The sequence below is a fragment of the Sphaerodactylus townsendi genome, linkage group LG06 (assembly GCF_021028975.2).
Source record: "Sphaerodactylus townsendi isolate TG3544 linkage group LG06, MPM_Stown_v2.3, whole genome shotgun sequence".
In the NCBI taxonomy this organism is placed as follows: domain Eukaryota; kingdom Metazoa; phylum Chordata; class Lepidosauria; order Squamata; family Sphaerodactylidae; genus Sphaerodactylus; species Sphaerodactylus townsendi.
Window position 1 is genome coordinate 26,025,475 of NC_059430.1, and position 70,632 is coordinate 26,096,106.

Below are 70,632 nucleotides of genomic sequence, written 5' to 3' on the forward strand. Positions count from 1 at the left end.
ACCGCTTTGATATGCCTTTAATTTTAGAAGTAATATCACTTGTGAAGTGAAATATTTCCTGCATTGTTTGACTGGTTTCCCCTTTAGACCATACCTGCCCTGACCTGGATGGTCTAAGCTAGCCTGATCTCGTCAGATCTTAGACGCTAAGAAGGGTTAGTATTTGGATGAGAAATCACCATGGATGGGTTGCTATGTAGAGGAAGGCAATGACGAACCACCATAAAGGTCACCATAAATCAATTATGAATTAATGGCACTTTATGTTAACACACACACACTGTACCTTTGCTTCTTCTGTTTGTTGCCCCTGCTGACCCGCTAAGATGTTCCACTCATCTGCAGTACCTTTAGGATGGTTTTGTTTTGATGTATTGGAAGCATGGCGGTTATATAGCAAAACTCCACTACATGAACGCCTGTCTGTAAGTCGCTGCAATAATTGTTTGTGCTTCACTCCCAACAAGAATCCTGAAAGAGAGATAACCATGAGGGATGGTTTATCAGGATGGCCTGCAGATTAAAGCACTTTTTACTCATCTGCGACGGAGAGACAACCTTTTTGAGGTCCTTATCATCACAGTAAAACTGCACTTCTGTCTCTTATGTATTTATCTTCTGATGCCTCTGCAAATCTAGGAAAGGAGCAGCCATTAGTTTGTTTGAACTGCCAATCTGAGCTTTATCTGTCACTGAATGAATGAATATCGCATTTGTCCTTTAATAACTGAACCGAAGGAACACCACATTTTTCATGTGTGGGAAACACTTCAGGCACTCGTTCTAGAAAGGAATCAGTCAACATTCTTGCTGGTTAGCCCATGTGGTTGCTCACACAGTGTTAACATTGCAATATCAGCATTAATCAGATTAGGGTAAATGCAGACAGCCATTTGCCAAGCAGTATAACTATTTCATAAACTGGACTTGTGTAGATGATCTTGGATGTTTATTGTAGGTACAGTTGGAAAAGGTTTAAGAACACATCCCCCTTGCTTAAGAAAAATGCAGTGCATGTGTATTTAAGCCACCTTCCTTTATGCTTTAAGGAGCCGCGTGGCGTAGTGGTTAAGTGCTTGCACTGCCACTCACACAGTCAGGAGTTCAAGCCCCCTGTGGGTCAGATATCCTGGCAGCTGACATGGTCAACTCAGCCATCCATCCATTTCTTGGTTGGTAAATGAGTACCTAGCTCATAGCTAGGGGGTAAAGAATAGCCAGGGAAAGCAATGGCAAACTACCCCACAAAAGCAGCTTGCCTATAAAACCAGGTCGGATACGACTGAAGGGGAAACTTTACCTTCTACCTTTATGCTTTAGAGTGTGTACCTTCATCCTGTATTCCTCTTCCCCACGGAAATTAAAATTGTGTTGCATTATTGCACTTGATCAGAAATTTCAGGAAACAGAGCGGTCAGATTCATCTCACCGCTCTATAGGATAATAGATGACTAACTCCCTAACTGGTTACACACACATTTAGCCCCCGGTGAATTATGTTTTTGACACTTCGTTGTGCTTAAGTCCCATGATTTCTGTGGGAATTAAGTCACAACTAACTCGTCCCATTAATTGTAATGGGATTTAGGTGTCACTAAATTTATATATTATTTATTTTATTTATTAATTGGGTTTATAAACCGCCCTCCCCCGAATGCCTTGGGAGATGAGGTAGGAAAGAAGTTTAAATACAAAAGAGTGTGAGGTGAGGGTCCCCCAGCTCAATGGCAGAGCACATGCTTGCATGTATAAGATTCCAGATTCTGTTCCCGCCATCTTGACTTAAGGGATCTTGGGTTAGTTCACAAGCTGTAGAGAGCCTCTGCTGAGGCCAACAGGCAATATTTGGCTAAGTGGACCATTAGTCAAAGGCCGCTTTATAAACTGTCAACGATATGAGGGATTGATAGTGCCCAGCTTTGGAACACTTTTCGTATCTGGAGGGTCCTAGGAGGCAACAGGCACTTAGCGATCAATTTGTTTGTGCTTGTTCATAGTTGTATCCAATGCACCAGCTGTAGAAAGCGATATGGGTGCGTTTGTATTCCCACTTTGTAACTTGTGGGCTCTCCAGCTTCAGTCTGTAACCAGAAAAAAAAATGTCCAGTATGCTAGCCATGCATAAGTAGTTGCCAGCCAAGCCACCCAGTTCTTGACTGAGTGGCTTCCAAAGAAAAATTTGGGGGGAGAGAGGAACAAGTGATCCTGTGGGGGGAGATTCCCAGGTGCGGGGGTCAACAAAAAAAATCTGAGGCCTGTTGCAAGAAAAAAACAGTAAGATGCAGTGATTTATTTAACAGGCAGTTATAGCATGCTTCATTCATTAATTGGGGAAATAGTGAGACATATATTGCATGTCTGCTGAGAAGAACTGAGTCTCTACATACAGTATGTAGACCCTCCAGTAGTACTGGAGAAGGGAGTAAACCATTGCACCTTACTAGCTTTTTATAGTGTATCTGTGGTTTGGTGCCTCTGCTCCTTAAAGTATGTTACAACTAGTGTAACAGTGGATCATTAAACAGATCTGTTTAATGTTTAGATCATTAAATAGACAGTCTGTCAGCACTTAGAAGGGAATGCCATGATCACCAAAAGTCAACTTGGCTTTCTCAAAAACAAGTCATGCCAGACTAATCTTTCCTCTCTTTTTTTTGAGAGAGAGTGACAAGTTTGGTAGACGAAGATGAAGACTGTGGATGTAGCATATCTTGACTTCAGTAAGGCCTTTGGCAAGGTCCCCCATGACATTCTTACAAGCAAACTGGTAAAATGTGGGCTAGACAAGATGGATTTGTAATTGGTTGACTGACCAAAACCAAAGGGTTCTCACCAACAGCTCATCTCCATCCTGAAGAGAAGTGACTTGTGGGGTACCACAGGATTCTGTTCTGGGCCCAGTGCTATTCAGTATTTTTATCAGTGACTTGGATGATGGAACAGAGGGCATGGTAATCAAATTTACAGTTGACACCAAATTAGTAGGGGTAGCTAATACCCCAGAGGACAGGGTCAGAATTCAAAATGACCCGAACAGATTTGAGACCTGGGCCAGAACTATCAAAATGAATTTCAAAAGAGATAAATGTAAGCTATTATACTTAGGCAGAAAAAATGAAATGCACAGATATAGGCTGGGTGACATCTGGCTCAACAACAGTACATGTGAAAGGAGTCTGGGAATCTTAGTACACCACAACCTGTATGTGAGCCAGTCGTGTGATGCGGCAGCCAAGAAACCCAATGCAATTCTGGGCTGCATCAATTGGAGCATAGTGTCTAAATCAGGGGACATAATAGTACCTTTCTGTTCTGCATTCCACCTGAAATTGCCTTGGAGACTATAATTTGGACAGTTCTTTTTTGACAGTCAGTATTTTTGATCTAGCAAATAGGGTCAGTTTATCTTTTATACATACTGTGGGAGATTTAGTATAGGTGCTTGTGTTTTTTTTAGTAGTGTGTGCACACTAGTCTCTTGGCTGTGTTTTTTTGTGGAATTAGATCAGGAAATGTTGCTTCCAGAGCTTTATTATTTTTTCTTTCATAGAGAGGCTGGAATTTTTGTGTGCGATTCTGCAAATCCAGTCTCTGTGTGTGCGTATGCACATCTACTGGATTACTGAGACTGAAAAGATTGACCTCCCTTGGTCAGCAACAATTGGATTAATTCCTGGGAATTGTATATGCCGTTTGTGCATTTATATGTGCCTCAGGTTAAGATTTTGTTGGAACTGCTAAGAAGCTCAGCAAGATTAAATTGGAGAGGAGGTTTTTTAAGGAAGGGAAATGTCAGGTGCAAAAGGAAGCAATCTTGGTTATTCAGTCCAATGTACTCCTGCATCTGAATTCATATGGAACAAAAATTTCTTAGGGCAGAGTTGGAGCACCAACAAAGGGCCTACCCAATTCTCTCCTATGTACTCAATTCCCGTATTTTTTCCAAGCAAAGTTCTACTTGGTTGGTGGAAGCTGTTATTTATTATTTCATTTATTTATTTCATTCCATTTTTAAACCGCCCTCCCCTGGAGGGCTCAGGGCGGTGTACATCAATATCAAATATAAATACAAATATAAAAACAGTCTAATAACAATATTAAATTCACAGAATTTAAACAATTTAAAATTTGCAGATGGCAACTTATCCCAACTTCATTCCCGCCCACGGGAGACCTAGATGGTATGAGGGTCAGATGGTCATCCTGGCTGGCCAAAAGCCTGGCGGAACAGGTCCGTTTTGAGCAGGTCCGTTAGAGCGGTGGTTCTCAACCTTCCTAATGCCGCAACCCTTTAATACAGCTCCTCATGTTGTGGTGACCCCCAACCCTAACATTTATCCATTTTACAGATGGAGAACACTGATGCAGAGTCTTAGGCGACCCCTGTAAAAGGTCATTCAACCCCCCAAAGGGGTTGCGACCAGTGATGGGATTCAAATAATTTAACAACCGGTTCTGGCAGTGGGATTCAAATAATTTAACAACTGGTTGTTTACAAGGACCATTTTAACAACCAGTCCTGCTGAAGTGGTGCGAACCTGCTGAATCCCACCACTGGTTGTGACCCACAGGTTGAGAACCGCTGTGTTAGAGCCTGGCTTTGTCTGGGAAAGATGTGGGGTAGAAATCTAAATAGATAATTAAATACTTTCAGCATCCAAACCGAAACCTGTGGTTTGTTACTTTCTCCCTTCTATTTAAAGACCGCTTTTGAGTTCCAGCTGTGCACAGTGAATGTGCGCAGTGAATCTCCCCCACCCCAAAGTACAGATGACCGGGCACCCTCTATCGAGGACTATCGTTCTCAAGGACTACCAAGACGTTTGCCTGTAAGTTGGATCCTTGTCATCTTTGTCTCGTAGGATCTCCCAGCAAGTGGAGGCCAGCCGGACACAGCTGCGGGCAATCAATGACAGAGTCACTCTAGCGCAAGCCAAAATTGACAAGATAAAGGGCAGCAAGAAGGCTATTAAGGTACCGGATGCTTGGCGTTGTCGCCGCTTGGCTCTCAGTCTCAATTTCTTTGTAGATGAGGAACTGATGCTGGGAAATGGGCATCAGCTGACACATCCATAGTAGGAAACTTCTGAATTAACATGGCACCTCTCCAGTGTATGGTGGCTTCCCATTGATATCTTGTGTATGTGTTACCAGCGCACATCTTTCTCAGCCAGTGATGGCAAACCTATGGCACGGGTGCCAGAGGTGGCACTCAGAGCCCTCTCTGTGGGCACGCACAAACAGAGTGCCCCCTCCGCACATCTAGGCTGGCCGGGGCCGCTGGGCTCGATTATTAGCATTAAACCTAAGACCTAGTTTTGGGGAAGTAGTGTAGGTAACCCTGTTAAGTGTTGTTAAACTAAAGCGCAATCCTTTACTTGAGAGTAAGCTCGGTTGTGGCAATGGGGCTTGCTTCTGGGTAAACCCTCCTAGGGTCGTGATTCACCCGTTGGAAGAGTTGCATGGTTGCTTCAAAGCAAAGCCATCGACTACCACCAAGCTTACTCCTGAGTAACACACGCCTCGGAGCCAACCATTTTTTCTAAACAAAAACCTCAGGATTCAGGTTAAGTTGTCGGGTTGGCACTTTGCAATAAATAAGTGGGTTTTGGGTCGCAATTTGGGCACTCGGTCTCAAAAAGGTTCGCCATCACTGTTCTAGGCTGACGTTCAAATTCCTGCATTTTTCCCCTTTCCTCTCTCTCTGTCCCCACACTCATCTGTCAAGGTGTTCTCCAGCGCCAAATACCCGGCTCCAGAGCGACTGCAAGAATATGCCTCCATTTTTGCTGGCGCAGAAGACCCAGATGTGCAGAAACGACCGAGGCGCAAGGTTCAGAGCAAACACAGGTCGCTAGATGAGAAAGCTTTTCAGGTGAGGAGTAGGAGGAGTACTGGGCCCTTGCTGGGTGAGGAAGTTGGTGGCTGATTTGAAAGGAACAGAAGTTTTCTTGGGAATGGGATTTGGGGACCGTAAAGGCCTCGCACAGTGGTGGGAGAGGGTCCCACAGGGAAGGAAAAAAGGTACTGCAAAGAATAAAAGAATCCCATGCTAGAAGTTACCACTGCTCCGTACAGGTGAGCAAGACAGCCTTCTGAGTCTTACCTGGTGTGTCAGCAGAAGGTGGCAGTTGGAGATCATTCCTTTTTACGACAGTGCCTCCTGAACCAGTCGCTTACATGTCAGGATGGGAGCAAGGAAGATGAACTTTCTACCCCTAGCAACCATGACTCTGGTGCAGTGGCTTTTGAACTGTGTTCTGGGAAACCCTCGCATTCATTGCAACATTGCCAGACTTTCTCTGTTCATGAGGTCTGTTTAAATGCCTAGTTCTCCATGAAATATCAGAACGGCATCAGTGTGTGCACAATATACTATGTGTGCTCAGTACGTTTCTCTTAGTGAGTGAGTTAAAATACAGCTGGCAGCTCTCCCAGCTCCTGTGATTCCCTGGGGGCTAAGGAAGAACATCCAGCAAGAGTTTTGGAAACAGCCAAGGCAAAGAAGATAGCTTGGGCATAATGTTATAGATGGGTTTTCTAAGCTGTCGTAGCCAGTGGAGTGGTTCTGCCTGTTGGAATAATCACCTGGTAATGCGGATTATCCCTGTTCACATTGAGCAGAGTGCACGGGAGGCTGAGAGCACAGCAGAAGCCTTACCTCGTGTGCATGCGCATGAGGATCCCATGTGCGTGTGAGCTTGCACAAAAGAAAGTCGGAGTCCGTTGTAGTTTCTAATCGAATAAAAAGAGTATTTATTAGCGAACTCCATCCTGGATAGAAAGGTAGGTAGATAGGTTCACTAATCTATCCTTATCTAGCTGGATGGAGATGGATGCACAGAGCACCCATCCTCCCTCCAGGCATGGTGAAAGTAAGATGGAGAAGAGTGCGAGAAGAAGGCGGAAGGAAGGAAGTCCCTGAGAGTATCAGTCTAACATCAAAGGGATAGAGCCAGCATGATAGAATAAAGGTGTCAATTCCTAAGTCCCTATCTAGCCACTGGCTATCTACTAAAACCCTCTCTGTAGGTTGAGGCATGAAACAGCGTAAAGTCCTTTTCTTCCAACACTGTCCCTCGAGAGGGGCCTCGTATGCGCTGCTACTGCCCTGGGACGAGGCTAAGATCTACTTTGTGGACCTGGAACAGATGGAGATACCTTTGCAGGGAGTGATCAGCAAAGCTCTTTCTGGGCTTTTTGCTTTCCCGCTTCCCAGTGAACCCAAAAATAAAGCTGCCTTCAATAATTCAGTGCTTTATACTTTCCGGTAGTTTAATGGAAGCCAGAGTCTGTCTCGTCAAAAGTAGCATGAATATTTCAAGCTGGTCTTGAAACTGGCGGAGGAGAGCTGAGCTTTCAGGTGTGTGGCTCACTTTCTAACGTCCCAAATTAGGGCTGTTGCTTAGGCCTTCCCTGCCCTGTTTGAAACTGAAGTAGGTTTGAACGTGCCAATAAAGGGGGGGCTGTTTAAATCACACCATCCGCGTCAGTCAGAAGAACTTGAGATGCTCATTTCTAAAAGGTGGTTCTTATCCTCACGGTGTGGGGCCTTTTGAAGAGCCTGTAAAAGGAAGAATGGCCTAGAAATGTAATAAAATAAGATCTTTGGATGAGACTGCCTCCTCTGGAGACAGATGTTGACCTTCCTGACCGAGGACAGTCTTGTCGAAGTGGCTTCAATTCTCTAGGTTCTCAGGCAGAGGTCTCGCCCAGCCTTGCTACCTGGGATTAACTTTGAGCAGCCTTAAAGTTCTAAAAATGGTATCTACACCAACACATGGACTGGTTTGGTTCAGTTGCATCAGGCTTTTGCCAACTGACCCTGGATGACAGGTGCTGTCATTTAGATCACCATGATCTGCGCACAAGATGCACACCATATTTATTTTGCTTCCCTGACATCTTTAACTTGCACTGATCTCCTTTGCAGCTAGCTTGGTGTAGTGGTTAAGAGCAGGTGGATTCTAATCTGGAGAACTGGGTTTGAGTCCCCACTCCTCCACCTGAGTGGCAGAGGCTTATCTGGTGAACCAGATGTGTTTCCGCACTTCTATATTTCTGCTGGGTGACCTTGAGCTAGTCACAGTTCTTCGGAACTCTCTCAGCCTCACCTACTTCACAAAGTGTCTGTTGTGGGGAGAGGAAGGGAAAGGGGCTTGTAAGCCACCTTGAGTCTCCTTACAGGAGAGAAAGGTGGGGCATAAATCCAAACTCTTCTTCTAATCATGACCACTTCCTTGCACCATGAGAGGGCAGCTTTTGACTTCACAAATACAGGAATGCCAACCGTTACACCATAAACGTGTGGTTATCTTGTGCGGGGCTGCAGGATGGTAGGAAGGTGTGATGCGGAGACCCTCAAAGTAGGGCACCACAATCCGAAACATGCTGGATGCCATCCCCTGGAAGCTTCTGCATGTTACCCGTGGGAAAGCTGGCGGAGCGACTCCCAACGGGCTGCCCTTGATCTTTCCAGCATCTGAGAGAGAGAGACATGGACGTGCATCTTGGCTCAAATCAGAAAATAGAAGGGATAAAACTCAGTAACAAAAAAAGAGAGAACCATCATTGCATCTGTAAAAGCTTCAGGGCATTTCTAGTTAAAAATCAATCGGAAGCAGAGTGGGGCGGGGCGGGGGGGGGGGGGAACCTGCCTGATGGAATCTAGAGGAACACTCTGTTGAAAGTAGGTAGTGTTTGGTTGGATGAGCAGTTGGCCCGGGTTTGAATATATGATGCAGCAAAGCACAGTGGGCCCTTCTCACTTGACAGCTTGGCACTCCCTGGCTCTGAATTTACTTGCAACCTTCCCTCTGTCTTGCACTGTTATTTTGGAAAGAAAGTCAGTGGGGAAGATAAGGACCCCACTCTACATTTCCAATTTAAAGCTCCATCTCAAGGTGGGACCAGGAAAGGTTTAAAAAGTGCTAGCTTGGGGGGGGGGGGGGACCTGGCATCTGGTTATGGCACACTCCCCCCTCCCCCCAGGGTGGGTGGGCCACAAACAGATGACAGGCCCTTTCCTCTCTCCCCTCCCTAACCCTCCCCCAGGGTGAGTGGACCTTGATCAGATGATATTATTTATTTATTTATTTATTTATTATTTAGTTTTTTATACTGCCCTATCCCCAAGGGGCTCTGAAGTGATTATTACAAACTTATAAAATTCTTAATCATAATTATAAACAAACGGAGCAAAAACTAGACACCAATAAATAATTTACACACCATGTAGGCTCCAACAATTATAAAATGGGATCATTAAATCCCTTTAAAATCCCTTAAAACAGCGGTGAATTCAATCAGAGGCGTCCCACGAGACCCATTTTTAAAACCCTCCCCAAGAGGGAGGAAACGGCGGGTCCCATAGGTGGTAAGGGACCCCTAATATGGTGGAGCAAGCAAAAGGGGGCATTATGAGCCCCCTCCTTCCTGTGTCCCCCAGGGTGGGTGGTCCTCAACCAGACGATGGGCCCCTTCCCTTCCCCTGGGAACAGACCTCCTGTCTCAAGTTCTGAAACCAGCAAATTCTGCACTGGAGCTTTTCAAAGGCAGGATAGAGGCCGGGTGCATGCATAAGGCATTGCCACTTATGCGAGCTGAAGCACGACCTCTGAAACGCTGTGATTTACGCAGAGATAACTGCCTATATTTCATATCCTTGTCAGTGTGTCCTTGTCACTGTGCTCCAGAGAGCAACAGGCAGGCCTGCCTCGGGTGCTAACTGCATTTCACAGAAAGAAAGTCGCCGGGACCACGAGGGCTGAGAGAGAGCAGCAAGTGATGCTAGCAAACACACTGGCAACCTGCGAGGCTTAAAAATTGGATGCGAATACGTGAATATCTATTGTCAGAAGGAGCTTGTTTATGAATGGCCTTGATCTCCCCCAGTTTATCATCTTCTTTCATTCATTTCTACTTGGGCTAATATTAAGATGCTGGAGTAAGTGCCCGGAAGAGGACAAATCTGCCTATGTGGCCCCCCCACCACTCCCATGGGTGAATCCCCCCCCCCTCTTTGAATGGGGCTCTTTGTGGTCTTCCTGCTAATGAGGCAGCATGGTACAGCAGTTGTGATGTCAGATTATAGTGGTGGCGAACCTTTGGCACTCCAGATGTTATGGACTACAATTCCCATCAGCCCCTACCAGCATGGCCAATTGGCCATGCTGGCAGGGGTTGATGGGAATTGTAGTCCATAACATCTGGAGTGCCAAAGGTTCGCCACCACGGGATTAGGACCTGGAAAACCCAAATTCAAATCCCCACTCATACTGTGAAAATTTGCTGGGTTGCGTGGGGCCAATCGCGTTTGCTCAGCCCGACCCTGGCTAGTATTTGGATGGAAAACCTCCAAGGAATACCAGGGTCGTGACACAGAGATAGGCAGTGGCCAACCACCTCCGAACACCTCTTGCCTTGAAAATCACATGGGGTTGCCACAAGTCAGCCGTGACTGGACAGTCCAAAAGTGATCTCTTCCTTCTAATAATGAGCCATGCAGGATGGTAACCATCTGGGGTGCAGAGATGAGAGCCAGTGTGGAGCCGCAGTTAAGAGTGGCGGGCTCCAATCTGGTGAACCGGGTTTGTTTTCCCACTTCTGTATGTGAAGCCTGCCAGGTGACCTTGGGCCAGTCACGGTTCTCTCAGGATGGTTTCGGTCCCACCTACCTCACAAGGTGTCTCTTGTGGGGAGGAGAAGGGAAGCCGCTTCGAGACTACTCGGAGGCAGAGAAAAGCGAGTGTAAAAACCAACTCTTCTTCTTTTTTGCTTCCGGGTCAGAGGTCAGGGTTGTTAAAGGATGCCAGCAGCTGATTGAAAGCTGTGCTGTTTGCATTTTCAGGAGAAGCTGAAGTACTTCCCAGTTTGCGTCAGCGCAAGAGTCCAACAGGAAGATGATGCCGAAGAAGGCCTTGGCAGCCTCCCCAGGAACGTTAGCTCTCTCAGCTCCCTTCTGCTCTTCAATACCACGGAGAACCTGTAAGTGTTGCACCTGCCTGATCAGCGATCGCTGCTCTGTGCTACCTCCGGATGAACCCGTGTGCCTGTTTTATTTCTGGAGGAGTCCTGCCTTCTAGAGTTGCAGGGTGTCCCTCAGTCCTTAATCCTACCTGGATCTGAAATCCATTTTTTCCCTATCTCAGCTGCTTTGCAGTCAGCCTTGAGTTTTTTGCTGTGATGATTTCCACCCTGCCCCCACCCCCAGTTGACTGTCCTCCAACTCAATTTTTCTTCTTTATCTTTGCTTTCTCACGATCAGCATGCTTATAGCAATCACAGCAGCTGTTGGGTAGGAAGCGATATGGTGTTGGATCATCAGCTGAACATGAAACAAAACAATATATGAAGAAGGTGGAAACCAGGGGGCATCCATTCAAAATGCTGGGGGGAAGAATTGGGACTAATAAAAGGAAACATTTATTCACTCAGCGCATGATGGTGTTTGGAATATGCTGCCACAGGAGGAGGTGGTGGCCACTAACCTGGATAGCTTTAAAAAGGGCTTGGACAGATTTATGGAGGAGAAGTCGATCTATGGCTACCAATCTTGATCCTCCTTGATCTCAGATTGCAAATGCCTGAGCAGACCAGGTGCTCAGGAGCAGGAGCAACAGAAGGCCATTGCTTTCACATCCTGCATGTGAGCTCCCAAAGGCACCTGGTGGGCCACTGCGAGTAGCAGAGTGCTGGACTAGATGGGCTCTGGTCTGATCCAGCAGGCTAGTTCTTATGTTCTTATGAGATAGAAGGAAGGCTGCCAAATCTCGTTCCTCTGCTCTCATTCTCCTCTGATCCTTTGTCCCTTCGAATGGGTTTCTCCGCCTTCCCCCTGTGCTCGGGAGGATTCTTGCCCTAGCCCCGGCCCCATTACTGGTGCAGTTGGCCAACTGGCATTGATGGGACTGTCAGAGGGAGAGCCGAAAGTAGCCAACCATCCCAGTCAGGTTTGGATCATTCCAGTGCCGCAGTTTCCAGTTGCCGCCTGTGTCCCTTGGAAGGGCAGCAGGAAGCAGCCAGGTATCCCTGCATCTTGGATATGTTCCTAGAGCACATTTTGTACTACACTTTGTGCCATTTGTATTGGGTTCCCAAAAGCCAACTTTGTGACCAAAATGCAAGATAAGAGGCCTCATGGAGCATTTTTTTTTTGCAGTCCATTTTTATCTCACCTTTCCCTCAAGGAGGTTGGGGCAGCATGAATGATTTTCCCCTGCTCCGTTTTATCCTCACCACAACCCAATCTCAGTTTGGATGGAGTGAAAAGAATGACCCAGCCACCAAGCAGGAGCAAAACAGAGAATGGAAGGGAAGGCATAATTAGTACTCAGCTATAATCTAAATCTAAAGCAACAGTTAATAATGGCTCAGGGTGTTGTGGGGGTTTTGGGATCCTCTGAAGATGCCAGCCACAGATGCAGGCGAAACGTCAGGAGAGAATGCTACCAGAACACGGCCATACAGCCCCAAAACCCCACAACAGCCCAGTGATTCCAGCCGTGAAAGCCTTCAACAATACAATAATGGCTCAAACAGGCATTCAATTTGAGCCATTATTGTTGCATTAGATCTTTTTAAAGCCTGTGTTTTGCCCACTCCTTTCTTGAAAACATCTGTCCATAAGCACCTTGGATAAATCGGGGTGGAACTTCTGGTCATCTCTCTGAAGCATCAAGTTGGCATCAGCAGCATGGCTTCCTATGGAGATTTCAAGGAAGGTGAAAATTTGGATCGCTGGAGCAGAAGGGAAAACATCCTGTATCAGCAAAAACCATTCCCGGTTCTGAAAGCGGCAACTCTTAGTTTTCTCCTGGCTCAATCCTTGCGGTCCCGCCTCATTCTACAGCCTGTGCCTGTCACTGTGTCTTGAGGTGGGCCTGACTGTTTTTTCTTCCCCTTCAGGTATAAGAAATACGTTTTCCTCGACCCTCTGGCTGGAGCTGTGACCAAGACCCACGTGGCCCTGACAACGGAGAAAGAGGAGAAGCTCTTTGATGCTCCTCTGTCCATCACCAAGAGGGGGCAGCTCGATCAACAGGTGAGCCTTCTTAGAGAGAACGGTTTCCTCTGGGTTTCTGGGCCCCTTCAGGCAGGGCCTTGTGCTCATCTCTGTATCCTCTGGTATTCAAGCAAAAAGGGGATTCTGTGAGCTTGCTCAGAGTACCAGGTAGAGTCACAGGCATGGGTATTTCTCTTTCATTTGCTGCTGTTTCAAGCTCTTGGGAAGGACAGAGGGAAGCAGGGAAAGGGGAGAGGCCATGGGGGCCATCACAGAAGAGGAGGAGGAGGAGGAGTTTGGATTTATATCCCCCCTTTCTCTCCTTGTAGGACTCAAAGGGGCTTACAATCTCCTTGCTCTTCCCCCCTCACAACAAACACCCTGTGAGGTAGGTGGGGCTGAGAGAGCTCTGAGAAGCTGTGACTAGCCCAAGGTCACCCAGCTGGTGTGTGTGGGAGTGCACAGGCTAATCTGAATTCCCCAGATAAGCCTCCACAGCTCAGGCGGCAGAGCTGGGAATCAAACCCGATTCCTCCAGATTAGATACACGAGCTCTTAACCTCCTACGCCACTGTGTAGAAAGAAGGAATAGCGGGGAAAGGGGGAAACGAGAGGCCTTCCCACAAGTCCTTGTGAGTCCTCCTGCTGTCGCCTTCTACCTTCATCCTGGGCGATTCCATTCTCCCCTTTTCAGCATTATCCACAGATGCTGCGTGGTCGTGTTTTCTGCAAATACTAAACCACAGTTAGCTTTAACCAGGTTTGCCAATCAGCGTCTGGCTTTTAAAGAAATCGTGAGTGGCATTAACCCTGGTTCAGACCTACCCAGCACCACTGTTAATGCAGAATGGAATGGGAAGGGGCATTTGTTTGAGGGGGAGCATCTTCACCCACAGAAGGGGGGAAAAGGTTATACGTGGTCATGCCATTACTGTGTCATTGCTTAACAAAACGACTGAAACAAGCTCCGTGGCACACAGTGGTCAGCTGCAGAACTGCAGTCCAAGCTCTGCTCATGACCTGAGTTTGATCCCAATGGAAGTCAATTTCAGGTAGCCGGCTCAAGATTGACTCAGCCTTCCATCCTTCCTAGGTGTCACATTCCCCATCCAGACAATAATTAGCTTGTTTGGTTCAAGGCTTTTATCAAAGACATGTCAGGAACATATAGAAAGAGAGTTCTGGCGAAAAGCGTGCCAGACTCTTGATAATATGAGTGCAAGATCCCCACCCCCACATGAGAAGCGGACAGTTCACATTGTCCGGCCTGGAGGCTCTTCCCAGCCACGGAACGCCAAGGCCACAGTCAGAAGTGATAACACTCCACCTGCCAGAAGCGAAAGCAAATTGCCCTCCCCCTCCAACGGCCCAATCTTGACACTAGGTCGGTAAAATGAGTATCCAGCTTGCTGGGGGAAAAGTGTAAGCTACTGGTGAAGGCAGTGGCAAACCACCCTGTAAACGTAGTCTGCCTAGTAATCATCATCATGTAATATCACCCCATAGGTCAGTAATGCCCCAGAGTTTGCACAGGGTTTACTATGCACAAAACGACTAATTGCACAACTGCAGAGAAGAAGACGATTCCCAAACAGGGAGCAGATGAAGTCTGTTACCAGCGCTGGTATTTATTGGGCAGAGGTTCAGCTGGTGAAGGGTTACAATGAGCTTCTTAACTGCATTTCCATTAACATCCAGTGCAATGGAACAGCTGAAAAGAAAGTAGCAACAAAAAAAACAGATTAGGACAGCAAATGGACGAAGCAGCAGCAGTGTGAAAGCGCCTTGGAAAACTGATCATCATTTGATAATCAAAATTACAGTAATATCCTGGTGGGTCCATCTGGGGGGGGCAGGGACCACTGGGACTTGAGAATTGAAGACCTTGTGTGGAATGGAACCCAAGAGGGACAGTTGCTACCCTTTTCCGTGTTTCCCCAGTTGGGCCGACGAAAGAGTGAACAGCTTCAACCTTCTTTCTGTTTTGACGGGTTTCAGGTGCTTGAAAACTACTTCTATGTGCCAGACTTGGGACAGGTGCCCGAGATAGACGTGCCGTCCTACTTGCCTGACCTGCCTGGCATTGCTGCCGATCTCATGTACAGCGCCGACCTCGGACCCGGCTTCGCGCCTTCTGCCCCTGGCGCTGCCATCCCGGAGCTGCCGACCTTCGGCACGGAATCTGCTGAGACCTTCCAGCAAGGTGCTCTTTCTGCCTTTTCTTCTGCTTTAAAGTTATCTTGTTTCATTTTGGACTGTGCTTTCCCAGTACAAAGCAAAAACACACCACACAGCTGTTTTCCAGTGACAAGACTCCCCTGGGCAAGTCCTTCTCACGCTTTCTCCTGGGTATTTAGGCATTAAGCCAAAGTTTTGCAAAGTGTTTTAAGAGGTATTGGATTCTTTTACATTGCTGCCACTGCTCTGGACTTTTCATCTCTTACTGAGGTGGTTGTTAATTTGAGCTTTGTTTTAATTACGGCTTCTCGATTTTTGTTAGCCTTGGAGGCAGTGGCGTACCTTCAGTGGGGACATGAGGTATACCATGTCCCTGGGTGCACACCATTTTGTTAAGTGTGGGGGACCTATGGAGGTTAAGGGGGGAACTCCAGCAACAGCTTCCGCCGGGCCAGGAGCACCCAGCAGGCTCCTGGCCTGGGCTGGCTGCTGCCTCCCCCCCAACCTCTATTGGAGGCCACGCCTGCTCGCAGCCTCTGATAGAGGGGGGGGGGTGGCAACAGCCAGTGCCGGACTGGGAGCCTGCCGCGGGCCAGGCCTTGTTTTTGCACCCACCCACCTCTATCGGAGGCACCGTTTTATGCTTGTACACCTCTGCTTGGAGGTCCCCCCATCCTGACATCGGATACAAATCTTTTAATATTTACTAGGGAGGGAGAGCATGTCCAGCAAATCCTTTCTTCCTTTTCCCAAATAGCATAGGGACAGTGATCCAAATCCTTTCTTCCTTTTCCCAAATAGCATAGGGACAGTGATCCCAAATAGCATAGGGACAGTGATCCCAAATAGCATAGGGACAGTGATCCCAAATAGCATAGGGACAGTGATCCCAAATAGCATAGGGACAGTGATCCCATATAGCATAGGGACAGTGATCCAAAATGTGTATTAATTTGAGCTTGTGGTCACTACCATTTTGCCCCCACTGACTGTCAAAAATAGATGGGGTGGCGCTGAACGGGGTTCATTCCAAATGACAATACTGTCGACAAGATGTGCAAAGAGTGGCCACGTCCCTATGACGGCTTTCAAGTTAAAATGAATTAACAGTGTCTCAGAAGGATTGGAAAACAGAATCAGATTCTCGGCTCTGCTTTTCCCTATGAGCACCTGGAAAGGATAGCAGGCGGGGCGGGGGGGAGGTATTGGCTATCTCTGCCCCTGCAAGCCCTGGGGAAGCAGTGGCACCCCTCTGGTTGCCAAACTGATTTTAACTGGGTGCATTTCAACATGACCACAGCCACCTCTTTGGGAGAGTTAGCTGGGCTACATTTATTGTATTTTTCTCAATGTAGCACTATGCTATTCCAGAAGCACAGAGGTGCAAATTGTAGTATTTCTGCAGAATGAGAGAACGCACATTACCTGACAGTACTAAAGAGCTGGGGTGGTTAGACCGGCTAGCGTTTCCACTAAGGCCCCTTCCACACATGCAGAATAATTCACTTTCAATCCGTTTTCACAATTGTTTGCAAGTGGATTTTGCTGTTCCGCACAGCTGCCAAGTGCATTGAAAGTCCATTATTCAGCAGGTGTGGAAGTGGCCTTAGTACCTCTGTGACTCCTAACTCTTCTTTCTCCACTTTCAGATCTTCAGGAAGGTGCACCTCCTCCGCCACCCCCTCCTCCCCCTCCTCCTGAGATACCAGCTAGCGCTCCGCCGCCGCCACCGCTTCCTCAGGCCCCGCCTCCCTCTCAGCCTTTCCAGCCAAGGAGTGAAGAGAGCAGCAGTGCAGCGCCATCTGGTAAGGCCTGAGACTCGTGCCGAAACCATTGGAAAACCCCTTCTGGATTCTTTGGGGGGAGAGCGGGATTGGTTGGGATGCAGAACACAAACAGGCCACCTTGCAGATGCTCCTTCGCAGAGATCCTGCTATCCTTTTCTCTGCAGCTGCAGTCCAGGGTGCGCCAAAAGAAGTCGTGAACCCCTCGAGCGGCCGGGCCACCCTACTCGAGTCCATTCGCCAAGCCGGAGGCATCGGGAAGGCAAATCTCCGTAGCGTGAAAGAGCGGAAGCTGGAAAAGAAAAAGCAGAAGGAGCAAGAACAAGGTGCCATCCACTCGCCCTGTTGTTCTTTCCCAGCTAGATCTTGAGGGTTCCCCCGATGGGTGGGCTCGGTTCAGTCATGGCAGATCCTTAATCCAGAGATCCACAACCTTCTTGAGCCTGTGGGCACCATGGGAATTGTGACACAACCGCTGAAAAATAGCTGCAATAAAATGCCTGCCACAGGAGGCAGAGCCAGCCACAAAGCAATGGACGCAGCACAACTTCAGTCACACAGGGAAGGTCTTTGTTCTGCCGAAACAACGTTTTAAAAAAACCCGCACAGCCAATCAGAAGCCTTGCTGAGCAAGAGCCTCACATGGCCCTGTCTGCTTTCTAAAAACATTTGGCAGGTACCAGAAAATATGTTGCCAAGGTGCCGTGGCATCTCTGGGCTCCATGCTAGGGATCCCTTCCTTAACCATTCAAATAGCGGGTTAGTAACCATGTCTCTGAAGGGCCATGTCTCCGGCCAGACTGTACGTCTCTAGAGCACAGACCCCATTAATGCCCTCCCGCACTAAGGCAGTCCATGAATACCTTCCTCCAGGTATGGCTCTTCTGCCGTCGGGGAAGTGTCTGAGGTGTTCTTGCACTGAAAAACACAGAAGCAACTTAACTCTCAGGAACTCTCGCTTGGCCCTTTGTCAGTAGGGCCGCCTCTCTCTCTCTGGCCCAGGCTTTTGTTTTCTTTGGCTTGGCTCAGAGGAGAACCCGCGCATGCCGAGGCTTCGCATAACGTCATTAGCATAAGCATAGCTGTGGTGTTTGTGAGTCCATTAGACCAGCCCCACGGAAACGGTGTATTCTGGTGTTTTTTTCCCCCTTTAGTGAGAGCTACGGGGCAAGGCGGAGACCTGATGTCAGATCTCTTCAACAAGCTGGTTCTCCGACGCAAAGGTACATTGGCGGGTAGCCAGCTGCTTCTGTCCATGTTTGGAGTCTGAAGCAGTGCCTGCAAAACATAAGTTATGCATCTCCTATGACTGGTAGCGAACCTTTGGCACTCCAGATGTTATGGACTACAATTCCCATCAGCCCCTGCCAGCATGGCCAATTGGAGTGCCATAGGTTCGCCACCACGGTCCTATGAGGAGAAAGCAAAGCTTCACTCAGTTCACTGGACAATACTACATTTGTCTCTCAGTAGTATGCTACCCAAGAAAGTTGCAAGATTCCTCCCTGTCCCCTCCATTGCTAAGGGCAGTTGTGTGGATAATGTGGATCTTTATGGCGTCCTTCAAGTGACCTTGGGCTAGTCACAGTTCTTTAGGACTCTCTCAGTCCCACCTGCCTCACAAGGTGTTGTTGTGGAGAGAGGAAGGGAAAAGAGCTTGTCAGCCACCTTGAGTCTCCTTGCAGGAGAGAAAGGTGTGGTACATATCCAAACTCTTCTTCTTCTTTTATGACATCCGACCTACTTAACCCTCTGATCTTTTAAGATAATATGACTTTTACGTTTGCCAAACAGTGCTGTCACCATTCAGTGAGACCCCACCCCCAAGCTTGGCAACCCGCTAGGATCCACTTGTTTCTGCTGCTAAGCCTTCTCAATCCCGGTCCTTCGGAAGGGCTGCACCTTCTCCTCAACCCTGACAGATTCCCTGAGTTCCTTGGACCTCCGCCACCAAATGCAGGGATGTGGAACGTTAAGACCGTTCCCAGCCTGGTCCGATTTCCACTAGTGCAAGACACTGATTGAGTAGCTGAACAAATGTTCTCCCATTAATCTTGCCGGGGTTGGCAGGAGGCAACTCTTCACCCGGCTCCCCTCTCCGGTTGACACCCGACTCTCGGCGTGGCAGCCTGGACCGATTGCGAGTCTCGAACTCCCACGGGCTTCACCGGGTGCCTTTTTTTCCTGTTCTGTTGCAGGTATTTCTGGCAAAGGGCCCGGCGGTGGCGGAGACAACAACGCTCCCAGCGCCCCCGGGGGTGCCTTTGGCCGCATCTCGGATACGATCCCGCCTCTGCCGCCCCCTCAGCAGCCACCTGGCGAGGACGAAGATGACTGGGAGTCTTAAAAGGAGCCAGGCTTTTTGCTCCGACCTCTCTTCCCATCATGAACATGGGGCTCGTAGCCTGAAAACAACGGGGAAAACCTGCCCAGGCTCTTCTAGAGGGCTCCTGTTGCCTTTTGTTTTTTTTAAGACCCTCCTGTAGAAGAGTCTAAGTATCAAAGCCGGTTAAAATCACTCAAGGCCTGCCCTTCTCGTCTGTGTTCTCTCGGTTGCCTCTGTCTCTTAGAGGGCTCTCGGGTAGCAGGTGCTCGGGGAGGGTCAAAGCCCAGCCGTTGTCTTGCAATGGGAGCCCAGCGTGGGCTGCCTTGAAGAGGGCCGGGCAACTCTTGCCAGCAAACAGCCTCCGTTTCCTTCAGCATTTAGCTCTTCCCTTGTGCTCTTTGCTGAAGCTGGAGAGGGCAGGGCTGGGGAGCAGTTGAGCAGGACAGAGCTGTAAGGCCTGAAACTCTTGTCGCCCGGCCTTCCTTTTTCTCCTTGTGTGTGCGTGCCACGACTGCCCAAAAACTTAGAGCATTCTTTTGTCAAGTATAAATGAAAGAGCGCGGCAAAGTTGTCGACTGCACAGCGCAGTCTGCTGCTGCTGCTGCTGCTGCTTTTTCAAAGGCCCGGTTCAGCTGGGCTGGAGAATGTCAGAGGCAACGCAGCAGTGAACTTGAAGGTGTAGAGTCAGCTCGGCCCCTTGGCTTTATGCACACACGCACACCCCGGTGGGTTAAGCTGCCCTAGTAAAACACTTGACATTTGCTTAGTCGGGAATGGGGCACCAGCTTACGAAACCACGACTCCTCTCCCTGTCCTTGGCTCACTCTCATTTTGCAGGCGGCAGCGGAGGGATGTTTGTGGTTTCTGCACCAGGGCTTGAGAGCTTTAGCTGTACCGGGGTCTGCTTTTCCCCTCCCAGGAGGACAGGCAAATACTAATTGCTGGAGGTCATACTGGGGCTTTCTAGATATTGATGTCGGGACATTTAAAAACCCTGGTTGATCTCCAAGTCTCAGCAGGTACGTTCGTCACAAATTTATATCTTCTCTGAACAAGCACAAGGGACCCCGCCCTGTGACCAGCATTCCCCTGTGCAGTTGCCAACAGAGGGAAGGAATGGGGAGAAGAGAAAGGTTGCAGCAGGCACCTTCCACAGTTTCGTTCTCTTCCTGCCGTCAGAACTGAAAAGCATTTAAGCATTTCCTTGATAGCAAGTGAGACCTTTTGGTCCTCCGCTTTCAGGTTCTTGACCGCCTCCCCTTCAGTGAAGCTACCTCTCTGCCTTGCTGGCCCCGTGCCGGTTTCCCACAGGCAGTCGGTGCTTTTGCTTTCAAGTTCAGATAAGCCGAGAACCTAAAGTATTCTTGTTGGAGAGGCAGGTTTCATTGAACCTCAGCAGCCGGGTTTAACGTTTTTAAAAGCTAAAGCAACCGCAGCCTGTGTCCCTTTGACCCCATTCCCTTATTTCATTGTATACCTGAACACTGCCTTTGTGAATGCGGCTGCGTGGCGAATAGGCTCGGACCTCCTTTGCGTCTAGACAGGAGAAATAAGGTCAAAGGAAGATCAGAGCAGGTTTTGCAGCAAGACAGCTGCAGCCTTCGGGGTCTTCCTGAAGCTGCCCGGATCAATTTTCCTGACGGAAGTGAACGTCTCCTCTTCAGCTGCAGGGCAGAGAGAGGGAGGATCCAAAACAGAAACAAGCGGAGTTGTGCAAAGCTGCGTGGCAGAATCTGGAATTCATTGGTAGCTGGGGCTGGTCTCCATTTTGTTCAGACCAGCCTTTCAGCCCTCAACCAGAGGCGTACATCCTATAGGGACATGGGGTCACCCACCTGGGCCGCCTGCCACCGCCCCCATGCAGGCTGGCTTTTCCCCTCCCCAGGCTCTGGTGACAACAGGAGCTGGACTGCAGAGGGGCGGGGAGGGGGCGCCCAGAGGTGTTACCCCCAGGCACCATTTCTCCTCAATACGCTTCTGCCCTGAACCCTCCCATCCTCTGGTCTTCTGCTGTGCTAGTATTCATCCTAGATCAGGGGTCTGCAGAAGCCATGCTGGCAGGGGATGATGGGATTTGTATTCCACTTGTGGAGAGCCACAGGTTGCAGACCCGTCCTAGATGAACCGTTATAATTGTCCTCATAAAATGCCCTACGCAGATGGGTCGAGAATATCATGCAGTTATCGCACACACACAAAATCTCGCATGCACACGATCTAACAACTTTATTAATCTTTTTATAATAAATTTAGAAAGCAGCAAGGGCAGAAGGCACGCCGTGGAGATGCGCTGGGCTGCGCTCCAGGCAATTTGGGCCCAGCGAAGGATAGCTGGGAGCTTGTCCATCATTGTCAGGCACGGCCAGATTCGGCAACTGATCTCTTCTCACAGTGGAACTAGAAGACAGGAAAATAAGAACGGCATCATGCCAGTCACTGCAGAGGTCGCAGGAAGAAATTGGGGTCTGACGCCAGAGGCAGGGGGGGAAGCCCCCGTCATCAATCTGCGACTGTTAGCCAGGCAGGGTTCCTTAGGGGAGACGGGAATGAGGAGTGAAGGTGGCAAGAAGAACAGGCGAAGCTGCCTGCGAGACGGGCAGGAAGGCAGACGAGGCCACGGAGCTTGGCACCACAGGGGTTTCTGCGCAAGCAACCAGAACAGGCAGTCATGGAGAAGAAGAGTTTGGATTTATACCCCCCCTTTCTCTCCTGCAGGAGACTCAAAGGGGCTTACAATCTCCTTGCCCTTCCCCCCTCACAACAAACACCCTGTGAGGTGGGTGGGGCTGAGAGAGCTCCGAGAAGCTGTGACTAGCCCAAGGTCACCCAGCTGGCGTGTGTGGGAGTGCAAAGGCTAATCTGAATTCCCCATATAAGCCTCCACAGCTCTAGCGGCAGAGAGGGGAAACAAACCCGGTTCCTCCAGATTAGAAGGGCAGGGCTCTGCCAGGCCAGCCAGCCAGGCCTGTGTATCAGCAGTCTGCAAGGTCCTGTATTTGGCTATGAGACCGTGGGTGGCCTTGTGCCTTCAGCGGAGGCAGGGTAGAATAAGGGATCAGCACAGCCCCGTCTGGCAACTCACCTGTCTCAAGGCGGCAAACGCTGGCCCAAAAGCGGCCTTGACCTGGGTCCTGCTCCTGATCCACTGAGGCAGCTTGCTAAGGACAGCCGGACGGGCATAGCGGTGATCTAACAGCACGATGCTGGCAAAGTCGTCTTGGTGGCGAATGGCTCTCCCTGGCAGAGAGATACGTCAGAAAGAGACCGCTCAGAGCCCTGTGGGTTGACAGTTCCTTGCAAGCCCTGTTTTTTTCAGGCTGCGCCTAAGAGCCCCAGAAGCAAGTATGAGCCCTGCCCCTCTTCCTGCTGTGGAAATGGGGCTGGCAATTGAAGCTCAAGGAAGGGATGGTCGGGCTTCACTTTAGGGAATCACCAACAGCGTTCGGTCTTAGACTGAGCAAACCCTTACACTGAGCTACCAAGACTGAACCTTTGGCACTCCACTGCTCCGGTGAAGTCTGAACTTGAAAAGAAAGACACAAACCAATCACCACCAGTTCAATGTGAATTTAGATTTTGTGGGGGAGCTGTAAGCTTGGTTGTGGTGGGTTTTCCAGGCTGTGTGGCCATGATCTGGTGCAGTGGTGGCAAACCTATGGCACACGTGCCAGAGGTGGCACTCAGAGCCCTCTCTGTGGGCACGCGTGCACGTGGCAGGTGCACGCAGGACCTGCTGGAGGCTGGAGCAGGCTGACTGCTGCTGCTGCTCAAGGGGTTGAACAAACAAAACGTGTTCCTTCCAAACACCGGGGAAACGTTCAGACCCAAGTTTTTTGCCAATCGCCTGGGCGATCAAGCCTAGGGTGGAGGAACCAAGATGCATTTAGGATTTTTTTTAAAGCACACCAAGGTCTTTGCTAGTTTGCTGGCAAGGAGGCTTGCTTCTGAGTAAATCTTCCTAGGGTCGTGAGTCACCTGTTCAAAGCATTGCACGCTTGCTTCACCAAGCTTACTCCCAAGTAATGTGTGCCTCGGTGCCAACCGTTTTTTCTAAACTAAAACCTCAGTATTCAGGTTAAATTGCCGTATTGGCACTTTGCGATAAATAAGTGGGTTTTGGGTTGCAATTTGGGCACTTGGTCGCGAAAAGGTTCGCTATCACTGGTCTGGTGGATTTGACCAGATCCACCAGACCATGGCCACACAACCCAGAAAACCCACCACAACCAGTTGAATCCTGCCGTGAAAGCCTTTAACAGTACATTAACTTGTAAACTTCCTTGCAAAGAGGGTATAAATTCCTGGCCCCATCATTTCTCAGGATGGGATGCATGGGGCCAAGCAGAGCCATATCTTGTAGCCGCTTTTGCCTAGATGGGGGTTCTTAGCTTCACCCAGTTTAGTAAGATGCTGCTGGTTTACCAGGCTGGTAAGCAGTAGCTGCAAGGCCCTGCTTGTGAGTTGCTCCTCTGCCGCCTTGGTCATCAGATACTTGCTCTTTGCACAGCTGCTGACTCTGACGGAGCTGCCAGGGTGAGCAGCAAGTGTGACGGGAAAATTCAACCTGTGTGCCAGCCCTGCAGATGGCTTGGTGTCCTTACCTATGGACTGGTTCACCGCTTTCATGCACAAGTTCTCAATCAGGGTTCGGCCTGGTGTTTGGCCTGCGATCTTTGGCTGGAGGGAGGAAAAATCAAGGCGGCAGAAGGTGTGAATTAATGAGCAAGCTAGACCATTCCAGCCTTCCCGCCTGCCTACTGTGTGAGCTAGAACAGGGCTGACCAATGTATGGCTGCCATCAAAGAGGGCTGAAAAGCAGGGAACGGCCCCCAGGGTTGATTGTGCAAGATTCCCATTTGCTGCCGCTTGTGGCTGTGTCAAGCAATGATAAGGAAGGATTCGCCGAAGGCATCAAGTATCCTTACAGTGGAGAAAAGAGCACCTTAGTCTGATGTCTTAAGAGGAGGCTAAAGGCTGAATTCAAATCAAAGCCAACTTGAATTCAGCAGAAACCACACAGAGGAAGAGAAAACCCTGAAGGAGTGGAATATGGCTTGTGCATTGGAACGGGACCTGCTCCGCCCCACCACGCACTTTTCACCCCTTCCCCCCTGCATGAATCAAATAGAACGTGGCTCCCTTAGACAGCAGCAGCAGCGTAGTGGTTAAAAGCAGATGTACTGTAATCTGGAGGAACCGGGTTTGATTCCCTGCTCTGCCGCCTGAGCTGTGGAGGCTTATGCACTCCCAACACACGCCAGCTGGGTGACCTTGGGCTAGTCACAGCTTCATGGAGCTCTCTCAGCCCCAACTACCTCACTGGGTGTTTGTTGTGAGGGGGGAAGGGGAAGGAGTGTGCAAGCCCCTTTGAGTCTCCTATAGGAGAGAAAGGGGGGATATAAATCCAACTCTTCTTCTTCCCTTTGCTTCGCTGTTCTGCGGCATTAAAGGCATGTTTACTGATGAAAGAAACGACGGCTGGCTGAGCAGGCGCAAGCCAATCATCACAGGTCAAATGCACATTTCCTTCCCGTCATAGAAATCCTTCTATGATATCTCCCAAGGTGTATTGAGCGCATTAGCCTTGCGCGTTTGATCCCACAGGCCAATTTTTATGCATTAAACTTAACAGCGGGTAATCTGACATTTAACACCCACTGCAATCAAGCCGTTAACCTTTGGTCTTCCACAAGAATATAGGAAATAACTTCAGCCCCTCCCGTTCGTGAAGCTGGATGAAGCGAAGATTGTGCAGTACTCTGCGCCCACGGTGTGTCATCTGTATGGCTGACACAGGGAAAGAAATTCTTTCCTCAAAAAAAAACAGCAAGGAGAGCTGAACCACAGACTCCTTAAAACCTGACTAAGCCCTTGACTTTAAAACACAGCGCACAAAGGATCGGGGCCTTTACCATTGTCTTATCGAGGTAAGCCATTTTCTCCTGGAGTTCTGGAGACTTGATGTTGGGGTAAGGCATCCCCACCATGACCACACACCTAGAAGGGAAACAGAGAATACAAACACTCAAGAACTCTGCAAGCTTCTGTAATGCCATTTAGCAGGGCTTTGTCAGACAGGCCTGCTTCATTCTACGGTTCGCCACGTGCGTTAGAAACTCCTCCTATTCCTATACTCTGTTTCACAGAAAGTTAAAAGGGAGGTCAGTAGTGGTGGGGCAGAAGTGCATGTTTCGGCAGTAGAAAATAGTCCTGAGGGACTATGAGCAGCCGAGAGAGCGGGGGGGAGGGGAGGCGGAAGGGCAGGAAGCGTGGCCCTTACCTGTCCATGGCGTGGCTGGCTTGCCTTCCTCCCTCGCCCTGCCGGCTGCCCCATCATCTCCCTGGTGCTGCCCCAACTCCTCCTGAGCAAGCTGCTCATTCAGGGTTTATTTAATACGTGCCTCTTTAAAAAGCGATGCAGCTGCAGCAACCGGTGTCCAGTTTGGGGGGGGGGGCGGTTGGAGGGGGCTTGGTGCCCTCTTTCCCTAGAATTCAGGTGGGCTATTCATTTGTGCCAGCACTGCAGTGGGGCTGGTTCAGGCTCTCTTTTGTCGGCATCCCATGCAGCAGGCTGGGTGGCTTTGAACAAGGTTGTGCTGATGGATGGAGGGGTCACTGGGCTGTTTCTGAGGCCTAAGGCAGAGTTTGGGAGTCCCGGCATCCTTCTCTGCTGTTGCTGCTATTTCATTTGGTCCCCAAAAAATATGTTTGGATTTTGCTCAGGGCTTCCCTGTCTAGAGCAGCGATTCGGAACACCAACGGCAAGGACTCCGGGAGAGAAGGAAGGGAAGACACCAGTAGAAATGCACAGGTGTGATGAGGGAGGAGGGCCGACGCTGTCTCAGGTTGCCTGTCCACATCGCTAGAGGGGGGGGGCACCTTTCCCTCATGAACAGAAACCCAACTAGTTTCCGTGCAGGTGGCTTTTGAGCTGTACCCTCCGCTGCCCAGTCCCCCCAGCTCTTCTGTCAGCCCCCCCCACCCCCCCGCAAGCAGCCTGTCCCCAGGAGGGCGGGTGTGGCGATAATCCCGCCGCTTACAGACCCGTCCATTGGCCCAGCACTGCCCACCCTCTCCACTGGCAGGGACTACTGTGGTGCAGGATGGGATGTAAGTGAAGGCCCAGCGCTGTCAAGGGAGGGGCACTTGGGAGCTGAGCCAGAGGGCATCCTGGGTGAGGGGAGGGCGGAAATTGGCAGTGGTCTTAAACACAATGGAAGGACGCTGCAACTGAAGGCAAGGACTCCTTTCAAGACAACCCATTTAGGATCCGAGGGAACAACATCTACTCCCAATTCTTTCCACTCCCTCTGCAAAAACACTTAGGGGAAAGGTGCCAGCCCCCCACCCCACCCCCCGGGATTTCTTTAAGAGAATGGCTTGCTGGGAGCCCTGTCTTTCCCCCAAATGCATCATGAAAATAAACAAACAAAAGCTCCCATTCTTGGTGTTTGGGGAAGGGGAAGGCTTGGAGGGGGGCGGGGGAGTGGTGGCAGATGGATTTACAATTCCCCTTATATCTTTCAGTGAGACAGAGTATAGAAACCCTCATAATAGCTCAGGGGAGTTTCCAAATGGAATAGTCAGAGGATGAGGCTAATGCACATGCGTTGGCTACTTATAGGAATGGATCACGAAGCCAGCCGAGCCTGTGCCTGTTTCAAAATATCCCCCCTTCTGGCCATACTCAACCCAACAGGTCTCATTTCCATTGAGAGCATTTTGCCCCTTGAACAGGGGAGGTGAAGCAGAGAGAAATGACAGCTGGTCAATGAACAGCTCGTGGGCAGATGATTGACTGAGTAGATCTTTCCAACGGCCAGAGACATCTAGGCAATTGCTTTTTGTCCTGACGTCTTATTTCACCCCCCTCAGCATTCTGATTGAAAAGAGCCAGGATGGTGAAGTGGTTAGAGAGTCAGACCAGGATCCGGGAGGCACAGGTTCAAATCCCAACTATGCTATGGAAGCTTTCTGAGTGACTGTGGGCCGATTACGCACTCTCAGCTGCTGACACACTTCACAGGGGGGCTTGTTGGGAGGGTAAAACGATGTCAGCATTTTTGGATCTACGTGGAGACCCAACGCCTAAACAAAACATTCTATACCTCGCACAGTGTGAAAACTACAGCTTACTATAGAACGAAGAGCCCTCACACCTGTGGAGGAATCCCAGACCTTTCAAACGCAAGCCCGGTCTTTACCTTCCCAAATTGTCTGAAAAATTGATGCCTTCGCTCATCTTCCCACCAACCACAGAAAACAGCAACGCTCCCGTTAGGGCGGCTCCTGCGTGGCTGCAACGCTGCCGGAAGAAAATCCCCCCCAGCAGGTTAGCAAAGGCTGGAGGAGCAGCAGCAGCAGACACTTTGGATTCAGGCAGCTGCGTTCGGGTCTGCACCCCCCCCCCCTTCTCACCTTGATGCATTTGGTATATTCTGCCAGCACCTGCTCCACTTGATTTGCTCTCTTCGGTTCTTGAAATATCTGATAAAGACACAACGCATTTGATGTCAGCGGCTGAGCAAAGCTTCCCTGACATAACTGGAATATTCACTGAGACCTTCAGAGTTATCTCGATCACACACAACAGAAACAGCTGGGCTTTGGGTCCAGTCCAGACCACATCAGTTACTTGCATCAATTCCACCTTCCTGCTGCAGCCCCTGCTATTTCATTCCCCCAATACTCCAAAAGCCCCACTTTGCAGAGATCAGTGGGTTGCAGTGGGAGGAGAGGAGGCGAGACTGTTCCATCCTGCTGATGGAAAATTTAGCCTGGGACTCAGCCCTTTGGTACTGGGTACCAAATATGTCAGTCACACAAACAGTACTGCAGCAAGCCTTTATTGGCATAAACAACAATACAGCAATGGTAAAGGACTGATTTAAAAACAACAAAAATATACAATACTGGAAATAAATGTGAAGTGAAAGGAAGTCTACTGGCATTTAATAATTTCCAGCAGAAAGCCTGCCACTACCATACAGAGAGAAGGATCAGGATTGTCCAGCAAGTAGTATAATCTAAATAAATCAGGGAGAAATATGTCAGTCAAATCTTTAGCTATTAAAAAAAATCATTGGAAACCACAATCGCAACCATGGTGCTCACCAATTTGGGTGAGTGAAGCACACAGAAAGGGGGGGGGGGCGCTCTCTGTAACATCAGCTGCCCTAGTGGGAGGAATTGCACTTCTTTGCCATGATGAGCGGTAGTGGAATGTTATATAAGTGAGCACCTGTGGACAGATTCGCTTCGGAGGCATGGATCTGGCAGGTCCCAGGTGTTCCACCTTTCTTGTGACACTTTGCTTTAAAAGAAGGGAACATGCAGAGTCTTTAAGAACCCTCCCCCCTCCCACAGTAGGCTACGTTTCTCCTCCCACCTCTCATTTTGGACAGTCGATCTCCTCTGCATGACCGATTCCCCATCTGTTTCCAACTGTTTGGGAAAACAGAAGGGACCAGGTACTAGTTTCTCCAAAACTCAGCCAAAGGCATGTGGGAAAATACGTACGAGCGCCCATCCCTTGCTAGTACCACGGCAGAAGACAACACTGTTGCTCATGTTAAACGGTTTGACCCAGGGGTCTGCAACCTGTGGCTCTCCAGATGTTCATGGACTGCAAATTCCATCAGGAGTTTCTGTGTTCTACAAATCAAAACTGCGCTGATTTGGCTGGATGGCCATACTAGTCTAATCTACTTTTAACAATTGGCATGAGTTAATGTACTTCTGCGGGGCTTGTGAAAACAGGCCGGCCCTGCATACAGTTCGCTAAAAAGTTGGAAGGTTTCCAATTCCAAGCTGGCTTGTACCGTTTCGCACTGCCTCGTATGCAAACAAGAGACGGTCTCTGCGTTTGCAAGAGCCATGAAGCACCATTTTAATATAATTGAGATCTAAGTACAGTGGTCAGTCGCCCAGCAAGTATCGTTTATTCATTATTGGGTGAGGACTGGCTATATAAACATCCTCTCTGCTTCACCATGCGGGCAATAGGAAACGCTCAAGGAGGGAGAAAAAGTAGCAGACCAGAGACCCACAATCAGGGGACGATAATAGCTGGAGCTCAGAATAGCTCATCTTGGTTTAAAGCCCCAGCTGTCAGCGGGCTGTGCAATTACCTTCTTCTTAGCGGTCAGGCGAGCAAGCAGTCCAGTCTGTTCCCAGTGTGCATACACCTGCTTCTCATATTCATAGGAGGGGAAGAAGCACACCACACCCCCGGGGACAACGTTGCAGAGGTTACGGAGAATTCGCCCCGTCTCATCCATCTGAAAGAGAGAGGCGGCCACCTCAGTCTCTGGGGCTCCTTGCTTGATTGCCAAAGCCTCGCCTCGAAGTTGCACGCACGGTCAGCCGCCAGGCCCCAGCAGATGCTGCAGTAACAGATGAAGCTTTCTCTACTTTCAGGGGATAGGAGGCACCAAACCGCGCATTTCAGCAGCTGGCTTATATAGAGGGGACTGTCCAACCAGGGCAGGAATCATGCAAAACTCAAAGATCAGAGGTGATCAAGCAGCAGAAGTGACCGCCAGGTGTTCATTTCACCCCGCTCTCTCCCTGCTGGCCATACATATATCCACCTACTTGTATTGCAAGGGATTGTGACAGACTTTATTATAGAAAGGAATCTAGATGAAAAAGCAGAATATAAACACAGAGACTGCGTGCCTCCTAATATATTCCTACAAAAGGGGTTCCTACGTCTTGGAAGGTTATGGTGGTGGGGGTCAAAACTGGGCCTTTCTCCACGGCAGCCTCGAAAATTTGTGTTGTTTGGATTTCTCAACCTTGGTAAACTGCTTGGTGAGAGAGAGGGTTTCCTGAACTTTCTCTGAGAGTCAGCGTGGTACAGTGGTTAAGGTATTAGACTAGGACAGTGATGGCGAACCTTTTCGAGACTGAGTGCCCAAATTGCAACCCAAAACCCACTTAATTATCGCAAAGTGTCCACACGGCAATTTAACCAGAATACTGAGGTTTTAGTTTAGAAAAAGCAGTTGGCTCAGAGGCATGCGTTACTCGGGAGTAAGCTTGGTGGTAGTCGGTGGCTCTGTTTTGAAGCAACCGTGCATCTCTTCGAACAGGTGAATCACAACCCTAGGAGGGTTTACTCAGAAGCAAGCCCCATTGCCAGCAACCAAGCTTACTCCCAGGTAAAGGATCACACTTTAGTTCTTCGCATGAAAATCAGTGGGGTTTGTATGAAAATCGCATGAAAATCACTGTTTCCCCAAAACTAGGTCTTAGGTTTAATGCTAATAATCGATCCCAGTGGCCCAGGCCAACCTAGGGGTGGGTGGGAGTGTAGCGATTCCCCGCCCCCCCATGACGAACTCTGTGTGCGCGTTTCCCACAGAGAGGGCTCTGAGTGCTACCTCTGGCACCCGTGCCATAGGTTTGCCACCACTGGACTAGGATCTGGTAAAGCCAGGTTTGAGCCTCCCCTCTGCAGTGGAGACTTGCTGGGTGACCTTGGGCCAGTCACACTTCTCAGCCTCAACCCTGAGAAGTATTTAGATGGGAGACCTCCAAGGAATATTAGGGTCGTGGCACACAGGCAGGCAGCGGCCAGCCACCTTTGAACATCTCTTGCCTTGAAAACCCATCAGGGCTGTCGTAAGTTAGCTGTGACTTGGTGGCATAAAAAACCCCCCACCGTCTCTAGTTAGCAGACTGCTGCATTCATCAAGTCCCTTTGAGCAAGTCCTCTTATGCTCAGCACACTGAGCATGCGCGTATCTGTACCAAAGCCAGAATGGCACAGGTATGGTCCATGCGCTCACCTGATCAGCGCATTCCCTTTGTGTGGTGGACGAAAGACTAGGCCTACTTAGGGTTAGCCCTACACAGGGAGGTCTTGTGTCAGAAGCTACAGAGGGGAAGAAGGACATGCGTGCAGCTCTGCCTCTACCTTGCAAACAGGATCAACAGCCTAAATATCTGTGCCGTTGCAATTTGACAGGGGTAGTAGGACGGTCAGAACCAGAAGGGTCCAGATCCAGCCCAGCGCACAGGGGGATGTGTTAAGCTCTCTGAAAGTGCCTACTGCCTGGGGTCAGAATCCAGAGAGATATCTGGCCTTTCAGATGAAGGATTACCATTCACCCAGTGGTTTTTTTTTACCTTGGGGCAGCTGACACCTGGCTGTGCTTTGACACTGTCCCGTGGGTCAGTAAAGACCCAGCACTTGCACAGGGGACACCTTTAACTTTTTGACACCTCCCCTCTGCTGAGCAGCCAAAGGTAACAGGAGGAGGGCAAATACAGACCATCTGAGGCAGGTTTCTCTTCTCATAGGTGAACTCCAGCTGTTGACCGGATGGGCCACTGCAGAGGACGACGGGTAAAATGTTGTCTGGGGGAATCACGTGACCTGATGATACGACAGGCAGGAAGAGTTAGAGGAAGGGAAGCTGAACTGGGGGTCCTCTTTCGTGCTGCTGATAAGCAGGGCTGGCCATGAGAAGATGCTGCCCAGCACACTCTCCCTGGCAGGTAGCACACAGCCAGCACAGTGTGGCGATTAAGAGCAGGTGCACTCTAATCTTGAGAACCGGTTTTGATTCCCTGCTCTGCCACTTGAGCTGTGGAGGCTTATCCGGTGAACTAGATTAGCGTGTGCACTCCAACACATGCCAGCTGGGTGACCTTGGGCTACGTCACAGTTCTTTGGAGCTCTCTCAGCCCCACCCACCTCACAGGATGTTTTTTGGGGGGTGGGGAGGAGGAGATTGTAAACCCCTTTGGATCTCCTTTAGTAGAGAAAAGGGGGCTATAAATCCAAACTCTTCTTCTCGACCCCTGTGGTGCAGACATGAGACCCACCAAACCCTGCCCAAACCCACCCAGCAGAGAGAGGCAGAGAGCAGGCTCTCCACAGCTGGCCCTCTGGTAGGGCCAAGCACACCTTTCTCATGCCATGCATCTACGCTGCTGGCTCTCTGGGCAACTGACTAAGGCTTCCTAATAGATGGATCACCCCTGCTTGCCAGCAAAGTCAAGTCCTGCGTGATGAGACTCGTGGATCCCCACACGCACCGTTCCTAAAAGAAACAAGTTCCACCTCTCTTAAGAGGCACGTTCATTTCCCGTGGGTCACCACACAATGCGCAAGAACTGCCTTCCTCATCAGGACCGAGGGTGGATAATCACAGTCACTGAAGCAGACAACAGGATACCACAATGACAGGCAGGGCCCCCCAGCTGCCCGTGGGCACTCTTGGAGGTCATAACTCACACGGGCCTTGGGAGACAGCTCTGAGCGACGCAAGAAGCAGGTTGCAACCCTGTCGACGGTTGCATGCAATTCCACTTTGGGATGGGCACAGCCTACACCGCCTGCTAAATCTGCGTCATTCTTTGCACTGAACATTTAGTAAGAAAAATGAGAAATGTGCATACTGGGTGGGGGATACACTTCTCGATAGCACTACACAGGAGCAGGATCTAGGGATACAGGTGAGCTGCGTGCAGTTCTGGAGGTCTCACTTCAAAAAGGATGTGGACAGACTGGAGTAGGTGCACAGGAGAGCAGAGAGGACGCTCAGGGGCCTGGAGACCAAGTCCTGCGAGGAAAGGCTGAGAACTGGGGGATGCTCAATCTGGAGAAGAGGAGGGTTGGATGGGGGGGGACATAATTGCTTTCTTCAAATACTTGAATGGTTGTCACATAGAGGAGGGCGGGGAGTTATTGCTCTTGGCAGCAGAGTATAGGACTCACAATAATGGGTATAAATTATGGAGAGAAAGGCACTGGCTGGATACTAGGAAGAAATTTTGTTACAGTAAGAGTAGTTCAGTAGTGGAACCGGCTGCCTAGGGCGGTGGGGAGCTCCCCCTCACTGGCAGTCTTGAAGCAGTGGCTGGACAAACACTTGTCAGGGATGCTCTTGGACCAGGGGTGGCCAACCTATGGCACCCCAGATGTTCATGGACTACAACTCCCATCAGCCCCTGCCAGCATGGCCAGCACAGTCCATGAACGTCTGGAGTGCCATAAGTTGGCCACCCCTGCTCTAGGCTGATCCTGCAGGGAGCCGGGGGTTGGATAATTAGATGGCCCAAGAGTCTATGGTTTAATGTATTGTCGAAGGTTTTCACGGCCAGAATCACTGGGGTGCTGTGTATGGTTTCCAGGCTGTATGGCCGTGTTCTAGCAGCATTCTCTCCTGACGTTTCGCCTGCATCTGTGGCTGGCATCTTCAGAGGATCTGATGATCCATCAGATCCTCTGAAGATGCCAGCCACAGATGCAGGCGAAACGTCAGGAGAGAACGCTGCTAGAACACGGCCATACAGCCTGGAAACCACACAGCACCCCAGTCTATGATTTAAATCAAACTTCTGTAACAACTTCTGAAATCACCATTTTTCTCCCAGAAATAAATTACCTGGATTCCCCCTGCTTTGGAAGAGAGGAGAGAAAATTTTCCTAAAGTCTAGATTGTGGTGGTCATTATACAAACGCACATTCCTGTGGAAACGCAGACCTGCTGAACTCAACAGGACTTACTCCCCAGCAAGAGAGCAGAGTCCTGCAGCCACAACTGCATCTCCCAGCTTGGACTTTCATGCCAAAGACAAACGGTTCCTCTTTTCCATCAAAACATCCATTCCCCAGCTCTTGCCAGCTAACGTTGGCTGGGATTCCCCATGCAAAGCGCAGGCTGAGGTGAAAAGCAACTGGATTCCCTTTTGGCTGCAGTGTTTTGTAGAAAAGCAGGCGCTGGCATTGCTCTTTACAGCACCACAGGAACCGTCAGGCAGGAGTGCTGCACAAAAAGCACCAAGACTCACCGCAGGAAAACTCCTCGATCCTACCAGCGCCCACGCCCACGCTGGTGAACAGCTGCTCCCGGAAATCAGCTACCTGCAAAAAGATGCTCTTAGCAAGACTCAAGCAATGTCACCGGCACTCTGTCTTGGGGGGAGCGGGGTTTAGAGTTAAACACATTGCCAAGTAACCCAAGTTTTGCATTAAAAGGACAGAATCTTGCTCTTTTTTTCCCCATTAAGCCAATAAAGGACGTTTGACTAATCCTACATTTTGCATAATTTACTCTTCTAGTCGCAGGAAAGAGCAACAGACAGCACAGAAGCACCACCTGCTGACCGCTGGAGATTCTGACCAAGTGCTGCTCACTTGCATTCAAGCATTTTAAGACTAGAAACCGCAAGTTGGGATTCCCAGACTGCCAGATTCTGCAGCTGATGCATCCCATCGTGTGCCATTCCTACAGAATCGTGGCAAATGAGTGATGTGGCCATTGGGGGTGGGGGGTGAGGGAATGACCATTTTGTGAGCTTGCACAAGTCTCTGCCTTGTTTTCCCACTGGTAAAGTGGGACCAAGGGTAAATGAACCATATTGCAGGCTTAAAACCAGGCGAAGATGTCACCCATCTCGTGAGACTTAAGAGGAACGGAACAGCCAGCTGTAGAGCCAGCGTGGTGCAGTGGTTAAGAGCAGATGCACTCTAATCTGGAGAACTGGCTTTGATTCCCTGCTCTGCCACTTGAACTGTGGAGGCTCATCTGGTGAACTAGATTAGCTTGTGCATTCTAACACATGCCGGCTGGGTGACCTTGGGCTAGTCACAGTTCTTCAGCGCTCTCTCAGCCCCACCCACCTCACAGGGTGTTTGGTGGGGGGGAGGGAAGAGAAGGGAAAGGAGTTTGTAAGCCCCTTTGAGTTTCCTTACAGGAGAGAAAGGGGCTATACAAATCCAAGTCTTCTTCTTCTGTAAAGTCAACACAGGAGGAAGGGAAAGGAGAGGCAAGCCTACAAAGAGCTGCCATTCAAAAGTAAGGTAGGCATGTTTACTGAAAGCATCACGACATCAAGCTTCTTCTATGAACTTTGGTTTGGTTTCCAAAGGGCTTCCCCCCTCCCTACCCCTAAACAGAACTGCTTAGAAATCATCCACAGTCTTCGCACTCAGTTCCATGTTCCTTTTTCTCTCTTGACTGTGCCCCAGTGGAAAGGCATCTCTTCCCAGGGAGAAAAAAGCATTTGTTTACTTTATTGCCGCCCTGCCTTCCTCCCTATCATGGACCTCAAGGTGGCTTAACACTGGACTCCCAGTCTCCCCCTCCCATCCAGGCACTGCTCAAACTCCGCCCTGCTTAGTTCCAGTGAGGATGCTGCATCACGCACCTTCACGTCTCAGCAGATCCACACCTGTGCAGGGACACCCTCCTGAAAGACATTCAACCTGGCCATCTTCAGACACGCACAGAGAAGCTCTGAATGCCGGCTTCTCACCCAGGCTCAATAACCACAGGTGGACTGAACCACGCCACTGGCCAATCATATTCCACGTGCAAGGGCTGAGCCACAGCATCTGCACTGATTGGTACAAGGGCTAAGACGGCAACACAGAGGAGCCGGGGCTCGGTTGAAGAGCCTCCGCCTGGCGTGCAGAATGTCCCGGGCTGAATTGGTGGCATCTCTAGTCAAAAGGATCTGTTCACAGGCGACGTGAAAGACCTGCTGACAGTGAGCAGACAATGCTGACTTTGACGGACAGCTCCACGGGTGAGTTTGTGTGAGTGACAGAAGGAACACTGGCCCACCGCGAGCAACGATGGGCACCTCGGCTATTCCTCCCGCTTCTTTTTTCTCCCTGAGCTCCGGCTCCGGATGCTGCAATGCATCCCGAATCCCACCAGCCACAGGACCACAGCAAAGAGTGGCAGCGCCCCCAAGTGGCCTAGCACCATCAGACGCTACCGGGAGCCCTCTGCTGCAGGATTCCAAGTTCTCGTTTCATGACGCTTCAGTTACCGAGGGGGGTTGTCTCCTCTTTGCTTTTAGACAGCCAGAGCCGTGCGAAAGCTCCAAACATCACACTTACATAAATAATTCCCCTATTTCAGAGGCCTCTTCCTTGTTATTTTCTTAATAGAAACAGCACTAACAGAGTAACTGCTGTGCTCTCTTGCTGTACAGTCAGTCTTCTGTTGTGAAAGGAGAGAGAAGACAAGAGACAGGGTGCTCATTTCTCTCTTTCCTTCTCCCTCCCTCTCTCTCGACTGAGAGCGTTTGTTCTGTTCCCCAAGCAAAACTGTTTCTGGCACCCTGTGCCCAGCCAAAACAGAGTGGGAGAGTCACAAGCAAGGTTCAACAGTTCAAACAAAAGGTTTAATATTTAGAAGAATGGAGACCCTAACTCCTCCCAGGGTCTGCCTAAAATAAAGGACTTGCTTGACTGGACCGTAGAAGCTGTAGACTTTTGTTCTTTCTTTGACTGCTTCCAAGAAAGTCCACTTCATTAAGTTCCTGGCTACTATTCTCTGTAAACCTCAACTTTGTGCTCTCTGTACACCTTTGACGTGACAAAATACTGCTGCCTCCTTAGGCACCTGTATTGAACTGACTGAACAGGGGGATTACTGGGTGATAACAGAAGACCGCTTCTTGGGAAAAATTTTAAAGGGACAGGGGCTAACTAAAATTCCCTCCCTTAGAAGACTACACAGAGGACTAAACCCATGCTAGATATGGGGTAACTGAAAATAATAAAGGCTTCTGTGGGGGCATGACAGCGTTCATATCATTGGTGTGCTATCCCAAAAGCTCATGGTAGATTACAATATTAAAAAAGCAGTCAATACTTTTTTGCCATTGAGTCACAGCTAACTTGTAGCAACCCTGTAGGGTTTTTAGTGCAAGAGATTTTCGGAGGTGGTTTGCCATTGCCCGAGTTTGGAGAGAACTGTGACTGGCCTAAGGTCACCAGGCGGACTTCCATGGCGAGAGTGAGGATTTTGAACCCAAGTCCAAGTTTCTCACAGATCCTGGGTCTGGACACCACTCAATGAATTCAATCACACCTTTGGTTGGCTCTTTCACCATTCAATACCGAACCCTTTAAGCAGAGAGAAACAGTAGTGTGTTGTGGGTTTTCCAGGTTGTATGGCCGTGGTCTAGTAGCATTTTCTGGTGGGTTTTCCGGGCTGTGTGGCCGTGGTCTGGTGGATCTTGTTCCTAACGTTTCGCCTGCATCTGTGGCTGGCATCTTCAGAGGTGTATCACAGAGGGAAGTCTGTTACACACTGTGGAACTTGTTATGCAAAGATGTGGTTGAAAGTATTGTATTGCAGGTGGGGCTTATCAGTCCAGGGAGTGATTCACATTTTTATGCCCTGCAGTATCAGTAGTATTGGTGAATGCAAATCCTGTGGCCACTGAAATTCACAAGCACCAAGACAATTTAAACAGGAAAGAAGAGACTTTGAAAATTAGCAAAGCTTGGCTACCAATACTTAAAAACACCAAAAGCAAACCCCAAGGGCATGCTAAGTTCATGAACAATGGACTCACCCAAACACATCTTTGTATAACAAGTTCCACCCAAACATTTACTGATTGGTTCCCCACCCTGGGACATGGACAATATATACCCCAAACATTTCCTTCTCTCTGGACACAGTGTGTAACAGACTTCCCTCTGTGATACACCTCTGAAGATGCCAGCCACAGATGCAGGCGAAACATTAAGAACAAGATCCACCAGACCACGGCCACACAGCCCACCAGAACCAGTTGAATCCGGCCGTGAAAGCCTTAGACTCAAAGGAGTTTACAATCTCCTTTCCCTTCCCCTCCGCCCCTCACAACAAACACCCTGTGAGGTGCGTGGGGCTGAAAGAGCTTCTATGAGCTGTGGCTAGCCCAAGGTAATCCAGCTGACGTGTGTTGGAGTGCTCAAGCTAATCTTGTTCACCAGATAAGCCTCCACAGCTCAAGTGGCAGAGCAGGGAATCAAACCTGGTTGTCCAGATTAAAGTGCACCTGCTCTTAACCACTACACCACGCTGGCTCTTTAAATAACCTAAGTAACCTCAAAATAAACAGGGATCTCACAGCCCAAAGAGTAATGATTTTATTTCAGTATAAGCTTAGCGCTGATGAAGCTGGCTCTAGTCTGTGAAAGTTCATACTGGAACTTGTCAATCTGTAAAAAGGTGGCCCAAGCCTCCTGTTTATTTATTTTTTTCGCTAACAGGGCCGCTTCTGTGGAATTAAGAAATCCAAATTAACCCTGACTGATGTCATTACAAAAACCCAAGGAAGCCAACATGACATGTCAAGGGGCGTCCTACGTCCCGGGTTTGTTCCGTCTCTTCTTGCCACGTTTTCTGAACAGCAGATCTTTATTGAAAGGAGCAAACCTCCACCCCGTGGAAAGAGGCCTTTTAACAAAAATATTGAACATCACTGCATTCTGTCAAAGCTGGCTACACTCTCAAAGATCTGCTCATTCCGCCCTGCCTGATCTGGAGCCTCACTTGTGTATCACTAGCAGACATGGCCCAGATTTAAGGCAGGCGGGGAGGAACGGGGCCAGCCGTTGTGCCGTTACTGAAATTCCGACGTTTCTTAAAAGCACAGACTGTGCCGCTTTCAAGAGCGGTGGGGTCTAGGGATCGTCGAAAGCTGCAGGCAGCCTGAGGAAATAGGGCAAGCTCTACACACTTTAGTGCCAACCAGATTTTACATATTAAAGGCTGGCGCAGCAAATCAAAGGGAACATCTTACTAATAAGAGAATCTCAGGTCTTCCTTGGTGCCTCCACAGTCCACAAAAAGAGCGACTGCTTAAGGCAAAAAAAAGACCCTGTGAACCACTCATGATAATAAATGGAGGTAACGTAATGAAGCATGATACTGCAGGGAAATTACCGCAGCTGATCAGAGATGAGGGGGTGTGGCACAGTAATGTCGGACAAGGGTTGCCATCCGACACACGCCTGGTTCTAATCCTACCCAAACAACTCCATCTCTCTCTGTGTTACTAATTATCACATCCTTTTAACCTCGAGGGCTCAATAGAACCCCCATGTTCACAGACAGGAGACCACTAAATGCCAGTTGTGGGACGGGGGGGTGGGGGGGAGACAAAAGGAAAGGCTTTGGTCTCTGTACGCCTTTGTTGTGGCTGAAGGCCTTCTGAGGGCATCTTCATTGGCCACTGTGGGAGGCTGGAATAGATGGAAGAAGAAGAGTTTGGATTTATACCGCACCTTTATTTCCTGTAAGGAGACTCAAGTTGGCTTACAAGCTCCCTTCCCTTCCTCTCCCCACAACAGACACCTTGTCAGGTAGGTGGGGCTGAGAGAGTTCCCAAGAACTGTGACTAGCTCAAAGTCACCCAGCAGGAATGTAGGAGTGCAGAAACGCATCTGGTTCACCAGATAAGCCTCTGCCACTCAGGTGGAGGTATGAGAAATCAAACCCGGTTCTTTAGATTAGAATCCACCTGCTCTTAACCACTACACCACGCTGGACTCTTAGTGTGATTCAGCAGGGCTCTTCTGAAGGATCCTGAGTTACTTTGGCACATTATTTTGCCGATTCAGACACCAGAAAATATCTTCTCCCATACTGGATGCTTTAGTAAATCTTTGGCTTTACCACAGAGGACTGTTATGAAAACCAAATGGGACATGGTGGAGAAGTATCATTCACAGCTTAGGGTCTCAGCTCTTAGTCCCCTCATTCAATTTTTCTTCACTTTGTAAAATCACTTTGTGGCCTCAGGCAAGCCCAGTCTCAGAACCCCATGTGAAATGCTACGAGCCTTCTTTACAGGGCTGTTGAACAAATACTAGGATGAAACAGCAAGACAAGAAACACTTCAGGAGGGGCGGCAATGATCTTTTCAAGGTTCCTTCCCATTTTGTTGTACTATTGAAGGCTTTCACAGCCAGAATCAACTGGTTGTTGTGCCAGGAGTTCCTGGCTTAGAGGTGGGTTTTATAGCTTTAGCTTCCTATCAGTTTCACTCTCAAGATCTATGGTATTGGCATCTTCAGAGGCATGCCGTGGTAAGACATTTAACTGTGACACCCCTCTGAAGATGCCACTCATAGATGCAGGTGAAACATTAAGAGCTAAGGCTACCAAACCACAGCCACAAAGCCAGGAAAACCTCCCCATTAAAAAAAAAACACCAATTCATTTTAATACAATAACCCAAGGAGGTAGGTTAGAGAGGAAGAAAGTCTGGCCCTAAGTCACCCAGTAACGCTTCATGGTCGGGTATGGATTTGAACCCAGCTCTATTGACACCAGAGCTCCTACATCACCCTGACTCCTAAAGCTGGGTGAATCTGGTTCTAAATTCTACGCCCAGAACAAACTAATGCAAATTACCTGTCTCAATTTTACTCTGAATTGGTTAAAAATCCCATGCCCTTCGATATGCCTGACTGCTTCCCAATGACTTCAAGGACCCAAACTGTTCCCTGCACAGGCACTCACTGAGAAGCAACGGCCAACCAGGCCCAGCTGAAGAGCCAAGATCCCCCACTCACCGGCTGCATGGTGCCCCCCGCAATGATGACAGCCCGGCATTCCTTCAGCACCTTGGCAAAATGGACCGCTGGATTCAGCAGCAGGAACTTGAGGCTGCTCTGAGCTAAAGTGCCTGAAAAAGAGAGGCCAACGTATTTGGGGAGTGGGTGGCTTGCCATTTTAAGAGCACTGGGGACAGTTTCACGGTGCCGCGGCTGCCTGACATTAACTTTTTGTGTGTGTGCGGCCTGCTGTCCCCCACAAAACTGTTCTTGTCGGGTTGCAGCTTACTTTGGGCCCCACAGTGCAAAAACCCTTCCAAGAAGTGAAACAGTCTAGTAGTTGATGGTAGCGTACACAGCTCTTAAGAGCTCTCACTCCGCAGCACCTGTGGTTTCATCTCATTACCTCTAATGAGAGATGTCAAGGGAAAGCTTGCCAGCTGCCTGGAAAAAAAATGTCCTGTCCCTTAATCAGATATTGTTGGCCTCCATCCCATGAAAAGTTTCAACTGCCCACTTTCACACATTATAGCCTCTCTGCGCTGGATCCAACCCTGTTACATCACAGGGCCAAACTATTGGCTTCCAGCCCCCAATCATCACGGTTTTTAATGAGTGCTCCAAGGTGAGCTAGAAGCTAAGCGGCTGCAGGGGGCAGCGGTTATGAGAGCCAGCCCTTTGAAAGAGAGGGGAGCCCATTCATTCCCACCCCCAATTGTAGAAAAAAGGAGGGGGCTCCATTGTTATGTTAGATGGAGAGCACAAGGACTCACCCTCTATTTTGACAAAGGACTTGCAGATATCCCAACATATATTCCTAGACCCCAGCAATCTCCATATCCCGGTCTGAGAACATGGTTGCATTTGTCTAATTAACTGGCACCTAATTAACATCAAGTGGCAACCATGGGGTTCTCAAGGCAAGAGATAAGCAGTGTCTTCCTTGGTGATCTCCCATCTGAGTACTCACCATGACTGACCCTGCTTAGCTTCCATGTGAGCTCAGGCTTGTCAGGCTGACACCTACATACAAATGTATTCATATATTTGCAATACAAAACCATTCACAGGAACCATACCCAGCAGAGCCGCCCCTAGAAATGTTCAGTGTTGAGGGAGCATCTAACAATGTTGTTAGATAAACGCTTCCAGAGACACCAACCTTCTGAACAGAAACAGCGCAACTCACTCTTGGTTCTTAAACAAGCATCGCACCTCAGTTTAAGTAACCCATAATAGTAATTATTCAGGAAATACCCTCAGCGCATAGAGTACCTTGCTTGGTGAGAATGACCCTTCCGTCTTGGTTGGCTGTGGTGAGTGCAGCCAGGAAGCCCTCAATGTGCATCAGAGGAGACGCCATCTTGGGTGGGCCGTCTTCAGCCTCTTCAGGAAGGCTCTGTGGAATGCCTGTCAATCAAAAGACCCATCCTGATGGACAACCTGGTCCCAGATGGCTGGATAGGTCTAGCTGCTAAGTGGGAACTGAAGTTGCAAGACCGTTTGCAGCCACAGAAGCAGAAAGTACATTCTATGGGCTTCATCTCAGCCTTCCTCAGGAGAGAAAGGACACAGAAAGGAAAAAATTAAAGCTGCATTGTGCCCATGTGTGCTTTTTGTTTGCATTGCATAGCAGCTTAAACACCTACATCAGGGCTCCCAACCTTTCTCAGTCTGCAAGTGCTTTTGGAATTCTGATATAGCATGGCGAGGGCAGCTAAGAAATGGCTGGTATAAAATAGCTACCGTGGAAGGCACAGCCAGCTAAAAAATGGCTGCCCTAAACACTCGGTGAAGATCCTTGTGTTGTGGTGGTAGATGCTGCCAAAGCAATGTTTTAAAAATAGGCAGAGCCAGTCAAATCTTTAATGGCCAATCAGAACTGTTGTTGGGCAAAAGCCCCACATGGCCCCACCCACTTCCTAAAAACACTCGGCAGGCAGCCTAGTGCCAGTGGGCGCCATGATGGAGACCCCTCCCCTGCATGGATCTTCTCTTCCACTGAAACAAAGAGGCCAGTTCTCACACACACCCTTGAAGAAGTCTGAAGAAATTCCAGGTCAAGGCTCTACCTCAGTGGTTCTCAACCTTCCTAATGCTGTGATCCTTTAATACAGTTCCTCATGTTGTGGTGACCCCCAACCCTAACATTTATCCATTGCACAGATGGAGAACACTGGTGCAGAGTCTTAGGCGACCCCTGTGAAAGGGTCGTTCGACCCCCAGGTTGAGAACCACTGCTCTACGGTCTAGCTCACCTGGCTTCCTTGGCTGCTCCTTCAAGTTCTGCAGGAAGTTCTGCAAGCCAGCCATTTTTCGTTCCTCTGGCCTACTTTTCAAAGCTCCAGACACTTTGTGTCTTTCCGCAAACCCAAACAGCTGTCAAAAGCAAAAGGACCAGAAGCCGTCAAGAGCAAACTTTCTCTCATCCCCCTGAGCACAAATTAAGCATTGCCCTACTGCTTCTTAGCTTGTCAGTCTTGTGCACAAAGTCCATGGGGCTGACCCCCATGGGAGACGCCCTTCTCAGCAACAGCAGAGAGCTCTTGGGGAAGGTGACGTGCCATTGAATCAACTGGGCACAGACCTGTTAAGCGGAGCGATATAAGCAGGCCTAAACTGAATCAGGAGGGAAATTTTCATGAATGATTAAGTCAGTGTCAGCAATTTGTAAGAAATGGGACTAAAGTATTCACCTATTCTGGAAGCATTGCCCTAAGTAAGGCCTGACTGCCTAGTATCACATACACTACATGATCCCTGATTGGCTAGGACCATCTTTGTAACCAATTCGACTTGTAATGTGCTTTGTGTAGCGTCACCTTTGAAAGTAGTTCAGAAATTTCGTTTTGGAAACAGTTTGAAATGCAGCAGCTAGACTATTGTCAAGGGCAGAATACACAGATCGTATCACCTCTGTACTGAAAGGTCTACATCGGCTGCCTGTTTATTTCCAGGCGCAATTCAGAGCATGAGTTCTAACATTTAAAGCTCTAGATGCTGTGTTGTTTTCAGTCTTCAAAATTGCTGAGGCAAGGTTTGAAAGCACTGCAGCAGCATCTACTGACACCTTCAGAGGGGGCGGGGCAACCAAGCAAGACTCCCAGTAGACATGAGGCAGAGCTTCACACCCCATGAGACGGTTCTTTGCCCACCCCCCTGACAGCAAGACCCTCCTAGGTGGGGCATAAGGCAGTAGGACTGGAGCCATACCTTCCTGCTGATGAGGCTCCTCTCACAGTATCGCTGGACCTGTCCAAAGGAGAGAGAACACACAGGAAAGGCTCTTTGCTGAACTCCTTGTCCTTCTCAGCTGGACTGCCCCATTCGCCTGACCTCCACTAACTTGCTACTCGCTTATTAGCCTACGAACGGGACTGAGCTGCCCCTCGCCCATGGTCTGGGGTTAGAGTCAAAGCTGGAGTTCTGAGAGACAGAAGCCAGAAATCCCTCCAGAGGCTACAAGGACATGCCAAGCATGCTGGGAGAAATATCTTTCTGCCACTGCTGAGCACATGTTCAACTACAGCCACCCTTAGATGAAAAAGCTCTTCTCTCCTTTGCTCCAAAATGGCCACCACAAACACTCCTGACTTCTACAGTGCTGGAGGGTGCACTGCTCCTACCTCCCATTTGCTCCAGGGATGAATGAGAGCTCATGCTACCCTCCTAACCTACCTCACAAGATTGTTGTGAGAATAACATGGGGGAGAGGAGAATGATGTCAGCCGATTTGGGTCCCCATTGGGGAGAGAGGCAGAGCATTTTTATTGGGTGTGGGGTTTAAGTCCAGAGAAGAGTTGAGCACAAATCTCACAAAATAATTTCTAACAAAAGGACACAATTCAGGGTCCAGACATGAAGTCTCTGCCCCGCCACTAATTCTATGAGGGAAACTCTAGACCCCAGCGCACGCCACAAACATCCTTACCTTGAAGAGGTTAATATTGTCGATCTCACACTGGAAGAGAAAGTCGTTGATAGATTTCAGTTGAGCCCCTGAAAGATAAGAAAGGCCAGATATAAAACACCAAGTAGAGATGTCTATGTGCGTGCGTGTGTGGGCATATTTTTATGTGATAAAGTTCCCCAGCCAAACGGTACCACTTTATACACACCCAAGGCGATCACCCAGACACAACCTACCTGTCTGAGGAATGCTCTGAGTGTTTGGGTTTTGCTTCACATTTCCTGTCGGATACAGAAGAGCAAAGAAAAGATTGATTGTTCTAATCCAGATTAAGGCTCCATTGTCTGAACAAATGTAAAGGAAGAATTCAGTCCCAAGAGAAAGTTCAAAGGGGGACATTTAAATATAGACAAATATAGACAAAAGTATAGACAAATATAGGCAATATTACAAGCTTCGCTAGGTTTCCATAAGTACAAGTTTAGTGGGAATTCAAAGTAATCTTATTTAGGATTATTCTGGTGGTGTCCAACCAGAGATAACATAGCTGTCTGTTGGCATTTATTTAATCTGTGAGCCTGTTTCCCACCTATACCAAAGTCCTAGGTGGGATACACTTATAAAATACATAAAACAATCTTAAAATCTACTTTAAAAACTATCCCCAACCCCCACTCTACTAAAAATACATTATCATCCCTCCCTCATAATGCCAAGAGCAATAGATATTTCTATGGTCCAAATAATGGTAGAAGTTGAGGGGAAACAATAAGAAGAACTTACTCGGATTGCCTTGCCATCTGGTTCTATTTTGCCATCTGTTTTATCCTATTTTATTTATAGAATTTATATTCTGTTTTAAGTGTCAAGATTTTGTATGTTTTTTAGGGCGTAACCTGCCCTGAGCCCTTCATGGATAGGGCGGAATAGAAATATGATATAAATAAATACATAAACCAAATCACAGTCTTTCCTACTTTGAGGCAAACCCTCTACATCTCAAAATGCGATCTGACTGAAGGCCAAAATGTATGGAGCATCTCTGGAAAAAAATAGTGACTCCAGAAACAGCAGAGACCATCCAGGTGGGATTTAGCAGACCTCAACTCACCCTTACCTCCAAGAACAGTGACAAACCTCTCCAGCAAGAAGAGAATCTGTTTAATGTACATCAGGTTCTTCGCTTTCAGGCGTTTCCTGTAAAAGAGAGGGCCAAGACTAAACAGTGCCCAGAATGGAACGCATCCCTAATTGTAGGATGGGTGGAAGAGCTGGTAAGACACATTATGAGAGTGCTGTAAGGTAAAAGGTACAGTTTCCCCTTCAGTCGTACCTGACCCTGGGGTACCACTACAAGCAGTGATTTCATAGGCAAGCCATTTTTGTGGGGTAGTTTGCCATTGCTTTCCCCAGCTATTCTTTACCCCCTAGCTATGTGCTAGGTACTCATTTACCGACCAAGGAATGGATGGATGGCTGAGTTGACCATGAGCCAGCTGCCAGGCTATCTGACCCACAGGGGGCTCGAACTCCTGACCGTGTGAGTGACACTTAACCACTATGCCACGCGGCTCCTCATGCTGTACCACTAAGTAAATAATGCCACATGCAACCAAGTAATACTGGTGTAATACCATTTTTACTGTGTTCCAACTTCTGATTGGAATCTACTGTTAAAAGAGTCAAGGGACTCGCAAAGGGTATGAGATAAACCGCAATTCAAATCCTTCCCCACTAGAAGGCCTGAATCAAGTACCCCACTCTAGAAATACGAAAACCACTTTTTGATGGTTTCTCAGTTAGACAGCTGTAGCAGAAGCTGGGCGACACTTTGTTCAAACCTCTGTTCAGCAACAAAGTGAACTCAGTGAGACTGGGCCAGACTCTCTTTGTCACACACAAAACCTGACCTATCTCTCAGGGCAGTTGTGGGGCCAAAATGTGCAGGAGCCATGTACAGAGCCCTTAGCTCCTTAAAGGAATGGGTGGGATTAGGATAGACGTACGACCCTGCTGTAAAACATTTAACAGCCCAGCACCCTGCAGGTAAGTCTGAGGGGGAAGAATACACATAGATGGCCCAGCCCAGATGCTGATACGCTTTTAAATCTTATCACTGGATGAAGTCACAGAAAAATGGCCACCATACCTCTGCAACATCGCCCATAGGTTAACTATCTCATCATTATCTGCAGTAATACAGACCCACCTTGCAGAGTGTTGTATGGAATACCTTTATGTGGTATTTCCAATTTGGTGCAAAAAAAAAATTCAAGTGTTTTTAATCAGACAAGCAAGAACACCCAACTTATTCCTCTCGGAGAGTCCATTTGATTAATGAAAACTAAACCCCACTTGTACTAGACGTTTTTGTTTTGTATATGAGAATTAAAAACCAATATTCAGTATAAAGACTAGTTTAATGAAAGCAAACATGAAAGTCTACACGCTGTAACCTCATAAAACCGAAGAAAGGCATTGCAACAAACAGCATCAAGAGCTGTTTTTTTTTTCTTAAAGAGGTAGGGAGAAATGAACTTCTGAGGTTAAGCATGATCAAAGACCCAATCCAGAGCCCACAGCAGCTATAAACAGCGCCAATGCAGCATCGCCAGGCCACCTCCATAGGGCTTTCCAGCAGCACAGGGAGAAAGAAAATGCCACAAACGCACACACTGCTACCAAAAAGTCCTCCGTAGGACTTATGCCACTCAAAAGTCTAGGATCTGGGCTGCAGGAAACTAGCCACAAACCCGGGGAGAAAGTCAACTGATGTAGGCTCTGCCTCCGGGAACACCCCGCCCCCATGCTGGTATCCGATTGGGATGCCAGTGCAGATTCATGGCAGCCCAGACTTCCAGGGTTTGCCACCATGGAGCTGAGGGGCAGCTGGCTACCAACACCTCTGCCTCCTCCAACAGTGGGGGTGTCACTTGCAACAGTGGGGGAGAGTCAAACATGCTGGCGTGACCCTTTGCCAGTTCCATAGCCCAATGCTCTCCCTCATCCAGATTGGGCTGCAAGTCTTCGGTTTTATTACTTTGCCCTACTGCCTCTCTCCTCTGCAGGAAGATGAAAGATGCACAGCACCACTAGGATACCTTTTCACCTCCAATGTGCATTACTGGTAGCATGGGAAAGGCTCTTCTGGAAGCATAAATTAGCTGGGAATATCCTCACCTGTACCGCTCCATGTACTGTAAGAGCTGGGAATGGGCACAGAACAGCTACAACCAAAACAAAAAAATAGAAATTAGGCAGTTTGCCAAAAAAGGCGTGGCCAATCTGAAGGTTCTCTGGTAGAACGTCACACAGCAGAGGCCATCAGGACCAACTCACCTGAGAACCGCTAACCTCAGCGCTGTAGATGCAGGTGATAGTATCTATCAGGTTGTGGGCTTCGTCAATGATCACCACTTGATCCTTTAGTTTGATCCCAGATGCGTTTCTGGTGGCTTCGTGCAGAAGCATTTGATAGGGCAACACAACCAGCTGAAGGAGAGAAACAGACTCTATGGGTGTCCCGAGGCCTTTGCGCTCGCAGCATTTCTCCCCGTTTGGGTGTTATTGAGTTAAGCTCCCAGAGGCTCTTGAGCATCCTGCCAGCCTCTTTGTTTCAGAAACCCACCCATGGATGAGTAGCAGTTTTGAAGGTTAGTGGATTGTTAAAACAAGATCCAATAGAGAAAAGTGTGATTTTTATTCAGTAGTAACTATAAAGGTCCAATTTTACGTAGGTTATCAAAAAGCAAGTGGTAATATCTTTTAGGGGTAATATTCAGTGCAGATCAAATTGTGAGTCCTTACAATAAATGTACTTCATTTTTCCTCTTGTAATTTTTCGTCATTCTTTTTGAGTCATCAAGCTGTTTTAAGTACCAATAAAAACTGCAACTTAAAAAAAAGGAAACTCACCTCCACCTGCTTAACAGAGAAGGATGCTGCCTTGTCTCAGGAAAGTGGTAAATTCCCCAATTTTCTACCTCAGGGCAGAATTAACTGGCCCCTTTCCAGTCTGAGGCGGAAATACCAACTACCTGTCAAGGTAACATCCACCTCACAAAGGGGTGGGTGCAGCAACAATGCTGTAAATCTAAGGAATGAGAAAGTACCATCCGCATGGGAGAAGGGGGAGTTACGCAGGAGCATCAGAGGATACCTGTGCAGGAACCCATGGATGACTGAATGGTCAGGATCAGTTGAAATGGAAGAGTATAGTGAGTCATGTCCAGAGGGCAACCAAAATGGTAAAAGATCTGGAATCCAGGTCCTATGAGGAAAGACGTAGGGAGCTGGGGGTGTTACCAACAGATTTGTTCTGGAGCTGATTACAGCAATCACAGTCCAATCAGATTTAACTAGTTAAAGCAGATGATTAAGTTGATGTATCTTCAGAAAGCCTCAATGGGGTGCCTGAACTACTGAGGACATGGGACATAATTACAAAGGGTTGGATCTTGAGAATCTATTCAGGTAGCAGAGGTGCTTGATTTTGGCACAAGAAATCTCTTCCATTGTGGAGGCTGCTGCTGGAGCAAAGGGCCTCCGCTAGCGGAGCAGATCCGCAGGTATCCACTTGTTATTATAAGAAAGGACATCATTAATACTATTTCATTTCCTATTACAATAACATCAGAACCCAAACAGATGAGTTCAAATTCACTCCACTGAAGCGTGTCCTTGGAACTATTCAAATTCAAACTTGCAGTCCGGGTTTGCCTATTATGAGTTTCGAGCTCCCTCGTAACAGTGATGGGGATTTTAAGTGTTACTTGGGAGATGATTTCAAGACCACCTTTTTCAAGTGCTAGAGACCGATTTACTTCCAGGTCTACCTGAGCAGCAGGAACGGCAAAGCGGCTTCCGTAGTACGGACAGGCTTTGGCTTCCTTCCCCAGGGCCACCAGCTCCTCGATATCTTTCACCTCTACCAAAACCTCGTCTCGAAGAAACTGCATGTTCTCATATGAGTAAAACGGACAAGCTGCTCGGCTCAGGCGTCTCTTCTTCCTCTCTGCCCCTTCTTCCGCGCTCTTCTTCTCTGAAGGCAAAGAAGTCAGAAGGAAGAAGGTATGGGAGCCGGAGTCCAACCCCCCCCCCAATTATTCACACAGCAACATCAAATATATATACCTGGACTGGGAGATGGGCCCTGTCTTTCACTTATTTGAAAGTGCCATGTGTGTGCACCTAGCACAGGGGTGTCCAGCTCTGGTGCCCCAGATGTTCATGGACTACAATTCCCATCAGCCCCTGCCAGCATGCCCTGCTGGCAGGGGCTGATGGGAATTGTAGTCCATGAACATCTGGGGCACCAGAGTTGGACACACCTGATCTTGCATTTCAAAAAATCAGGAGCTTACCCCAACCCATAATTGGAGCTCATGACCTGAACTCAGATATGCAAAGTGAGAGGGAGGATTTGGAGAAGAGAGGAATGTGAGCAAATACATCTCCAAGGTCTTGGGGACGTGGATAGAACATTTGTTTTGCGTGTGGAAGGTCCCAAGTTCAGTTCCCAGCATCTCCAGTTAAAAAAGGATGAGGTAATAGGTGCCAGCCCAAGCAGGAAATACTGCCTTGGAAGACCAATCGTCTGATTCAGTAAAGGCAGCTTCACATAGGGGAGGGTGTGGCTCGGTGGTAGTGGTGGTAGTAGTAGAAGAAGAGGAGGAGGAGGAGTTTGGATTTATATACCCCCTTTCTCTCCTGTAGGAGACTCAAAGGGGCTGACAATCACCTTGCCCTTCCCCCCTCACAACAAACACCCTGTGAGGTAGGTGCGGCTGAAAGAGCTCCGAGAAGCTGTGACTAGCCCAAGGTCACCCAGCTGGCGTGTGTGGGAGTGCACAGGCTAATCTGAATTCCCCAGATAAACCTCCACAGCTCAGGCGGCCAAGCGGGGAATCAAACCCAGTTCCTCCAGATTAGAATGCACCTGCTCTTAACCACTATGCCACTGCTGCTCCCATAGAGCATATATTATGCATGCAGAAGATCCCCAGTTCAAACCCTGGCATATATATGTGATCTAAAAGTCCTCTCCCAGAGATCCTGAAAAAAATGCAACCAGTCAGAGTAGAAAGCATTGACTTGGATAGACCAAAGGTTTGACTCCCTCAATCTCCTTGCCCCTCACCCACCCACACCACATCATACCATGTTTATTCTTCTGCATCTCCATGCAACGATCATTGATAAGCTGAACAGCTCCCAGCCGTCGCACCTCCTCATTCACACACAGGTTCTGGGACAGATGCACAAAAGCAGAAACCAGTTGACTATGGCACATGTAAGTGCGTTCCCTCCCTCATGGACTCAGAATGGGCCCAAACGGAACACAATCTGGAGTCATCCTGCATTCTGAAGTTTCATCTGGGTTCATAGATGCACAAAACCAAGACAACAGATGTGGCACCGCAGAGACTGAATCATAGACTCATAGAGTTGGAAGAGACCCCACGGGCCATCAAGTCCAACTCCTTGCAATGCAAGAACACACAATCAAAACACTCCTAACGGAAGGCCATCCAGCCTCTCTTTAAAAACCTCCAAAGGAGGAGACTCCACCACATTCTGAGGTAGTGCACTCTCCTTTTTCGGAGCCTCCTTCTTCTGAGGTTTTTGGAGAGGCTCGATGGCCATCTGTCAGGAGTGCTTTGATTGTGTGTCAGCATAACATTGTCCAGGGAGGCTGATTTCTGGCACACAATTTGGATTTCCAGAGATACCTTTTCAACAGAATTCCAATTTGCACCCTAGATTTATAAGACCAAACAAACAACAGCAACAAAATGGGAGTTTTACATAATCCTTTGCTGGTATTTCACTATCAAAACAGTTGCTTAAACTCTCTTTAAGTTTCATGGCAACTTATGCCATTCATGTGCATTTTCTGTGGTGTGGAATGGCCTGCCCAGAGAGGCCAGGAAGGTTCCTGTGATTCTATCATTCCACAGAATGTGCAAGAGATGTTTAGCATGACCTTTTTATAAAGTGATTAGAGCTGTAGAATAATGGAACAGGCCAGAAGGGTACTTCTGTAAAGGAACAGGATCGTAGTCTATTACAATGTTTATTCTATATACCGTCTTGAATTGAATGCACTGTCTTTTACATTTGTAATTCCCACTCTAGGTTGTTTACAGTGTGTCATGCTTTGGACAGTTCTCTGTTTGCACTGTTTCCTAATTCTGTAATCCTAGAACTATTCCACTGTTTATTAGGTGTTTAATCTGTTTGATCAAAGTTGTTATCTAGGTTTTGGAATTTGTCTTGAGTGTCAAAGAGAACAGTGGATGATAAATGAAGTCAACAAATTTCTACACTAGGAGTTCTGAGGATTGACTCAAGATGGATTCACATCAGCATTTGTTACCCCAGTTCTGCACCATACTATTGGCTGCTGGCATGAGTGTTTGTACATGACATCACAACACATCTCCCTAATATTACAGAAAGAGGAAGACAAACTAGGTGCCCAGATGATGTTTTGGGTGCAGTATCTCCCTCAGGGTCCCATTTATCACCCTAAGCCGCAGCTGAGCCCTCTTCTGGAATGTCACGCATACCTGCCTGGATCCCAAGGATACCACCCGGGTCTTCTTGCCAAAGGGGCTCTTCTGAACCTCGTGCACAAACTGGGCCAGCTGAGAATGAGTTCGGCTGCAGTAATAGATCTGGGAAGCAGAGACAGAAAGGAAATGCAACGGGAGACCAAACGCTGTTCTCAGCCATTTATTCTGGGACAGACAGGCTGTGAAAGGAATGCGGGAATTAAATGTCTGAAGCAACATGAACAATGAGGACAGAAAGGCCTTTGCAGCACCTGCCTAACAAACACAGCCTCCTAGAAGCTTTCTAAACCCTGCTCCCGAACAGCCTTCAAAACCTAAGTGACAATTTTTCAGCTGTACTTGAGCAAGATTCCATTCCAGTAGCAGCTTAGAGACCAAGAGCAAGCTTGACAGCCCAATCCACATTGGAGGGGGAGTTCCACAGTGGCTGGGGGTGGCAACTGGGAGGTGGTTCCACGCCACCTCCAATGGAGGGCCAGGCAGCACACCAAGCAACAAATCTGCTTCCACCTAAAAAACTCCATTGAAAAAGGTGACTTAAGCCACATGTTTTCGTGCCAGCAGCATTCCTGGGCCAAAAGCCCAGTGGAAGCTCACTACTATAAGCCCCACCCACAAGAACACACCTAGCACACCCCCAGCCATGCCAGTGACCTCCTTTACGCTGATGTAGCTCTAGGGGCAGAAGCCTCTTCCAGGTTGGGCATCACAGAACTCCACAGTGCCCGCCCACCACCCTGTTTGCTCTCCCTGCTTGCATAAGTACCACTTATGCTTATGGGGTAGGCAAATGCGTTGGCGCAGGCCCACGCCACTCCCACAGTCCACTCTCTGCCCCTCCCCCCATATAGATTAGGCTGTAAGAATCTTGAAAGGTTATACCTGAAAATGGTACTGTTCTCTAAGGTGCTAATGGGCTTGAATCTTGCTCTTCTACTATGAACTGACAAGGCTGCCTACGTGAAAACTATCACAGAAAGTTCAGGCTGGGTTGAAGAATTACTGATTTTTCTAGATTTCAACTGAAAGAAAATACATAAAGATTGTACACACTCCAAGTGTAGGGCGTTACAAAGTTATAACAATACATAGATGCGGCCAAAGTTAAAAAATAAGGAATTCCCACACACACACCCCATGGTGTTTCCCTGCAAACGATTTTGCACTGGTGCTATTAGACAACCCTAACCCCACATTTGTGCAGGCTGGAGCTGTATGGAGATGTTCCTTGAGACTTTACCTTAGTTACATGCTCTTCCTCAAGATCATCTTCTTCTTCTTCTTCTTTGCTCAGTCTAAGACAGAAAGCAGGAATACAGCTGTTATTCTGACCCACCCTAGGCAAACCAATACCCGAAGAAATAAATATCCTACATCAAGAAAGGTGCTGCTTCCACATTTTAAAAAGAAACTTCTAAGGGAAGGCACGCCTCGTCGGTCAATCTTGCGGCTCTTGTTCTTACCTGTTGCTCACTTTCTTCTCCTCGTCACTCTCGTACTCTGCAAGGATCAGATCTTCTTCATTCTGATCCAGCGGCTCCAAACCACCCAACTCGCCCTGGTTCGACAAGACGTCCTTGCTGAGTTGGAGCAGATGCTCCACCTCTTCTTCCTCCAGCTTCTGCAACCAGCACAATGCAACCATTATTCACCCTAAGCCAATCAGCTCACCATCCTACAAGACACAGAAACCTTGTGAACATTCCACCCTGTGGTTTGCCAATGCCTGCCTCTGGAGTTCCTTGGTGGTCTCGCATTCAAATATTCACTAGGGCCAACCCTGCTCAGAGATCTGATGAGATCAGGCTACCCTGGGCCATCCAGGTCAGGGTGTTCAAGGACTAGATTTCAGAAAACCACAGCGATGAGCAGCAGGAAACTTCTCTGATATGCTTACATACTTGCATACTTACAAGGAATGCAGCTATTTTTCATGCTATCCTGTGAAGACCCAGAAACACAACCACAACCTTGCAAATACATCACCTGTCACTGCTTTCAGTCCTCTGCACATGATCCCAGAGATCTTATGTCCACATAGTTCATCTACTAGCTCACAAGACACAGACCACTGTGGATCCATCACAGAGTGCAGGTAGAAAAAAGCGCTAAGCTAGATCAGCTCTCAGTTTCAGAGCAAGCATGGCCATTCTTCGGCAGCAGGCCTACATTTGATTGACTCCAGATTTAGTCCTGGGTTGGATAACACTGGGTTTGAGATGGCCAGTTTTGTTTTGTTTTTACTCCATCTCTGCTAATACCCCTACTTACTACAGTCACTATCTCAACTGGACTTCTGTCTAAGATCCCCTTTTCTCCAGCATAGTATTTTTGTAGTCAAAGGGGAAGAAAAAGCTAATTGGCTGCAACTTATGACCTATTTGCAGTCTTCACTGTGGTTTTATCATATGCCCCACAATAAAATGTGTGTAAAGTGCCATCTTAGGCAACCCAGTAGGTTTTTCAGGGCAAGAGACACTCAGGATGGTTACCTGCCTCTGTACAGCAACCTTGGTATTACTTGGTGGTCTCCCACCCTAGTACTACCCACAGCTGACCCTGCCTAGCCTCTGAGATTGAACGATATCAGGCTAGAGACCAGGACAAGAAGTGATGGATTCAAGGTGAAGGAAAAGAGATTCCACCTAAACATTAAGAAGAACTTCCTGACAGTAAGGGCTGTTCGACAATGGAATACGTTGCCTAAGAGTGTGGTGGAGTCTCCTTCTTTGGCAGTTTTTAAACAGAGGTTGGATGGCCATCTCTTGGGAGTGCTTTGATTGTGTGTTGTTGTTGTTATTGTTGTTGTTATTATTATTATTAATTTATTTTATATACTGCCCACCCCGAAGGGCTCTGGGCGGTGTACAACATAAAAAAAAACACAACATCACAGAACAGCACAATCGTAATTACAAATATAAAAATAAATATGGCTCTATAACATTAAAATAACTAAAACCATTTAAATACAGCATACAATATATAATATACAGCATCCAACAATTTAATCCCCCCAAGAGGGGAACAGAAGGCCCCATAGATGTAACAGGGACCACATAAGTTAAAGGAGGGAGGGGGGTGCCATCAGCGGCCAGCCTCCCCAAAAGCCCGGTGGAACAGCTCAGTCTTACAGGCCCTACGGAACTCACATGGGTTGGGCAGGGGGTTGGACTGGATGGCTCTTGTGGTCTCTCCCAACTGTATGATTCGAGGCCAGCCTGGGCCATCAAAGTCAGGGCCCACAATTAGATTGGGTATGTAAATGATGAGTCAGGAATTTGATTTCTTAATTCCAGGCAAATGTGGCCACTGTAACATTGCAGGAACTACTTTTAGACATTTACAGATTTTCAAAAATTGTCTCCAAGGACTCGGGCAGCTCACCTTCCTCTTAGATGCATATTTCAACTGCACATTGTGGCGAATTTGCTCCAGCCGCTCTTCTCGCTTCTTCCTCCTGGCTTGTTCTTCCTACAGTAAAAGAACAGTCGCTAAAGATCAACCAAGTCTTGGAACCTGAACTGGAGCAGTAGGGCAGCCTCTGTTCCCACCACAAATTCAGGCACGTTAGAACCACCCCACCTGAATACCAGTTTAAGCCTTTCCTAAATGCTTAGGAAGTCTGTGTCCAGTGGAAACAGCGTGTAACAGACTTCTATCTGTGATACACCTCTGAAGATGCCAGCCACAGGAGAAACGTTAGGAATAAGATCTACCAGACCACGGCCACACAGCCCGGAAAACCCACAACAACCAGTTGAATCTGGCCATGAAAGCCTTCGACAATATATTGAAACAATATCCCTCATCTCCTTGCATCTCAAGAATGACCCTTCTATACGCAACAAGCAATATTTTTTCACCTTCAGTCTATGGGTCGCTTCCCGCTCTTCCTTCTTCTGCACAAACTGGGTGATCCATTCTGGCTCTGCTGACGACACCTGCTCATCTATAGACTCTGGTCTGCCCTTCTCAGACTGCTCTGTTGTATCTTCTCCTCCAAGTTCAGCTGTAAGCAGCCGAGCCTCTTCCTGCCTCTTTTTTTCTTCAAAATCATGGAGCCATGTGAGGGCACCACAAATAAGGCTCAAAGATTTGCCCTAGAAATAACGATTATTTATTGAAAGGGAAATAGCTTGGGAATGGAGAGAAAGATAAAACCTTTTCTATAAAGCAAAAGTTCCCAATAATTTTAATAAGGTATCGGCCAGCTAGCTATATAGCTGGGCCTCAGCAACTTCTTCCAGAAATATAACCAAATGACCAACCCAGCACCATTATATCCACCCTATATCCACTCCTCTTTGGCTGTAACTGATTCCGGCTACCACATCCAGAAGAATGAGGCTGTAAAACAAGCTGAAACACTTCAGATTGCCGACAGAAGATCACCCATCCCATGTTGAGATTGTATCACATGTGGAATTCTTCCCTCTGTTAAAAATTTCCTACGAACAGATAACCAGCCTGGCAAGCAAAGAGAGGGGGGCACAACATCATGATGTGCTACGTTAGTTTTGCAAGGGGTTTCCAATGCAAAGGAACATTCAAAACTGGAATCCACCCATTCAGGTGGATTCAACCAGATGTAAGCCCCTTTGAGTCTCCTACAGGAGAGACAGGGGGGATATAAATCCATTCAGTTACCTCTAGGCCAGTGGTGGCAAACCTATGGCACGGATGCCAGAGGTGGCACTCAGAGCCATCTCTGTGGGCACACGCAAACAGAGTATGTCCCCACCTCCCCCACATCTAGGCTGGCCTGGGCCACTGGGCTCATTAGCATTAAACCTAAGACCTAGTTTTGGGGAAGCAGTGTAGGCAACCCTGTTAAGTGCTGTTAAACCCCACTGATTTTCATGCAAAGAACTAAAGTGCAATCCTTTACCTGGGAGTAAGCTCGGTTGCTGGCAATGGGGCTTGCTTCTGAGTAAACCTCCTACGGTTGTGATTCACCCATTGGAAGAGTTGCTCGGTTGCTTCAAAGCCAAGCCACTGACTACCATGAAGCTTACTCCTGAGTAACACACGCCTTGGAACCAACAGTTTTTTCTAAACTAAAACCTCAGAATTCAGGTTAAATTGCCGTGTTGGCACTTTGCGATAAATAAGCGGGTTTGGGGTTGCTATTTGGACACGGTCTCGAAAAGGTTCGCCATCACTGCTCTAGGCTCTACCACCTCACTCTCCTGCATATGTCAACCAGGTCTCAAAGTGCTCCTTCTTTCTGCCATATGGAACTTATATACTTACTGTCCCAGTTGGGCTCTCAAATATACCAATCTTTCCAGCTTCCAAGACCTGATAAAGTTTATTCATAAATTCTTCTTGAATGGGATATGGTGTATAAGGAAATGGAAACGTCATCGTGGCCGTTCCTTGGGTTTCCTCTGCTACCTCCTGAAATGGGAAAAGACACCCATATACACATTATTGTGACTTATCTTATTGAATGCATATTTATCATTTTTACAAAGGCAAGCTAATAAGGAAATGTTACAGTGAGCATAAGAAATTATCTCATGGCAAGGCTGGCATTCTCATAATATCCACAACTGAAGCTGTTCAGATAAAATTCAACCAACTATATTGAATGGCAGCTGTGCAGAATGCCTGCAGGACCTCATTCCATTACGCCAATTCATAGTCATTCTACTGGGTCGAATTTATACATGCCAGCAGTGGGGTAGCAGAGCACCGCTGTGTCAGGCTCCATGAGGTCAGCTTCATGTTGAAACTGGCCCCAGGTCAAGCAAACTGAACTGGTCAAGTGAGGTGAGAGCGTTGTTGGCAGTTCTGGATCAGTCTCCAGCACCCTGCTTCCTACAGTTTCAAACCAGATGTGCCCAGAGGGCCTTTAAACCAGCCAGGAAGCGAAATCTAACCCAAACCCCTGCTCTCCCTGAGGAACCGTTCTTTAGAGGAACACTGCCTCTGAACATGGATGCTCCATTTCTCTGGATGTCCCTACTATCAGTCTTTCAGCTTCCATCCTTGGGTTCGGGAGCCACTTCAAGGCAGTCAAATCCCTGCTGTTTCCTGGAGAAACAACTTTTCAAATAAAGCTAAAGGTAACGTTGCTTGGTCACACACCTTCCCTTCCCACCCGCTATTTCACTTACCACACCTTCTTGTCCCTTCCCAGCCGCCATCCCGCTCCGGTTCCGCCCGTGAAGAGCCCTTGACGTTACCAAACACGACCAAGCAGCTCTTCGAAACCGGCGCCAAAGTGAGAGCAGCTCGCCCCGCCTCCAGAGCTGACGTCAGCTGAGGGCGGGAGGCGGGGCCAAAATCCCGCCCGCCGACAGAGAGTGTTTTAGAACTTTCCGCTGAACGCGCGCGCGCCAGCCTTCTATTGGTCGGCAGAGCGTCCCCAAGGCTCACACGATCCAATCAGGACGCAGTAGCAAACTGACGTCTATTCATTCATTCGTTCGTTGGTTCATTGCCTTTCCGGAATCAAATCCCTCAGGCGGGAGGGTGCGTTGTAGTTATTAGACTTTTGGGATGTGCTCTCTGAAGGATCGTGTTATGCTTACTGCCTCTTTGGTAATGCGTTTTTATTTTCCTCTTAAGAGGAGGAAAATAAAATCTAACCCAAACCCCTGCTCTCCCTCAGCAACTGTTATTTAGAGGTACACTGCCTCTGAACATGGATGCTCCACTTAAAAGTCCACTGATGTCACTGATCAGTTGGAAGTGGATTCCAGGTTGTGCAGAGTTTTGCAATGGAAAAAGATACAAGGCGGATCTAAACAGATCCCTATGAATTCATATGATTTTTCGATTGGAATGAAATGAAACCACCATGAAACTATATAGAGCATGTCTCAGTCTAACGGCAGCACCAAAACCATCACGCATCCCACGCTCCATGGTGCTGCAGTGGCACAAAAACCTGCTTGAGCAGCAGTGGCGTAGGAGGTTAAGAGTTCATGTATCTAATCTGGGGAAAACAGGTTTGATTCTCCGCTCTGCCCCCTGAGCTGTGGAGGCTTATCTGGGGAATTCAGATTAGCCTGTGCACTCCCACACACGCCAGCTGGGCGACTTTGGGCTAGTCACAGCTTCTCGGAGCTCTCTCAGCCCCACCTACCTCACAGGGTGTTTGTTGTGAGGGAGGAAGGGCAAGGAGATTGTCAGCCCCTTTGAGTCTCCTACAGGAGAGACAGGGGGGATATAAATCCAAACTCTTCTTCTTCTTGAAAAACATGGATCCTCGTGGATCCTCATGATGTCTGCACTAAGTCACCCCAAAATCACTAGCACATCACAGCTCATGCCCCGGCCACATGTCTGATCATTGATCCACATGATCATTGTGTTCAGACATGTGGCTAAAGGCTTGAGCTGTGATGTGATGGTGATTTTTGTGGTGACCAAGTGGAAAAATCATGAGGATTCATGAGGATCTGTGCTTTTTAACCACATTTTTGCCCCACTGTGACGCCACAGAGCATGGGATGCGTGATTGTTGTGTTCAGACATTTGGCTAAAGCTTGAGCTGTGATTTGGTGGTGACTTAGTGCAGAAATCAAGAGGATCCACGATCAAGGTTTTTGTGCCACTACGAAGCCACGGAGTGTGGGACATGTGACCGTTGTGTTCAGACATGTGCCCAAGGGCATGAGTGATAATGTTCTGTGATTTTGGGGAGATTTAGTGCAAAAATCATGAGGATCCGTGTTTTTCAAGCAGGTTTTTGTGCCACTGTGGCGCCACGGAGCGTGGGATGCGTGATTGTTTTGATGCTGCCCTTATAAGGAACAGTTCCTTAAACACAGCCTTAGGCTGCTGGAGTTTTAACTCAGTGCTGTAGTACCGTGTTTCCCCGAAAATAAGACAGGGTCTTATATTATTTTTTGCTCCAAAAGATGCGCTAGGGCTTATTTTCAGGGGATGCCTTATTTTTTTCCCCATGATTTTGCACCCCCACCCCACCCCCCCTCATGACCAGATCAGCTGCGCTGGGGAATCTGTAACTAGGGCTTATTTTTGGAGTAGGGCTTATATTGCAAGCACTTTCCAAAAATCCCAAAAAATCATGCTAGGGCTTATTTTCAGAAGAGGGGTTATTTTCAGGGAAACAGGGTATGTGCTAGTCTGTACTAACCACATAGCATGATCATGCAACTGGAGAACTACGAACGGCAGAAAGAAAGAACAGCCCTCCCCTTGCATTTCCCACATTCCCAATTTTGTTCTAAACCAAAAACACGTGAATGCTTTTATTCATTTATATTTTAAATTTTATTTATATTTTACAGCCTCTAAGATCTCTAATCTTATCTGGGGCAGCCTCCCTCCAGAGGCAGGAGATCTCCAACCCCAACTCCCCTCAGACCCAGATAAGACAGGCTGTGGCCGTGCTCCGCAATGGTGATGGGACCCTTGGAACAGTCCCAGTGGATGGAGCCAGAAGCTTCCTCACAATTCTCCTGGCCAGAACTATTTTCACTGTGTTGGCGATGCCAAGCCAGAATGTTTATTTAGACATTTACGGCCCACTGTTCTTCTACAACAGCATCCACATTTGTTTGTTTAACTCAGGAGCAACAGCGGCGTAGGAGGTTAAGAGCTTGTGTATCTAATCTGGAGGAACCGGGTTTGATTCCCCGCTCTGCTGCCTGAGCTGTGGAGGCTTATCTGGGGAATTCAGATTAGCCTGTGCACTCCCACACACACCAGCTGGGTGACCTTGGGCTAGTCACAGCTTCTCGGAGCTCTCTCAGCCCCACCTATCTCCCAGGGTGTTTGTTGTGAGGGGGGAAGGGCAAGGAGATTGTAAGCCCCTTTGAGTCTCCTGCAGGAGAGAAAGGGGGGATATAAATCCAAACTCTTCTTCTTCTTCATTTATACCAGGCCTAAAGTGGCTTACCTCATTCTCCTCTCGCCCATTTTAACCTCACAACAATCCTGTGAAGAAGATTCGGTGGACAAAATATGACTGGCCCAAGGTCACCCGGTGAGCTTCTAGGGCACAAGTAGGGATCCAACCTAATTCTTCCATATACTAGTTCAACCCTCTTAATCACTATATCAGATCGGATTCCATTTCGACAACAAACATGTGAGGTTAGGCTAGTCTGAAAGAGAATGACAGGCCCAAAGTCACTTATCGAGCTTCCACAGCAGAGAGAGAATTCAAACCTGTCTCTCCCAGATCCTGCTCTGATACTCTCATTATTTCTACAGTTGCTTCCAATCAGAAGGTTTTTTTCCTCAGGTATTGTTATTCATCTTTATGCTATGAAAAATTTGAGCTGCCCATTCTATACATAAAGTCGCTATTAAGGAACAGAACATATTTCTCTAGAACTGTTGTTAAGCTCAACAACTACACCATTCTGGCACCCAAACTGTTCACCAAAGGGGGTGGCTCCATTTGTTTGTGTTGGGAGTAAGGTGATTCAGCATGCCTGGGCACTGGGGGTAGCGCTACATGTGTGATCTTAATGAACAAGGTGCCTCTCTTGGCCTAAGCTGGGAGCTTCTCTCTGAATCCTCCCCTTCTTCCCATGCCTTCTGTGTTCTTTCTCTCCTTGTGGACTTGCCATCTAGTTCTCCTGGAAATACCATGCCTTCTTACTTATGCACGTATGATACTGGATTCACTGGTCCCTTGTGATAGGGAATAATATTCTTTAGATTAGGCTTCTCTCTCGTTTTGACTATAACGTGGACGTGAATTGAATTTGACTGAAACGTGGTTGTGAATGAGAGCCAGTGTAGTATAGTGGTTAGGAGCGAGTGGACTTTAAATTGGAGAACCAGGTTTGATTCCCCGCTCCTCCACATGAGCAGCAGACTCTTATCAAGTGAACCTGGTTTGTTTCCCTGCTCCTCCACACAAAGTCTGCTTGGACCAGTCACAGTTCTCTCAGAGCTCTCTCAGCCCCACCTACCTCACAAGGTGCCTGTTGTAGCGAGAGGAAGGGAAGGAGTTTGGAAGCTGCTTTGAGACTCCTTACAAGGGAGAAAAGCAGGGTAAAACTCCAAACTTCTGCTTTTTCATCTACCTCAATAAATGTTTTTATCTTTTTGCAATATACTTGCTTAGAGTTTACCACGCCTCCACAACTGTGCAATTTGTATTAGTTATTAAACTAATACAAATGCCCAATAATTTGCTCACCAGACGGAAGACTAACTGCCCAGAAACAATACTGGAAATGTCTACGAAGACAAATGATGACAGGACACCATTTAGGAGAGAAAAGGAACGTTTTATTTATAAATGTGTAACTATATTGCCTACAACAGCAATGAACAAGAAGTCCAAAACTCAAGACCTAACATCAGACCAGAACCCAACAGTAGATGCATTAAGACCCATCAACTGGGACAGAAGCAAAATATTTTAGGGAGCATGATATAACCAATAACTTCCTTAATTCTTACAGTAACAGCACTATGCCTATTGAAGCCTGATTCTGTGCATAAAGTTACTCCACAGTAAAGACTTGCTGCAAGATACACAGGTAAGTGTGCCCAAAATGTCAGTCTGAGCAGAAAACAAGATATTTTCTGAAAGGATATGTAACTCCAAATGGCTGCATGAACAAACAAACCTAATCAACTCACATTTAAACGACATAAAGCTATTCTGGATAAATAAGGCTAAATTCAGGCTTAGGAGCTCTTCCAAAATATTAAACATTATGCAAAGAATGAAGCCAAACACTCCAATATTTTCAAGCAGGTGGAAAAGAGAAAAGCCTAACATTTGAACGTCCATTTCACTCAGTAGGTAGCATTTCTAATTCACTAAAGATGTACCCTACAAACTTTATGCAGATTCTGCACCCATTTACCTCTCATGGCTGCACCAAAGAACTGTGAGATTTGTAACTGAGTAAGGATGCTAAGAATCCTCTGTTAGAGATTCTTATTCCCCAGTACTACAGTTTCAAGATTTCCTGGAGGAAATGAAATGACCATTAAACCATTTAAAGTTGTGGATATGCCAAAGTGCTTGTGTTCCACAAAGACTTTGCTCAAAAAATAGAAGAGGAACTTTGCTCGGAAATCCAGATTTAGATGCTGAGTTACCTGCTCTAGCCAATCCCTGTATCCAAATGTTAGCTTACTCAACCGTCAAGCCCTCACTACTGGTTCCAACTAAGTCCTACCTACAACAATGACATCATTGATGAAACTCATATACAAATGAAAGTTACCCCGCCATTCACATTTTGATTATTTGTGTTGCTTTCAAATACTCTTTTCATAAATATCCTTTCATAAAGATTCTCATCTGCCCTTTGTAGATTACCTAAATGCTTTGATGGCAAAACCCTATCCATTCTCTGTAGGCTCGTGTAGGTTTTTTCCCCTGGATTCTCAACCAAAAAGCACAGTGGAATCAGCATTCAGTGCTTAAGTGCTTTTCTCATGTATTTTCCTGTGAATAGGAATATAGGAACTCTGACTGAAGCATTTACCACATTCTGGACATTTATGAGGTTTTTCTCCAGTGTGCATTCTGCAGTGAGCAGTAAGTGCTGATTTATGGGTAAAGTTCTTTCCACATTCATGACACCTATAAGGCTTTTCTCCAGTGTGGATTCTCCTGTGACTAATGAAGGTAGACAGAAGGCGGAAATTTTTCCCACACTCTAAGCACTTGTGGGGCTTCTCTCCCGTGTGGATTCTCTGGTGAAGACGTAGAGATGCATTTTCACTGAATCTTTTCTCACATATAACACACAAGTAGGGTTTCTCTCCACTGTGACTTCTTTGATGGGAAATGAGGTTTGAATGCTGGCTAAAGCTTTTCGTACACTCTGTGCATTTGTAAGGCTTCTCTCCTGAATGAGTTCGAAGGTGCCTAATGACATTCGACGACTGAGAGAAACCTCTTCCACACTGAGGACACGGATACGGCTTCTCTCCTGTGTGGGTTCTCTGATGTTTGACAAGATCTGCATTCCGAGACATAGTTTTTCCACATTCAGCACACACCACGAGATTCTTTGCTGTGTGGCATCGTTGATGTTGCCTCAGGTATTGTTTTTGATTGAAACGCTTCCCACATCTCTTACATTTATAAGGTTTTTTGTCTGTGCAGCTTTTCTGATGTTGGTCAGTCAGTTTGTTCTGTCGACTGGTTTTACCAGATAGGTGCAACACGATGTCTTCACATTTCTCCAAAAGTGTTTGGTGAGTCAAGTATTTTACTTGTAGCCGTGTGACATATCTTTTGGCTTGCTTTACAGAGTTGCCCCTGGTCTTAAAAGTGTCACACGTATCCGAAACGGGAAGAAGATTCCCTCCAGGCCTTGCTTCAGTATCATTTGCAGACACAACTTTTTTCACTGTGGCAAAAAGGAGCAGGCAGACACAATTAATATCACATAACTGCCTCACTAAATCCAAATCACAAAGGCTATTTCACTCATGCCTGTACCCGGCTTTGTGGCATTGTGTCTGATTACTGAACTACTTTGATTAGAATTGGAGCCTATGAACCAACTCCACTAAAAAGGACTGTGTCTGGGGTGACCCCAAATGTTATGAAACATCTGTCTGTAGCTCTACAGCTATAATGGTTCATTCAGTCAAATAAACCTTCATTTAATGTTACAATAAAAGATGAGTAAATGTTCTCTATTTTGTTTCTTTTTCTATTTTTAAACCATTGATTTTCTATTTTCCACTGTCAGTTTTGTACAGAATTGTTTCTATGTCACATGCACTGTGTACAGCTTTCCATACGTCATTAATACTATGCCAAGGTGGAACTTGAGCCCATGACAAAGAAAGATAAGGTTTGGGGTGCTGTGTGGTTTCCAGGCTGTATGGGTGAAGCTTAGTAGCATTCGGGCCATCTGCATCTGTGGCTGGCATTCCTTCAGAGTGAGATGCCATCACAGCATGCAGGCTAAAACGTCAGGATGAATGCAATGCTGCTAGAACATGGTTAATACAGTGCCCAGAAACCACGACAGCACCCCCCCAGGAAGTGTGATTCTGGCCATGAAAGCCTTCGACAATACAAAGGTAAGGTTTCTTTACTACTGTAGATATCTCCTCAGTGGGCCTGAAATGTTAAGAAATGACTCTATTCAAGCAACTATCTGCAGGTAGCCTCTGATATCTGATGAAAATGGGGCATGGGAGAAAGCAGATGTGCACCTAAATATTGGGGGGGGGGGGGGGAAGCATAAAGAATCTGTATAAATCAAAGACAGATCCAGACTGTACTTTAAGCACTTTAAAAAGCCATAAGAGAAATGCATGGCATAGTTGTTCTTTCAACAGGACATGTAACAAAAATTGAGCTTTAGAAACATAAACTTGGCATTAAACTTTTAGGTATAACTATTTAAGTTTGATCCCCACCTCCTTTAGTATCCTTTGGCTTATCCATTTCATCAGCAGCTTGGCAGCTCTGGGTACAAGCCCGTAATCTTTGTTTCATCCAGAAGAGCATGGCAATGTAAGGAACTGCAAAGAAAAGAGATCTTAGACATCCTGGTGGCTAAAATCCTACACAGGTAAGGAAAATGGTCAGGCAACCAACTCCACTACACAAACAGTAAGGCTTGCCAGAATTGTTCTGAGCTGCACTAACCAAAAGTTGCCAATATATACAACAAGGGTGCAATCTAACACATATTTACTTGGAAGTAAGCCACACTATGAAGCCCCTTCTGCACATGAAGAATAATGCACTTTCAATCCACTTTCACAATTGTTTGCAAGTGGATTTTGCAGTTCCACACAGTAAAATCCAGGGGCAAAGTGCATTGAAAGTGCATTATTCTGCATGTGTGGGAGGGGCCTGAGATTAAACAAATTCAGCATTATGCTGAAAAGTCCAAAAGACGTAATTTTATAGGGCCTCATCTGCCTTCCAATGGATTCTCTTTCGTTGCCAGGAGCAAGAGGCTCTATGAGGACCCAGGAGGAAGAAGCTGCCACAGAAGGCAGATTTTCAGGACACAGTTTTACCACCAATGCAGAATGTCTAATGACTGCATATGAACAGGTCAATTATTAAGAGTTTAAATGACCCACTGTACAATTCCCATATCCAGACAGGGCTGGAAAAGTTTCCCACCTCTGCTGAGGCATCCTGCGTAAGCACCTGAAACACAAAGAAGAGTGCTAGACCCACTAACAGCCATTGGTGGCCCGTCTTCTATGAAGACGATCCTCCCTTTTAAAAGGAAAATTTCAAAGTACATCATGCAGTGTTGGGTATACTGGAATCCCCACTCCTCACCTAAAGCTATCTATCCATTTATTGACTTAAATTGCCCATTTCTCTGTTATCATCAAGAGATAAAAGGTAAGTATTCAATTCCCTATTCATTTTGTCTGTAATCCACTGTTGAATATATTACAAATATTCTCCTCCTTCCCTGTTACTCTTATTACTCTTAGTCATTTATGCATCATTTGGATTTTTCAAAGCCCTTTCCAAGCCCAGTCAAGTTTGCCACACGAAAATCTAAGAAGTACTAGGCCTCCAATTTGATTAACAGACAAGATCTGCTCATGGGGTCCCAATGACCCCTTAGCTAAGAACGACCTGCGGTTTCAGTACAACTGACCGCATACTGTGTTACTATTACTATTTTGCTATATACATATACTTTTCTCTATATATAAATACATAGTTAGGTCTTAAAATACTCTTAATAGTCTTAAAATAGTAAGAGTAACATAACACTACTACTAGTAGTAATATATATACACACACCCCTATTTTACTACTACTTTTAAGTTACTTTTGCTATTTTAAGGCTATTAAGAGTATTTTAAGACCTCAATTATTTAAAAAACAAACCTAGGAAACACATTCTCACCCAACAAAATCTTTTTCCACTGCAACCAAGTTCTTCACATGTACTTGGCAGACTGAAGAGCCACTGAATAAGATGACAAAAAAAGTCCACAAGCCAAACTCTTGTTACAGGAAGGAGACCTTTAAGTATTCTCTACAGTGATGCTAATCCAGCTCCGCTTGGTTTCACCTTCACTCTGCTTGGAGGCTGTGACCAGCTATGGGAAAACAAAGGCCACACCCAGTTGCCATCTGAACTGAACTATTAAGCACACTGCCTTTTCTTCAGGTAGATTCTAGAAGGAATGACTTGGACTCCACTTAGACTTTATCAGAAAACACCTTTGTTTCTCTGAGTTGCATTCACTTTGCTCCTCAGACTGCAGAAAGAATAAACAGTACTACCATATTGCCAGTGGGGAGAAACCGCTATAGTTTCCACAAATTAATGAATAAACTCATTGAGAAAAAACACTAGCACCACAAAGAGAATAAGATTATAGTCCAGCTCATTTGATATTGTAACGATCTTTTTTTTCCTGGAAGGGAATGGCTTTAACATGGGGGAGAATTCCCCCTGCAATGGTATAGTCCCCTTTGGCATTTGTTGCTGGTACAGTCTACTGTGGAGCCTAAAACCAATTATGTTTAAATACAGATGCATATGACCATAAACACCATGTAAAAACCTGACAGCCATCCAAATTTGTACTTAGGCTGTCTTGTTTATAGCTCATTTTCAAATGTCACAGCAGACAAAAGTGGGGGTGTTATTCTTCAGTTGAAGTGCAAAGTGGTACAATAGAGATTGGGGTCTAAGAGAGAGTTAAGGATCAAAAATGTGTAAGAATAAGCAACTTGACTAGCAACTTGCTTACTCTTTTCTTCTTTTTTTTAAAAAAATTGCTCTTGCTATCATACCACCCCAGAACCAAAGTAGCTGCAAAAATAAATATTTTCTCAGCCTAACTGGCTAAAATTGGTCTCTCCCACATTTAAAGCTGAACCCTGACAATCAACAAACGCTTTAGGTCACTCAACCGAATAAAGAAGAAGAAGAAGAAGAAGAAGAAGAAGAAGAAGAAGAAGAAGAGGAGGAGGAGGAGTTTGGATTTATATCCCCCCTTTCTCTCCTGTAGGAGACTCAAAGGGGCTTACAATCTCCTTGCCCTTCCCCCCTCACAACAAACATCCTGTGAGGTGGGTGGGCTGAGATAGCTCCGAGAAGCTGTGACTAGCCCAAGGTCACCCTGCTGGCATGTGTGGGAGGGCACAGGCTAATCTGAATTCCCCAGATAAGCCTCCACAGCTCAGGCAGCAGAGCGGGGAATCAAACCCGGTTCCTCCAGATTAGATACATGAGCTCTTAACCTCCTACGCCTTACTTAAAATATGGCAGATGGACATTCAGTTGCGTTGACTTCCTGATGCAGAGATTCAGACCCATTTCATATGCAACTCTCTGTCTTCCACAGCGCATACATCACATTCCATAAGACCAGAAATGTTGTCACACATTAGTGCTTCACTGACTATGTTTAGAAGTTGAAACAGGAGGGTCTAAAACTACAAAGTTGATGGAAACTGTTAGTACCAGATGACAGCCGCTACAATGGGCTAGGTCACAAGAGGTGCTTTGTGTGACATCACTGTCAAGAAAGATTCTGTCATTTGATACTCAGTGCTGTTTTCCTTTGATCCCCAAGAGGACTGAGTGGTAGCAGTTGGCAAACAGAATAAAGTGAGGATATAATGAACCCAAGAACCTCATTTGTTCTAATGGTTCCTTTTTTTATAATACCTCTGTGTTCTGCAGTCCCAGTCATGAAGATGGGATGGCCCACAGAAACAAAGGCTCTCCTGATTGTTCTTGGTAAGTTGGAACATTTGTACACTCCATGCTTCTTCTACGGGCTGTGGAGTTAGAGCACAGCTAAGTCATCCAATCCCCATCTTGCCTACTTGGAAAATCCGGTGACTGGTATTATATTTAAGAATAGGGAAAGATAGAGCTGCCCCTTTAGCACACTATAAACACCACCAGGATGCAAGTATTAAGGAAAGTTATCCATCCTTTTACTCATCTCAGATTTTGGGGCTTTTTAATGCTGTTAATCCTAAGAACAAATCTACCATCTGAGATATTGAAGATATTTTTGTTTTGGTTGGCATTCCCTCACTGACCCCTGCTTCCTAACCAATGTTTTAGTTGCTGTTTTTATGACTTAATACATGTTTTAATTCTATTTAATTGTTTGAAGATGTATGTTTTGGGTTAATGTTAATGCTTTTCCAATGTGATTTATCATGTCTGTTTTGAATTGTTAAGCTACCTTGGTGGGCAGAAATGGGATAAAAAATGTAAATAATGATAAAATAATATGCAGGCATTTGAGGAGCTTAGTGCCACTGTAGAGTAATGTACAGTTCAGTTCAGGAATGTGAAACTTCCCTTAACACTTCAGCACTTACACAATCCAACAAGACAATTTCTAGCTGGAAAATTGCTGCCCAACAGTGACAATAAAATAACATTAATAAACAGAACTTCCAAATGGAAGAATAAAACCAGAGCAACAAGAGCCTAGTAAACTTAATTTACTTGGTTGTGGTGGGTTGTCCGGGCTGTGTGGCCGTTGTTACGCTAGCTCAACAGTAAGAACGTCCTAAAATAGTGGTGGGGAATGACTCGGCTTGGCAGCGAGAGGTAGGCTAGCGAGGGGATCTTTAACAACAACTCTACCAGAAATTGGCTTTGAAACGTTCTACAGAGAATACAAGGAAACCAAAGTAAAATTAAATATTTTTATAGGTTTGGTAGAAACATTCATACAGCAAGACGTAAAGAGGCTTACACAGCAGTTCCTAAGAGATATAGGCAGGGGAGAAATAATAGGTTTGGATGAAAGATTAGGAGGGAAGTAGCAGGGACTTATACATTACCTAGTTCCAGATGAGAGATTCCTGAAGGAGGCAAGGATTCAGACGGCCAGCATGTGAATCCAAAAGAAGGACGCTATACTGTGACTCCAAACTATCTGGACGCAAGGGAGGTTCAGACTAGTAAGAAGAGCCCTGAGCTTGGGGTGAACTGTACTTTTATACCCCAGAACATAGTCTAGGGCGTGAGCAGGGAGCTCCCTTCCTCAGTTTCTTGGACTTCTATGCTGGAATAGCTGGGTTGAACTGATAAAAGTTTATCTATTGATTTCTAAGTACCAGGACATTAGAACCAATTGTCTATGATAAAATCAGGGCTTGGGCAGAGTTTCTTTTAAGAGTCTCTGTCCAGGTGTGGTATGCAGATTTGGATTTGGGGGGGGGGGGGTTTTCAAGGAAAAAACAGTTATCTCAAAGGAGGTGATAGATTTGTAGGAAAGGAAAGGAAATGCAGAGCTGTGGCAGGGTGTTTCCCAGATCCTTTGTGCTGCATCACCTTTGGCAGGGTGTGGTGCTCACAGACATGTCCATGGGGCTTCCAGGTGTCCTGCTGACTGGATTAACCCTTTCAGAGGTTTGACCTTGCTGACAGGCCTTTCTGCTTGCTTGGCCTGTCTTTGGTCTGGACACACTGCTGTAGACACACACACACACGGCTGCTGGCATCTGCCAATACATATTTCATAAAAACTACTTTGAATTCGTTGTCCAATAAAGCGGGGTAGAAAGGTAGGGCAACACTGTGGTCTGGTGGATCTTGTTCCTAACATTAAGTTACTTGCCCTAACAGTAAGTCACTCCTTT

General features: G+C 47.4%; 2 protein-coding genes across 4 annotated transcripts; one reads left to right on the top strand and one right to left on the bottom strand.

Annotated features, from left to right (window-relative positions):
• The first annotated feature begins 2,029 nt into the window (after positions 1-2,029).
• WASHC1 (WASH complex subunit 1) lies at positions 2,030-19,484 on the top strand. Its single transcript, XM_048501516.1, has 10 exons — positions 2,030-2,033; positions 4,835-4,974; positions 5,729-5,875; positions 10,850-10,986; positions 12,907-13,042; positions 15,002-15,206; positions 16,831-16,986; positions 17,133-17,291; positions 18,120-18,188; positions 19,164-19,484. Exons 1-10 carry the CDS (start codon positions 2,030-2,032, stop codon positions 19,310-19,312), a joined length of 1,302 nt encoding a protein of 433 aa, XP_048357473.1. The 3' UTR covers positions 19,313-19,484.
• Positions 19,485-21,502: 2,018 nt separating this feature from the next.
• DDX11 (DEAD/H-box helicase 11) lies at positions 21,503-58,329 on the bottom strand. 3 transcript variants are annotated; one of them, XM_048502244.1, is made up of 27 exons: positions 58,217-58,329; positions 57,348-57,494; positions 55,958-56,194; positions 55,479-55,565; positions 53,555-53,712; positions 53,332-53,386; positions 52,086-52,193; positions 50,674-50,761; positions 49,350-49,555; positions 47,854-48,006; positions 47,695-47,741; positions 45,632-45,711; positions 44,751-44,795; positions 44,536-44,603; positions 43,818-43,856; positions 42,863-42,983; positions 41,880-42,014; positions 40,623-40,735; positions 34,100-34,172; positions 31,573-31,676; positions 29,422-29,571; positions 27,710-27,778; positions 27,496-27,596; positions 25,204-25,288; positions 23,893-23,968; positions 22,374-22,528; positions 21,503-21,688 (listed from the first exon to the last, which is right to left on the bottom strand). In XM_048502244.1, exons 1-27 carry the CDS (start codon positions 58,244-58,246, stop codon positions 21,644-21,646), a joined length of 2,775 nt encoding a protein of 924 aa, XP_048358201.1. In that variant the 5' UTR covers positions 58,247-58,329; the 3' UTR covers positions 21,503-21,643. The 3 variants fall into 3 exon arrangements, with proteins under 3 accessions (XP_048358201.1, XP_048358203.1, XP_048358202.1); XM_048502246.1 differs by lacking the exon at positions 55,958-56,194; XM_048502245.1 differs by lacking the exons at positions 22,374-22,528; positions 23,893-23,968.
• Between the last annotated feature and the right edge of the window lie 12,303 nt (positions 58,330-70,632).

Excerpts from the sequence above, each read along its gene's own strand:
- WASHC1 (XM_048501516.1), top strand. Across the intron at positions 10,987-12,906 it reads TTCAATACCACGGAGAACCT|GTATAAGAAATACGTTTTCC; the intron begins GTAAGTGTTGCA and ends CTTCCCCTTCAG. Across the intron at positions 18,189-19,163 it reads GCTGGTTCTCCGACGCAAAG|GTATTTCTGGCAAAGGGCCC; the intron begins GTACATTGGCGG and ends GTTCTGTTGCAG.
- DDX11 (XM_048502244.1), bottom strand. The coding sequence starts at position 58,246 with ATGGCGGCTGGGAAGGGACAAGAAGGTGTG. Across the intron at positions 44,604-44,750 it reads TCAGAGCATTCCTCAGACAG|GGGCTCAACTGAAATCTATC; the intron begins GTAGGTTGTGTC and ends CTTATCTTTCAG. Across the intron at positions 27,597-27,709 it reads AATATACCAAATGCATCAAG|CGTTGCAGCCACGCAGGAGC; the intron begins GTGAGAAGGGGG and ends TTCTTCCGGCAG.